Source organism: Cyrtonyx montezumae, unplaced genomic scaffold, assembly GCF_038088225.1.
Source record: "Cyrtonyx montezumae isolate F1298 unplaced genomic scaffold, pur_monq_1.0 scaffold_11, whole genome shotgun sequence".
NCBI classification, from domain to species: Eukaryota; Metazoa; Chordata; class Aves; order Galliformes; family Odontophoridae; genus Cyrtonyx; species Cyrtonyx montezumae.
In genome coordinates this window covers 7,723,394-7,795,482 of record NW_027071837.1, presented here as the reverse complement: position 1 = coordinate 7,795,482, position 72,089 = coordinate 7,723,394, and the positions used below count along the sequence as shown (strand labels likewise).

The window sequence follows — 72,089 nt, the reverse complement described above, 5'->3', positions numbered from 1 at the left end:
TACTTGTTCAGAAAAACAGAACTAGAAACATATGTAATAACATATGCCTTGAAATGAACAGTATAGCTATTTTAAATATTGAAATACTTTTAATCTTTGAAGAAAAAAAGCATCATAATTAGAAGTATCATCATTAAAATCTGGCAAGCTAAGTTTTCAAATTCAAATATCAAAATTTACAAATGCAACAAATATAGAGTTGGCATACGCCAGCAGTAATTTCCATTAGAGGCAGATTACCTCCTGTCTTTAGAAGGAGCATTCAGTATATGGATAGATGAGAGAATTGCAAAATTCTTGGGCATGTGATTTAAAACACAATTTCGTACAAACAATGAAATGCAAATATTAAAGCCAGGCACATCCCATATATCTCCATGTGTGAGAGGAGAGCTTTCCTCAGCCCTGCTCTCTTCCTAAAGCTTCTGTTACACCTCAGATTTTCACTGTCACTCAGAGCTGGCTCAGATCCTCAGCAGCAAAACGGCCAAATTCTGATTTGTTGCTACAAAGATGAGGAGCAGGGACTGGTATAATAGAGGATGGGAGAAAGCTAGCTGAGAGCCAAAACTGAGACCCAGATAGTCCCAGTGCAGAACAGGAAGCAATTACTGTCTTTCAGTAAGCTTCCCCAGCTTCTGAAGTCACCAGGGTATCTGCATGCACTGATAGTGGCCATAGTAATCCCAGCTTTACAGAGCTCTCAGTCCATCCCTCTCATGACTGATTTGCTGTTCCAAGCAACCTCAGGCTGTGTACTGCTGACCATTCCTGTATGTCTGTCCGTGCTCACAGAAAACCAGAGCTCATGGCTGCTCTCACAGCTACACAGAAATGAAGAGGAGCACTGGAGGATGCTATCGAGCACAGGGGATGGCACTGGAAGGTTGATTTTTTATTTTTATTTTTGCTCATCCTCAATGCAGAGAGAAAGATCTCTGCACCTCGTCCTTCCTTGAGATGCCCTTTACTTTCAAGCAATTCAGCTATAAACCTCCCAGACAAAACACCACATGTTGTGTGCTTGGGTATCGGTCAAGCACTACTGAAGTTGACACAGAATTTTAAATAGAAAATCTTACATGATAGAACAGCAGATGTGTTTCATATAATATTTTAAAGTACATGCATTCTCCTTATTTTGAAAGCTGTTGACTTTGGCAGGGTTGTGTTGGCTTCCATGATCCATTTGTTTTTCCATGTTTTGTTCTATATAATCCTCACTAATACAAATGCCTCTCTGTTCAGAGGCAAACAGAAGGAAAGCTTAACAAGTACTGTCACTCTCCCTTAGATCCCCAGCTGCCCAATGGGAGCAAGGAAGTTACAGGCATCCAGCTTCCTATAAGTACAAACAAAATCTATGACGTGGAAGCTCACAGTTGGTGCGTGAGTCATCTGAGCTATGTAGTAAACAGACAATTCTTAAAATTGTAATATAAAAAGAAATCTGAAAAAAAAGCTGATCTAAATGATGAAATGTAGAATGTGCCAATCCCTGGTTTATATTTTGGTTGCTTTATGTAGTAAGAAGCCTTACTGGGTCTGTTGAGATTTCCTTGCCATTAAGCCAAGATGACTTTCTCCAGAAAAGGGGCAGCACGGTGCCAGTGTCCCTCACACTGCTGGGACCATGCGGTGCTTGGTACATCTGGAGCAGTTTCCAGGCTGCTTTTCTATACTGCAAAGCTCTTCAAGGACAAAGGTGGCATAAATTCCACTGGTTAGCACTGTTTCAGTAGAACTAAGGTAGGGATAACTCTTAAAATTCTATTTTCATGATACCAGATCAATATTTCAGGAAAAATAAATCAACCTCTTTTTTACATTTTGTTTCCCTTAGAATGAAAGTTAAAAAACTAAGAATGCATTAAATAAATCTGCTTATCAGTCACTCAGAGGAACTATTATAATTTTGACAATGGGTACTCACTAATAAGATTTTTAGCTTCTGACTAACAGAAATAATCCGAGAATGAATTTAGCTGTAACTACTATTTCCTGTGTTTAAAAGCATAAAAAGTGATTAAAAGTGTGGAATACAATGATATTTCCTACCCTTCCTACTACTGCAGTACCATTGCATCAGAAGTGAACATTCACCTTTAATTTCTTATAAACAGTACCTAAAACTGAACAGAAATCCTAGCAGTAATCCATGTTTGGGACCTCTTCTGCTTCAGACTCAAATACATAACATAGCATTCCTTGAATTTAACATTAATCTTCCCCTAGATTCAAAAGATAAGCTCTCAAAACCACTCCTCCACAGAAAAAATCACTCATAGTTACTTTAAAATAAGCAAATGTATATAAACACACATGAAAATATATATGTTATGTAACATAGATTCATACTGAGAAAATATTTAGGCTTGATAAATTTTGAGCAGAAAAATCACACAATTAAAGAAAGTAAACTCTTACTGGTAACACAATTAATGCCTCCTTTAATCTTATGTTACAGATTAACTATAAAAACTTAAGATCTGGTGAGATAACCTTATTTAACAGTGCAGATAAACCAGATCAAGAGATGGATAGCAAAAGAAATTGTGGAAATATGAATCGAATCTTGTTTATTCCGCAGTACTGAGTGGAAAAAGAACAAAACCATCCAAGCTAAGTTTTCTTTCTTGCTGCCAGCAAGAAGTTACTGGAAGCTTTGATGCTTGTGGCAAATCCTATCAGTCATCATTAATTTGAATGAGACTGTCAGTTTTGTACTATTTCACATGCATTTCCAGCTGGGGCTTATTTTCTCTGCACATTTTGACAAGTGTATCACAGTACAAGCATTTCAAAACAAAGAAACAGTTTAGAAAGCAATCATACAGAGATGAGAGAAACAGAGGACTAAGGTACTGGAGCTAAACAATGCTACGCCCTCAAGTCTGGAAAGTGGAATGCCAGAATAGATACAAACATTTCCAGAGCAGTAACAAGTGTACGGTAACAAAAATGGACCCTGAGTTTATGAAGCCTGACGATGGGAACATAAGTCCTGAAGTCATTCTGAGCTTTTTGGGGCTATTTTGGTGATAAGCACAGTTCTTGTTTGTAAGAAGAAAAAACCAACATCCTAATTAACATTGCCTAATAATAGGCAATACTGAGAACTCATAGAATCATCAAATAATGGCTTAGGTTTAATGACCATCTATTTCCAAGCCCCATACCATGGGCAGGGTTGCCAACCACTAGGTTGGGCTGCCCAGGACCCCACTTGACTATGGAGGTTAAAAATGATTTGGACTGAGGATGCTCCACTGAAACCAGCTGGCCAGCTTATAAAAACATAACACAAAGCAGTAATGAAGGGGTGGCCAATACTCAGCCTAAGCTGCCATCAGCTGTGGGTGCATCTTCACTGCAGCAGGACACTGAGATATGGTGCAGCTAACATGCTGCTGAGGCAGCAGTACCGTGCTATCCAGGGGCCAAGGTGGCTTCACACTGCAGTGATCTCTGCTGTTGCGTTTCAGTGCTGAACAGATTACCCACTCTCTTTGGATAATGAGATGGTGATGCTGTGAGCTATAAGGAGATTGGGACACACATGCTGTAGATTAGTTTTTCTCTGAACCTCACCTAAAAACCTCCTGTTAGTGTGACCTGAAGGCCTGAAGTGCTTGGTTGGAGGACAAACCCATTGTAAATGGATTCACCTTGATCATGCTGTGCTGACAGCGCTTCCCAGCCTCCTCTGCATCCCTGCTCACAGTGCAGGAGAAAGGAAGATGACAGCATCCTAAACTTGGAGGCTATTCTAGAGCAAAATGCATAATCAGCCTTCTAATTTAAAATGCCTGCAAGCCACCTCCACTTACTGCAAAGCACCCAGAAGTTCAACTTAGAAGATGAAAATGTGCTGTCAAGACAGAGGGTATTCATTCAGCTTTGTGAAGGGAACCTTTTTTCCCCCTTTTCCAGCAGACAGGCTGTGACTCGAGCACATGAACAGCTATTTTTGGAAGGGCCTGCTGAACTGTTTCAGGCCAGAACAGACAATAATACCCTCTCAGGCTGCCTTCAGCGCTCAGCGCTGGATGAACCGATGGGAGGTTGGGTACCACGGGGCTGGAGAATGGGTTGCCATGGCAACACCACTGCCTCTGCCAAGCTCTGGGACTCTGGCTTAAAAGCTGAACTCAGACCAAGGTCCTTTCCAAAACCTTATTAAAACAAGCAAACATTCGATCATCTTCCTCTCAAACAAACCCAGCCCATATAGAAGCAGGCTGTCCTTTGTTGTTCTCCTCCAGTGCTATTGTTCCAGCTCATCTTGCTATGGTATTGGTTCCTCTTATATTTAGATGTTATAGCTTGACTATTGCTGAAAGTCAGGCATGTCAAATTTATATATTCCTATTTAAGCATGTGGGAGATACAAGGGCCATTCCTTTGGCATGTAGCAGAGTCAAAAATGGTTTTTCTGCTGGGGCTTTTCAAAGCACCTTTATTCACTGTCCCATGTAGTCACCCCCAAACTTTATCACGACTCAAAATAGCAAATTCTAAAAAACTCTTTTGTGAGGACTCTGAAAAAGCCATAAAAACATTGGCCTTAATTTTATGGGACTTATAGTAGCATAAAAAAAATTATAGGCCTATCAAATACAACTTATTAACGCAGAAGGTAAGGCAGTAATGTGTTTAGATTATAACAGGACTTGGATTTCACTCAGTGGCATAATTTCAGCATTATATTACAACTGTTAGAGCATTTAAATTTGGGTTTCCATCTCCCAGCTCCAAGTTCTCACACAGATAAAGAATATTTAAACTACAATGCAATGAAAAAATCAAACCAAACCAGAACACAAAAGCCCTCAACAAACTGCAAACACAGTCAGAGAAAGAATGACAGGAGATAAAGTACATGAGGGTTTTTTTTCTTCAGAATGTCAATTTCCTTCACTTCATCTTCAAAAAGGGCCCAAAGTTGGAAGCAGTTAAAAATAAGAGATGCAGTTTAACAATCACTGACATTTTATATAAGAAAAATCTTCATCATCTTAAAAATCCCTCTTGGTGATGGATACGCCTATGGATATTCTCAAACTGATCACTGTCAAGCAAATGCAGTAATCTGTACATCAACTGGCAAGGCATCAGCAGGCCAGTATCATATTCTAGGTGGCTTATTGTACGAATAACATGGACTGAAAGAAGAGTAATTTCTTTGGTCTGTCTCCTTCTGATTTGAATGCATACTGTATTATTGTATGTACTTTCCTAAAGCAAAGCGAATCTCCTTCTTAAGCTAAAAAAAAAGATTTTAAACCACTTAAATCATAAACCTGCGTGATTCTCTGTTGTGCTGTTCACAGGTGGTCTTACTTTTATTCCTTATAATTATATGTTTGCAGAACTTCCAAAGTCTTTATTGTTAACAAACGGATCATTGCAATAAATTTGAATCTTTAGAGGAAACTTCAAGGATGCTGCTCCACACACAGGAGCAAAGAGAAAACAGATTTGTTTTAGACTCACAGAATCTTCCCTGCAGTAATTTAAAGAAATTATCCTATCTTTAATACCATAATACAAACCTCAGGCGCTCATAAATTCTAATGACATACTGGTGTCCCTACATTTCACTGCTGAGCAAGTGAGGGCTTTATAGATTCGTCTCATAGAAGAAATGACTAAAAATCTCCCAAAATTTATCCTGGAGTTCAAGAAAAAATGCTCTCGCAGTGTCATTTTAAAAAGTAATTCCAAACAAAGAGATTAGTAAAAATGTTAGCACTTCCATCCTTAGCTTTTCAAGGCAAAATAAACTCAATTCTATCCTAAACTAGAAATAAAATTTTGGCATTTTAGAAATCTATACTGTGATGCAACCATCTGAGAATGTCTCACTGACAATGTATATCAAATTCTTTACAGCATCTTCTTAATGGGTATGAGTTTTTTAAATTTAGTTTTTACAAATGTATATCAATGCTGCAAAAAGGCACATTTGACAAAAGAGACAAGTATCTCCTATCTTTGGAGCTGCTAAATAACTAATATCTACTTCATGGACCTTTTTGGATCATGTAGCACAGTGAAAAACATCTGAGGATACAACAGGTATCCTTAATGCAGGTAGTTATTTAACTCTATTATTTGAGTATTTGGTGGAAGTACACCAAATTTTGGAGTTTCTCCTTTTCAGCAGCAAAAACTGACTTTAAACCAGGCTGCTTATAGAATTGTTTCATACTGGAATCAGCCACCCATGAAAGTATACATGCAGCCTGACAAGATTGCCCAACAGTCTCCATTTGATTAAAAAATGACTGAATATTTGCTTTTATAAGGGGTGACATTTACCCAGGTGAATTTATTGACAGTAACATTTTCTAACATACAAAAAGCCATAGTGTTCACAGAAACAATGTCAAATTATTGGAGTGCAAGATTTCAGAAGTAAAATTTAAGCAGCCTACCAGTTGCACTAAGCTGTTCTGGTGCATTGCATCTAGAAAACCAATTATATTCTGCCTGCCCAGAATGCCTTACAATAAAGTCACGCTCCCCAACGCCGTGAGTAAATTGATCCTACTGGTCAAAAAGAAATACATAATTTTATTCTGAGCTTTTATTCTATGAAGGGGTATATCCTTGTAATATTGTTTATCCAGTTAAACAGAAGGTTGAAGGATTGTCTTTGGCGTACAAATGCAGATGGGGAACATGAGCACTTTTTTGGTATAGATGATATGGTATTTACACTTAGTTATTCTTATCTACATATATATATGGATATAGACAATGCTCACGCCAAACTAATTGTTGAGGTAATCTGCTTTCTTCTTTATTGACAGAAAAGCCATAGAGACCACAAAGGTCTCTGTATATTGTATATCAAATATTGTATATTGTATATACATTGTCTAACAATATTGTTATATTTTACATATTGTCTAACAAATAAAGTTACATATTCCCCCTCTAAGAAATCATAAAAATATATCTGGAGAAGTTCTTGTGTCTAAGAACTAACACAATGAAAAAATACAAGGTACATATCATCACTGTAGTTTTTGGACAAATACTGTGACATTTAGAATGAAAAACCTTGTTATTCTGAAGATCCTGATGGTACTGATTATCCTCAACTACTTATTAATCTTTTTCTTAATCAGAAGAATCTAACACAGAAATCTCAGTTTTTCAGGCAGACAGCTTTTCCTTACTAGGAATTTAATTACACCTTATCTGTAGCTGCACAAACTTATAGAGCTGATTTTGTAGGTATACAATCAGGAAAATGAGAAACTGATAACTGAAGAAGTCATCTATTTCAACCACTTACAAGCAAGAGGAAATGTCTTATTAACTTTGCTTATAAGGCTGATGAAACAGATAAAAAATATAACCCGCCGTAAACTCATCTGTCTTTACCAAATGATATTTTCATAACTACATACGAGCAAAAAGACCTATACATTAATTAGACAAGAATGAGAATTACAAGATTGTTACTACATAATTTCAGTAACACAAATAAACACCTTAAAATGTGCATCCCTGTCATTTTAACTCACTGTGCAACATCTGCAAAAAGGCATTCCATGCAATGGAATGATGGGTGCCTGGCAAGATTTATGGGCTGGGGAGAAAACACTAAAACCTAGTAGTTTTTAATGTCAGGACAGAAAAAGAATAGACCAAACTTAATGACTATTCTGGTAGATGATACCTTTTTTTGACCATGGACTTTTTTGAAGGTTTTGTATTCCTTTTATCTTCTTTAAAAACAAGTGGTTCAGGACGGTTCAATTTCAAGTTTGTATTAACTAGGCTATTACTGGAAGTGTGTAGGTATATAACACAATGTAGGACTTCTCACATAATTGTGTTCACATTCCTCTGCTAAACTGAAGAGGTGGGAATGAACATTTAGCCTAGAGGTAAATAATTTAAGAAAAACATGAAAACTGCCCTGGAGGAAAATCAGGAGGATAGAGAAATTAAACAATAAAATAAAACTGCCTTGAGCAGAAGAAAAATGAAATATGGGAAGACTTTAATCATGGCATGGAAGCAGGGTATTTAGCATCGTCTTCTCTACAGGAATAGCAGGACAACTGTGCATGCACAAAAAGTTTAGTTCTGCAGTTAAAGAAAAGTAGCCTGTTATTAGAAAATGTTACTTCAATGCTGTTCCCTTTACAAGGAAAAAGATTCTCTACTTCAATTTAAAACTTGCTAAAAAGAACATAATGTGAGGACAATTCTGCACTGACCTGGACTAGTTGCCTGTGGTTTTTCCATTTGAGATTATCTCATTATATACTGAGAATGTGGCTCTGCTTCATTATACCTCCTTTTACACTGCTGACAGATTATTTTAAACAGGCTCCATCAAAGAAGTTGATATTTCTTTTTTCATTCCTTTTTCCTAATGTATTTTTAGTCCTTGGGCTGAAATTATTTCAATCCCAGAGCCCAGAATTCAACACACCTCTGGGAGAGCCTGTTCAGCAATCCTAGTAAGCTTCACTTCCATTGGGAAGGTGCTGTTTGAGTGAAGACAGCTTCAGATGCTGTGCAAATGGTGACCAAAAGTTTGAAAAGTCTGAGAGCTCGTGTTCAAACCCATATTTCTTGCTATGGCAGGCCCAGATGGGATGTGTCCTGCACCGTAAAGCTCATCGTGGCTGCTAAGTGCTAATTCATGTATTCTAGGCTGGACTGAATATCAGCTGCTGCTGCATGCTAACTAAAGTTTGAAGAAACTAGGATAGACTTATTGGTCTTACCCCATTCTCTCCATTTATTAAGTGGTTTATATACATTACTCAATTTCTTCAATACCTTATATTTATAAAAAATATTTTAATAGGATAATTTTAGAATTCCACAGATGCTGCATAAGAATACAATAACAAGCAGATTTCCATGAATTTTGGAAATAAGCATAGTCTGTTAAAAGAGGTACTGCATTGTTATTTTGAAAATATTCCAGTAAAATACAGTGATTTTATTATTATTATTATTTTAACATATAACACTTCGTAGAAAACCAATAGGGGCAAATCTTCATAAAAATCTCTTTGATGACCAGGAGGTTTCTCATAGGTAACAATTCACAGAAAACCAGATAGCTCATTTGTGCACATTAGCAAGTCTGGACAGCACCTTTTTTTCAGACTAAAGTACCTGAAGTGCTCCAGAGGTAAATGCAAATGGAGGAAAATGCAAATGGAGAGACAAAGACAAATATCATCTTGGTTGATGCTGTGATTTAGAGAAATGCAATTGAAAGTAATTGCTGTGTTACAGAGAGGCTTACTAGTATAGGTCAAAGTCAATGAATGAAGGAGGTTGCAACAAGATTCCTTGACTGTGACTGACAATCAGAGAATCAATGACTACATCAAAAAAAGTCCATCCACTGAATGCTAAGATATACTGCAGCAGAGACACAGTATCCATGCTGCAGTTTGGATTTTGCATTTTCTTAAAGAATCAGGAAAGAAACCACCTGTGATTTTCTCTACATGTCTCCACCAGATTTACAGCTACTGGAATTGTAATTGTCTTAGTTAGCAGCACTGAGAGTGATGATTCATTTATACCTAATGATAGGATGTTCAAGTAATTGATGTTAGATAAAAATTATACTGAAGGATAGTTCCTTAATTCTTTCTCGCCTTTTCCCCTCCTTAAAAACTAATTTCTGCTATGTATCAAATTGTTATATTTTGAAGAAATAAATGTGTGTTTAATGCTTTTATACTGTAAAAACCCAGCCTTCCAGGAATCATTTCAGAGCAGGCAGAAGTTCCCATGAGTGATTATATCCTATAGGTCACTAAAAATTCATCTGAATAAACATAAAATACAAATCTGGGACTATCTCCAAATGTTTTCCCTGCTAGCTGACTGTTTCTGGCATGCTCAATTTTATAAGATGAGCAGAGGATAACACTCGTCACCTTTGTTTCTAACAGAAGAAAGAATGCTCAGAATGAAGATACGATATGCAATGCATTACCCTGAATCATTAAGAGATTAAGTTCTGAGTTAGCCAACATGAACATTCACATAATTTAACCAATATGGACTATATACATTTACAAACTACAAAAGTAAATTAGAATTCTCTGTGTTCAACTGATTTATCAAAAGCATATACAGAAGTAAAAAACCTAAAAAGTGAAAGAAAACTGAAAATCTAAGATCAACAGTTCTGTACACCAATATTCAAAATATGGACAGAAATAAACAGCTAAAGAATTCTCCACCTTAGAGCTAGGTAAGAAAACAACTATACTTCTATGGGTGGTTAAAGAAAGACAACAATTCTTACATTGGAATAAAAAAAAAAACAACAATCAAGCAGAATAATCTTCACATTTTTATGACAGCTTCTTGGGCTCTACAAAATCTGTGAAAAGTATGTAATTAAAGATCCTAATATACAAATCATTTGTATTGTCCTTTAAAAGATAAAATGTGTTATTTTCAGAAAGACTATATACCCTAAACATGACATACAGTAATGCCATTTCTGCAATATATACTTGTTAGTACATAAGTGAGAGGCCTGCAAGGCAGAATGGTTAGGCTTGTGTCAGGCAGAAAAACAACGAGGTATGTTCCAGCATACAGAAAGCAATTTCAGAAGGAATGAAATACCTAACGTGATCAGCAAGAAGAATTTATTAAGGAAGCAGTCAAATAGATTTTCTTTTCCCACTGCTTTCTCACATAACATTTTCATTACTGTCAGCCATAACACTTTAAAATAAGACATTTAAAAAAAATCAACCACTATCAATGATCTAGAGGCAATTATGTACCATATTTTGTGTACTTTTCAGTGGTTAGCTGAACCTTGTATTTTAAAGCAATGGAATTCTGTAGGCATATTTTTTCCCATGATCCTTAATTCTACATTAACACTAGCACAATTATAGACTTTGTGATAGTATGTGATAGTCAATAATGTAATCTTAAATATTGACTGTATCAAGAACATATCAAAGCCATCAACCTCTCACTAAAGAGAGATACTATCAATAACTTAATTCAAGAAACCTAGTCAGCCAAAGGGCCCAACACCATCACTCCAACTTTATCAAGTACCATGAAAAGTGGCCCAAAGCAAAGTACAATTACCTGATGAACCTTGATGTTAAAAATGAGACCTGAAAACAATTTGATGTAAACAGCCTTTTAAACTGAAATTAACAAACCAAGAGTGGCTGTCTCAATTTACAGTTGTGACATGCTGAATTAGACTAGTTGGATATTACCAATTAATTTCACCAGAAGTTTATTTCAGGAGGCTTGCTGAGCTTTATTTTTTTTCTAAGAACAGCTTACTGGCAGTGTATTTGCAAAATAATTTAATAGATTGCGACAGCTCTCTTTGCTATCTCAAGAATTCCTATAACTAATGTATACAAATTGAAGTATCTACCTTAATCAAAGAGAAAAAGAGGGCTAACTTCCATTTCCAAAGCACGCCTGTATACATGTATCTCATTGACAACAGCTGACTGATAACAGTGCTGGGGAGTTGCTCTCTTCCAGGCATACATTTCTGACTACTTGCATCTCAGACAAATGTCCAAAACTGAGCTGGAAGTGTAAAAGCGAATAAAAGTCTTTATCCTATGGACTGCTTGTCTAAAGCTCCTAACAGCAACTTGGATTGGTACAGCTAAAGGAAATGGTCTCAAATAAATCACTTCTGTTTCGGATGGCACAAATTACAGTGAAATTCACATTCAAGACTAAGAGATAAGAGACTGGATCTAATAAGACTATCGATAAAGTTCTGGAAGAATTACTACGGAATAATCTACACTAAAACAAGAGATGCTGCTCTCTCTGTCCCATTCTGTAGCTGCATTTTTCAACCATCTTTCATGCTAAATAGTAAGACGTAATGTATTGTTAAGTGCCATTTGCTTTTTCTCTTCTTAACTGTATTCCTTTCTTCCCTTGGGAATGTCATTCCTCTCCCTGCATTATGTTATCACTTGCAAATCTGATCACTGTGTTGTTTAGTACCTTTTATGATTATTAATGAATATATATGAAGATAAAACATTCTATATTTTACTCTCAGTTCTCCAGTTTTCATATAATTGCACAGTTCTTACATATACAAAATTAATGTGTTTTCCACAGAAAATATGAAAGTACTAAACATTTCTAGTATTCCAAAACACTGATGCTATGCCTTTCTATTCTTCAAAAAAAAAAAAAAAAAAAAGGAAGACTGTCAGAACCAGATTAGTTTGCATGAGAAAGTTAAGACATTTATGTGTTTTCATATTCTGGGCTGCCATCAGAGAGTAAAAGAGCATCCTCAAGGTGTCTTGGCAGCTGACAACACCTGGAGCCAGGCTGAACAACAGTAAGACTGCGATGTAATCCTGTATGGCTTTTTGACAAAGTAAAAACTGAGCTAATGTGTGCTCTTGCAAGTGATGGGATCAGAAGGATGCCTGGTGGTAGGATGCTGTGAGATAGTTTGCCCTGGAGGTTAGTGGTTTAAAGCACCTTTGTCAATGAACTATGACAGGGATATTTGTAATCCTAGGATATTTGAGGTATTATGTCACTTGCACTGTTATGGTAACACAAAGGATGGATCAGAAGTCTAGGAAAATTGATTGGAAAACTGATGAAAAAATTAAGGAAGGAAGAAGACAGAAATTATGCTACCAAAACAAAAATATTATATATATATATATATAGATAGATATACAAGAATGTCTATTTTCACATCTGTAGCTGAAGCAGGCCAGTTTGACTGATCCTGAATATGTGTCTGTGATTGAACCAAAATGTGTATTGCACGTTAGATAAGTCATAAGGAAGGAGGAGTTGAAGTGACTGCCTAACACCACTCAACACCTGCCCAAGGGCAGGTAGTTTTTCCACCACACTCAAAATGTTCAATAACCTCAGTTGTCAGTGATTAGGAGGATATGGATGACCATGCTCTGATGATCTTTTCCTGAAGCATATAGTGCCTTTCATGAGTCTCAGATGCCATTTGTGAGATTGAACACTAAAAGTATCTAAGAATTATTACATTCTATATTGCACTGAGATGCAACTGCCTCAAGGGCCTCCCTCTCTTAAAATTAAAGACAGTGTTTAATACTTTTTAAGAGACAGTGAACAAGAGTCACATTCAAACACTTACCAGGGAAATTTGACCTTGGGCATAAGTCCTTATTCTGTCAAAGCTTTGAAATTACATATGATAAAGACTTATACTGACAAGTGTCAAATTTAAATACCAGGTTTTTTGGAGGGTATGCCAGTTCCTTTCCATACTCTTTAATAGTTTATGGTAATAATTGGTTGTTAAATAAGTGTTTCTATTCTCAGAAAATAAGCAAAAAGTTGAAAAAATATTTTCAAATTGAAAATGCGATCACAATTCTTTTTACAGTTATAGAGAATTAATACCTGTATTGATACTGTTGTTATGCAGAATAACAGCAATTAAAAGTTTCATCAACCGTTCCATTACTTCAGATCCCCTGTCCATAACCAGCACAATAAAGACAGCAATAGACTGAAGTGTGTCCCCAAGATGGCTGGGGGCTGGAGTACTTGCCCAGTGGCCTGCCCAAGGGGAACATGGCTTGTTCAGCAGCACTCAGTGACTACAAGATCAAGAAATCTGAGCGGGGCTCTTCACAAAGCATGACAGGATGAGGAAAAACAGGCAGTCAGCATTAATTAAACACAGAAGAGTTCAGACCAACTGAAAGGAGAACATTTTCACTATTAGGATTCTCAAGCATTAGAACAGGTTTCTCAGAAGAGTTCTGATGTCACTGTCTTAAGGCAGGAGTTTGGACTAGTGAGATTCTGAGGCCTCTTCACCCTGAATTACGCTATGATGGTTTGGTAGAAAAAGTTGTCTATGCTTTCTGTGACACAGCCTGATAGACAAGCATAAACATGGTGTTGTCTCTAATACCTCCACGGTTCTGAACACATTGTCACAATTCTTTCATTTTTGATTCAGATTTTTAATAAAATAAAAAGTTCTATAGGAAGAAATGTGGAATTAAGCTTGTGGCATTTACAATAGCTGCTCCAAAAGTAACAACCCCTGTTTTATTATGCTGGCTCATGACACCAGAGGTGGATGTTGGTGATATGGCAATGGAGGCTGAGTCTTACCACCAGTATTCCATTACATGCTATTGTCACATGACACATGTTAGACAAGGAGCAGTCTGACAAAATGGCTTCTTACATGGAAGTGCATATAAAGAAAAAGTGTGGAATTGAAGTCCTCCACATGGAAGAATCTACATCCATTGACATTCACCAACACTGAACAGTGGATGTGAACATACTGAGATGGTGCGGGGTGTGTTTCAGCAGTGGTGACAGCTACAGTAGTTCACCTCCACTAACACAGATTTGTATGAGTGCGGCATGCAGGCTCTTGTTCATTGCTGGCAAAAATGCATACCTAGTGGTGGTGACTATGTTGAAAACTAGTTGTAGCTGAGAATTTTATCTATCAAATAGTTTTATTGTGCTCTTCATATCTTTAGCAGTTTCCTTGGAAATAAATAGGAGGCGTTACTTTCAGAGCTACCAACTTAATAAAGAATGCAGACATACTTGCTTTCGCTACAGTTTCTATTGGAATAACTGCTTTTCTAAACTGAAATAAACAAAAAAGGTGGTCATCTCTCAGTAATTAGTACATTGATGATAGAACAGGTTGTATTTCCACAGTATAATACTACAACTCTAATAGTTTGATTAGGCTTTTCACATGAGCAGTAATGAAGACAAACTATTTAGATCACAGCTTTCTAGACCAAGGTTACTGTAATAGGGGAAAGAAATTAATTCATGCATATATCTTGCTAATGACCTGTTGAGATCTGTTTTCTTACAACAGAAAGCCTTGCCTTTCTTCAAACTCTACAGAAAATACTCTTGCAAAAGATAAGAGAGAAGAATGAATGAGTGGATGCATAGAGAATAAGCAAAAAATCATACAAGTTAAAAAAATAAATAGATTACTTCTTTATGTGAGAGTAGATACATTAGGATTCAACTCTGCATGTATTTTGAGGGGGTGTGACACTTGTGTGCTACTCAGAGTTAACACAGGGGAAAAGGGATGTTCCCTGTATTTCTAAAATATAGAGTGCATTTTTCCTCTTACTTGTACAGTTTCTAGGAAAATAAACAAACAAAACAACAAACACCCAAAACAAACCAAAAAAACAAAACCTGTTTTTAATCATTTCAGGTCTGAAATTTTAGATTATTAAACCACTTATACTGTTCTATTACAGCATATTGAAGCTTTTGCCAGTATGGTAACAAGCTATGCGAAGAATAATCTGCTTACGCCCTACCTGAAACATATTCCATGCTGACTCAGGCTGACTTTTTGAGCAAAACAGTCTCTTCAGGAAATGTGCTGTCAATTTTAGCTAGATACACTTTATATCTGCCAAAATATGTGCTGTGCTAGTAGGAAACAGAGTTATTTACAAACTGTTCTGTTTCCCCATTCTCTATTCAATTCCAAGTAATAGGCTTATGATGATATCTGCAAAAGCATTTAAGTAAAAGAAACCAACAGCTCTGTGAGATGATGAGAAATGATGTATTAAATATACCAGACCTGTTGCTAAGTGGGACTATCGGAGCTGCTTGGGTTGGCTTAATGGCTTAAGTTAGAATGAAACTGTGTTTTTTATCATAAATTATTTTATTAACATGGTACAACAAGACTCTCTCTTTATAATAGGTCTTGGTCTACCATGTAGGCAATCCTGAGGAATATATAGAGATAACATTATTATTACTTATATAGAAGTGAGCAGTAGAACATTCATAAGCATGTAGTATAAAACTGAAAGGCTAAGTAATATTAAATTTGATATTATATAGTTGTAAAGCCAAAAACCAATATCAAAAACAACAAAAAAAGAACCCACAAAACCCACAACCTTAAACATGACTTTTATGTCTCCAAGAAAATTTCAGGCTGTTATAAAAGATTGTCATTAAAATGAGAAAAGAAATCACACACTAACTTTTGAAGACATAAGAGTCTCTCTTCCCCAGTGGCCAGTATTTTTGTTTTTCTATTCACTCTCTATAAATTCTTAAAAATCCACAAAATTAGGGAGCGGCTTTATTTGTCTGCATTTTCAGCGAGCTTAAATTGAAACCACTTAATAAATTAACAATCAGACCTTTATATACTTTCTTCTTTATATAACTATTAAGAAGTTGAACAAGTTTTCTTATTACTATCCATTCTTGTAAAACGTAAAATGAATTTTTTTTAAACTGTGTTCCATTAACAGCTCTTACAGGCTGATATTCTAACACAGACGTCCTTCTTTCATTTTATTCTCAAGTAAATATTACTCAAGAATACAGTTTGTATTAGTGAAGAACTGTTACATAGAGCACTACTTCAATTGTGGATGGCACAGTTTGGGATGCCCACATATGATGAAGTGGCATTCTTTGCACATATGCAAATCACAGTGCCAGAAATAACAGCGGCACCAAACCTCCTGAGCCCCAAAGGCTCATGTCCGAGCACAAACTGGCTGTCCTTCACTGAACATTCATGTGGACATTTACCTTCAGTAGCTCAGACACACAGATCTGGCAGCTTTTCTCAGAGCAGAAACCTGTAGCAGAGAAGTGGGGTCAGCACTGGGAGCATTTATGCCAAGGCTAGCAAAGACCTGTGTTTTAACTCGCACAAGTAGGAGTACATTATTTTTTCATATGAGAAAGGACTCCAAACTGCAACCATATTTTGCTTGTTCTGTCCACCATGGACATCTGCCCTCCCACCAGAATTACAAGTATATTTTGATGTAGTAGTTTAGCGTGGTGAAGCTCTAGAACAGGCTGTCCAGAGAGGTGGTGGAAGCCCTGTTCTTGAAGACACTCAAGGTCTGGACTGGGCTCTGAGCAACCTGATAAGAGTTGTAGCGGTCCCTGTTCATTGGAAGGGAGTCGGACTGGGTGACCTTTAAGGACTCCTTCCAACACAAATAATTCTATGATTCTGTATAGTAATAAGGATGTATCAGGTAGGTCTCTCAAACATTCTCTCCTCAGCTTTTCCCTTCTAACCTTTTATAGCTAACTTTTTCTCAAGAACTTCCTTTGTATAAAGCAGTTTCAATCCCTCTATGCATCTAAATAGTACAATTTTCTCCAACTATTTTACAGTTCCTCTCTTGTCCTGGAATGTATCTCACAATCATCCATTTCACGAGATTGCATATCATTTGATATCGTTTGCTTGAATCTCATGAATAGGGTAGGAACTTGGCAGCCCAGCATAAAATCTGATGGCTCCTTAGTTCTCTTATCTCAATTTGCTGTTTCTTTACAAAACTCTACTCTGCATTTCTCTGTCTGCATTACATGCAGCCAAAAAAGAGAAGGCAGATTTCAGTGATTGAAGGTTCAAAAGCATATCACTGGAGTTTAGGAAATAGAAAAGACATCACAAGTCAAAAGGAGGCTCTGAAAAATATATGTAAGATATAACGGAGAGGGGTACCCTCTGATTCTGAATCCTGTCTTACCGACTGGTTTACAGGTTTTTGTTTCTGCATGCTGCTTACAGATATATACATCATTAACAGCACATTATGGAGAATGTAACAAAAGAAATAAAACCCAATCCATTTAATTATTTTGAATTTGCTTGCAAACAATATATATACATTGTTTCAAACCACACAGAACAGTTCTCACCGCTCTATCAGAAGATGAAAGGATGAGAATGAATGTTATCTATTAAATTTGATGAAAACATGCTGCACTGTACATTATCAAAATAAAGATGCTTATTAAAAAAAATCACACTCTATTCATTGTCCATGAGAAATTAAGAAGAGGATGGCAAAGGGTGTTTACACAGGCACTTAGCCAGGAAGCTGTGTTTTCCACAGATATAGCCATTCAGGGAGCACATCCCTGATTTTATAAGCTCCCTCTCTCTGTTCTCATACCCCTGTAATCATGTCAAGGAATCTATCTGTAGGTGAGAAAGTACACAGTTCTGTACAACATATCAAAATGCTGCCTCTTTCCTTTAGGTAAGTGCTACCACACTGAGGCCATTTGTAGGAATTTTACACAGCAAGACAAACACATGCAAACCTCTTAAGGAAACACATCAACTGCAGGACAGTTTCACAGTAAATCTTTACGACAAATCTGCGCAAGGAGACTATAAAAGAATTCTCGACAAATCTTCTGTGAAATGCAGCACTGCTGATTAGCAATGGAAAATGCCATGAGATAGAAAGCCTTGTCACTTTATTTGCATGTGCTCTTCAGCATCTTAAGTTGCAGCTTAGGATCCCCCAGGATCATGTGAGGCTAGGTTATATATTAGGGAGCTGTGCTATAGTGCTGCGTGTAAGCCTAGCAGCTGGGTACTGTTATGGTTGCTGCTTTCCTGTGCTAAGCTGATTTACTTGTTTAAGGTCTGACCTCATCATCCTGTCAGTATGGATTCCCACCTATACAGTTAGCAGCAGCTTAACATCGGCTCTAAGAGCTTGCAGTATATTAATCAGGAGAGAGAGCGAGCTACCGGTATTTGTTCTTTTGTTGTCTTTTCTTAAGAAGAGGAGTTGAAACACAAAAGATAACAACGAATTCATTTCCTTTCTAGAAGAATAGGCTTTTGTCGTTCTTGTTCTGTTTTTTTTTTTTTTTTGTTTCTTTTTTCCTGAAACAATGTCAGTATCTGGAAAGAAAGAGTTTGATGTGAAGCAGATCCTGAGGCTCCGCTGGAGGTGGTTCAGCCACCCCTCACAGAGCTCCGCCGGCACAGGGGGCTGCCACCAGCAGGAAGGATATGAGCACAGAGGGACACCGGTGCAGAACAGGTTGAAGAACCACTCTCGGGACAGAAATGGGCTGAAGAAAAACAGCAGCCCTGTCCACCACAATATATTGGTGCCTGTGCCCGGTCCAACTCCAGCGCACCACCGATCGATTCAAACCTGGCATCAACAAAACCTCATAGAGCAGCTTCGATCAAATGAAGATATTCCCAAAGCAAACACAGAGGAAAACTGCATCAAGGAAGATTCAAGTAAAACCCCACAGGAGTTGCAGATGATCACAGAGGAAAATTCAGATGAATCTGCAGAGAGGTAGGAGTTTTAAAGTCTGCACTTCAAAAGCAGTACTTCTATCCAAGATGTTCCCTAAACTGTCTTTGTTCTTAAGCAGAATTCTTGACTGCGTTAATGCACTTTATGCATGTGCACACCCACACTCACACGAACAGAAATGCATTCACATTAAAAAGTAAATAGAAGCACTGTGAAATGTAGAGGTTTGATATGTCATTTCAGAACTTCCAGAAAAATAAAATCCACCAGCTTGTCAAATTTTTCCTATTACAGTTTATGACATACTAATTCTTTGTCTTGACTTATTATATGTGAAGACGATGAAGAAATGAGCTTTCTGCAACACTGTCCTCATTCTGACTTTATCAATGGGTGCAACTTTGACAAATGAGAACTGCTGGAGATGCAGTCTGTGTGGTTGCCATCGGTTTGTCAGATTCTTCACTGCCTGTCATTAGTGCCTTCTTGACAAGTATAATTAACCTTGAACTATGTGGAAAAGAAGCATCGTTACTTGATGTTTTTTAAAGGTTTCTTTGAAATAACATTACTTTCACAGCTTGTTTAGTGCACTAAGGGACAGAGATTTTCTGTAAGGTCAGGTTAAAAAATATTACAGCTATGGCACCTTAAGGGTCTAAGAACAAAGGAAGAGCTATTTTTAAGATGTTAGTAGAGAGAAGAAAATGCAAGCACAAGTTATTAGGTTAAGCACGCTGTTTAGATTGATGATGTTTTCAGAATTGATGTTAGCAGTTATAGCTCTTAAAACAACAAATGTACCTCTCCTTTATTCCAACTTGGACTCAAATTATGCATCTACAATGTCATTATTTGTACCCTTACATAAGATTACCATCAAGTCTTTGGGAACAATTTCAGATATTTACACTGTACTTAAATAGAAATCCATCTTAACTGAAGTTATAGTTTCTCTCAGTAAAGCAAAGCTGACAGTTTGTGTATTTTTAGCAGTTGTTTTTCAAGTTGTACATCTGGTATAGGGAACATTTGCAAACTGAACAGAAAGAAATGCCTTCCAAAATGTCATTTTGATAATGGTCTTAACAGTCAATGGATGCCATATAAAATCATTATAAAATAAAATTAATGAGGTAGGAATGTAATGGATTTGTACACTCACTCATATACTAGTTTGTAATGAGTAAAAGAACATACTGTTGGTGTAACTTATTCATATAATATTATATATTTCCTGGGGAAAAAAAAAGCAAATATGGGCACATTGTAGAAATAAAGTAAATTTAATTTGAACAAAACAAAGAACAGTGATCAAGATAAGACTATTATCTGATGAAGAAAGTTAAAAAAAAAATCATAACAAATTCAGTTTGGAAGGTACTCAGGCACTGTCTTCTAAAATAAGATGTGACATTTTCTACAGCTATATAAAAACTTTATGTTCAGACCTCACAAAATGTTATTCCTTCATGCAAATTCAAATTTAAATTGAATGCCAAAGTTTTGGGAATGTGTATCAAACTACTGCCATAGACAAGTGTGTTTTCTGTGAAGTTATCAGTAAAAGCATCTTACGCATGTTATAGCACAAACACCTTAAAAAGCTGACTTTTAAAGACATTGTTTAGAAAGTCAATTGCCACTATGCGTTTCACTCTAATCACTTTCACTTTTATTTCAAGGAATCAAAATATATAATTAAAGAGACTATAACAGAGCTCTGATTTCTTAAGTATGTATCAAGAAAATGCTAAGCAAATAATCTTTCTTCCTCTTCTGTAGCATCCAACACAGGACACACAAGAATTAATAATCACCTGGATAGAAAATCAGGCATTTAGAAGTTCCTTTAACTGCATCTTTTTACACTACTAAAGCCAATTAATAATGAACTATGTAATTATTGCATCCATATGCTCTTTTGCATTCATACCTGAGGACACTAAAACCAACTACGTACAAATTTTCCTTTTATTTTCTAAAAGGAATCTTATCTTTTGAGTGGTTGACCCTAATCCAATTATTACCTCTGCCTGTAGAAGTTCCATTTTTAGCTGAACTCTAAACTATGACAAGCTGAACATACACCTACTTGTCACTTGGACGTTCAAAACAGTAGGAAAGGTTAGGAAATCAGGCCAGCACTTCAGTCTTAAACATGATATGCATGAAATTTCTACTAGCATATTCATTCTTCCTACCAAATCTGAGGAAACATTAGAAGAATATTCCTAATATCTTCAAAATAAATGGAGACGTTTCTCTCCAGAAACCTCAGAACTTACTGATTTCACTGATAAAGGCAGGATCTGCGAGCTTGATGAAATATGAGTTGGTTATTAACAAGAAAAGGTAAATAAAGTTACAAAGAACTGCTCCATTTTGAATATTTTATCATGAACACACTTAATGCTGTTTTCTTCAACCTTTCTGGTGCTCCTATACCCAAAATAAATAGCTCAAAACCTAAAGAAACCTTTCTGACCTACAGGCTTCTTCCTGAATAGTATCCCTTGACAACGGATGGACAGGGAAAATGAGAATTTAAGTAATGAGAACATATTATTTTTTCAGTAACAATACCCAATTAATATGTAACCAACCAATAAAATGCTATGTGTATAACAGATAAATAAATTGTTTATTGACAAGCAATGACAAACAATATTCCAGAAGCATTTTAGATGATGGCCCTTGAGCTGCTAAAAGATCCTTATGAAGGTTGCACCTGTAGTTTTGGAGAGACACATTGACAAAGTCTGATTCTCACCAACCTACCCTTGAATGAGGTCATAAGACTAAACTTGCAGAATGTGGCCATGCAAATGCAGACTAAAAAACATCGAAGATTTTATGTTTTGCTTAATGGAAGCAGGAGCTTAAGTAAGCGCTGAAACAGTGCATGGTAAATAAACTGTGAATTGCTTCTGATTCAGAAGGCTTGGGTGTGGAATTTTGCATAATTAACCGAGTTTGTTGATCATTTCAGATGTCTTTTAACTACCTGGAATTTATATAAAGTTCAAGTTTTTCCATGAGAGATATCAACATTCCCTGAAGAAATCCTATTTCTTTCAAAGAAAATGGTCTGGAAGTGGCCCAGATATATCAAAGAAAATCCCAAGGATTTCACTGTTAGATTTTGCTTGATGATAAACAAAAACTTTGTTCTCGTGTGTAATATATGGAAAAGCACTTGTGCAAGGAAACTGAAAAAGCATTGAAACCTCCTAATAGGAAGAATCCATGATATTAAATTACCTTGATTACTTTCCTTGATTAATTTGATCTTACAGTACAAAAAGTATACTTATTTATTTACATTATGCTACATTGCCACATCAATGATATTGCTGGAATACATGTTATGATTCTGTATGTATACTACTGAAGACCATGTAAGCTGGCAAACTGTGTGGGTACCTCTATTCCTAGTTGTCCAAAGGCAGTGGGAATTCAATAATCCAGTTTTGGTAAAGATGTCTGCTTTCTCATTTTCTATATGAGACAAAATATACTTCTATTTAATTTTACTACACTCATTTGATGTCACAATCCAAACAGTTGGTGCTGATGGGTGTACACAGAAACAGATGCTCAGGAGGACTATCTTCTTAACAGAGGCAATGGATTTTCTGTAGTTACTGTTATGACCAATTATTTTGACAGTTCCTTTTGTTTAAGACACAAAAATTCATCTGTCATCTTTTTTTCTTTGCCAACCATATGGAAATAACTAACAATTTCCCTTACGATTGCTGACATATACATATATACACATAAATATACACAAGACTATTTCATGTATTATCCCCTATATCAGAGATTTCCCTAAAATTCTTATTCCCATTAGCAGATAATAGGCTTTGCTCACATTACAGAGAAAGAAAAGGTACTTGAAGAAAAATACGCTTTTAATAGTTGCAATATCCCAAAAGACATTTAACAGGCCACAGAATTGCAGAATATCCCAAGTGGGAAGGGACCCACAAGGATCACTGAGTCCAGCTCCTGTTCCCCCACAGGACGACCCAAAATCCAAAAACCAATGTCTGAGAGTACTGCCCAAGAGCTCCTTGAGCTCTGGCAGCTTTGGGCCATGCCCACCATCCTCTGGCGCAGGACCTTCTCCTGATGCCCAACCCAACCCTCCCCCTGATGCAACTCCAAGCTGTTCCCTTGGGCCCTGTTGCTGTCACCAGTGAGCATTGCTCAGTGCTGCCCTGTGAGGATCTGTAGGATGCCATGAGGCCTCCCCTCAGCCTCCTCTTCTCCATGCTGAGCAGCTGCCAAGCTTGTGATTCATGTGAGCCCTGCATCAAGACATGTTCCCTAACCATCTGTACATTTTTGCAGTTCTTTGTCCCTAAATATAGTACCTTCCAACACATCATCTTATTTTTATCAAATAATGTCTCCAGTGTACTGAGACAATACTTAACTCTGATCCTAAATAAAAGCTAGGAAACTAGTTATTTTTGTCCTATGGAGAATTTTGTAGTAGTTTATATGTTAACTTATATGCAATGTATATTAAAAAGATGATTTTATGTCAGTCCGCTATGGATAGCCAAAATGCTTCAATACAATATCAGGGAAAAGCAGAAACTAATTGCTAAATACAAGCTTTAAATAAAGGTCAAAAGACAAATTTGATACGTGTAACATTGGAAATGATTTATATAAGATATTGTAGCCAATCTCCTCTCAGAAGTGATTGATATACAGCTTATGTTGCATTTCAATGTTTTAGTGCAGTGGAAGAAAGGTTTGCAGCTGGGGAAAGAGGATGGCATTTTTGGCAATAATGTTTGAAGAACAGCCCATTGGCAACAATGAGATGCTGCATCTGCTGGTGCCAAGTATTACTTCAGTTGTACTTAGGAACTGAGAAAAGGCACATGCAGCACAGATAATTAGTGAAACTAAGCTGAGTTTTGATAGTATTTTACTGTAACTCCTCTCACAACTACTTTTAAAAAGATTGGTGAGAGTACTGAGAATATCTTCTTGTGACATTCAGTGTTTGCTAAAAGCAGAAAATTTGTGAAGTTCTAGTAAGGGACATCATATGCAAGATTGAAATCAAAAGCAGATTTACCTTTTTCCCTGGAGTTGTTAAATAGAAGGAATGACAGGACTTTTCAGGCAACGTGAGAATGTAATGAACAGTGACTACTGAAGTCATGTGAACTAAAGAAGTGCTATTGCCTCGCATAGTATCTCTTGGTACAGAAATGAGAATCAACGTCTCAAAAGCTTCCTCAGCAGATTTTATGCCTGGTTTCTCCTTCTGCTGCAACATCTTTTGAAGGAGCTTGAAACACAGACTTTCACTTAACATGCATAGCTTTCAAAGACAAATTATTACAGACAAGGGAAAAAATACCATTTAATAGTAATTTAAAAAACCATGACAATTCTATCAATTTCAGACCAATTTCTCATGATTCAGTTATCTTCTCATTTCTACCCCATGCAGCCTGCTCTCAGCAAAGACAGCTGCTAAATTATTTCTAAGAGTTATTACTGTTCTTAAAGTCTCAGCGTCTCTAGGAAAAGTTAAGGAGATGATTGAACACGTGACCACTGCAGAACATGTTCTACAGACGTACTGAATATATGCAATTGTGAAATGAATAGGACACTGTATGATTATTGAGGCATTCTTTGAAAAGGAGGAGAGTTTGCTTGATTTGAAAATTATAGACAGAAATGTAAAAGAAATGAAAAAATCATTTCCATAGTTCCAGTGTAAACAACTCAAACACACACACACAGAAACAATATCTGCAATACTGTCATAAGGAACATTACTAAATCTTTCACAGTTAAAGAAATAAAGAGATTCTTTTGTTGCAGCAGGTCAGCTAGAGTCAGCCCAATGCACACCAATTCATTCATCTAAAAGAAAATAATTATGCTATATTTTAAGAATAACTATATCAGGTGATGTAATAAAGAATATGCCTTGTGTATGTAACATCTGTAGGTTTGTAAGATAAATTAATACAGAAATGCTGAAGTACAGATTTATAGAATGAGCTTAAAGGGAGTATAGGAAGTAATCTCAAAAATCTCTAAAACAAAACCATAAAAGTTTCTTCCTATGTGTAATCAGGCCCCACATCGGTGACCTTACCCTCAGACTCCACCACTCAGCTCTGACAACAAATCTCCCAGTGCTTTTCCTCCCCCCTTTTCCAAGGAAACATTTAACAGTCAAGACTCAATTCAAAGCTAATTAAAATAGATAGAACAAGAACTTGCGGCCTGGATCATTCCAACAATTCTGCCTGTCTACTAATTACTGGCATAAATCATCTTACACTTCATTCCAGTAACTGTTTCCATTTTATACGATGAATCACGATAATCCACTAAAATTTTGTGTTCTGCTCGTAGGCAATAAGATACCTAAAAGCAGGACTATCTTAGCTTGAAGATACTATACTCAGTTAGAATATACGATACAGTATTGAAGTGACTTCACTTTAAAAACATTTTGTCAAGAAATAGGGCACAGATAGACAAGGATATCTACTTAGAAATGAAACAGTACAAAACATAGATCACAGACAACTGTTTTCTTCATTATTTTATCAGCTAAAACTTACCTAGGCTAAATGAGCTTTCATTGGAAAATAATGATTCCTCAATATTTTGTTGGTCTGGTATGCATATTTTGAAAATTGTTGGACAAGAATCTTACACAAGTACTAACAGTTGATTTAACCAAATTCAAGCTCTCCCAGTCTGCTTCTAACTTGCAAAATGCATGACTTTACAAGTAGCTGTGTTAGGAACTCAAAATCAACATCCACTGATTCTATTTCAGATTTGCTGCTTGCTTCTTAGATAAACTCAGGGAAATAATTTAGCCTCTTGGTACCATAGCTTGCACATATTAAAGACAGCCTTGGACAACTGTTTTCTTATAAACATGGTAAGGACTAAACAGTGTTTTCAAGCACCATAATTTGCCTAATATCTGTTAGTAACATGCAAACTTCAATGTGTGTACATTACAACTGATGCACTATAGTATGTAATTCTACTCTCATCATAATACCACATAATATATATAGTTCTCATGATAATAATATCACAAAAGTCAGACTACTACTTTAACTAGAAGTTTTCTGTTGCAACTAGTGATATGACCACCAGCACAGTTACAATAAAATATTTTTAATAGGAAACACAAAAGGAATACATTTGACAAAGTGGAGAGCCACTGTCCCCATTTGCTATGCTTGTTTGCCTCATTAATTAGAAGTCAAGAGGAAGGGAGGCACTCTTGCAAGACAAGAGTTTTCAAAGCCTGGTCATTTTAATAGAAGTTGAGAAAATGAACCTTTTTGAACAGTGAAAACATACCTTGATTTAAATGGAAATCATAAGCAAGCCACTAAGAAATCCTAGGAGCTGGAGAGAAGCTATTTTGAGCTATTACATATGGTTTGCGTTGCCAGGGAAACCTCTTCTACAGTGTTCATTTAGCACAGATGCCCAGGAAAGCTCTGTGACTCCTTGTCACACCATTTCAGAATGCGAAGAAATAGAGATGTGCACATACACACATGCAGACAAAAATATCTCTGTAATTTAATCTTAGTCATGTTCTGCCTTTACAGTGGGAGTTAGGTTTTTTTTTTTTTTTCCAGTTCTGCCACAACCACTGTGTTAAAGAATAAGCTTTGTTATTAAAAACTTATGTTCCAATCTGAGGATGTTTTTTGAGATATTACCCTCAGTTTTGATCCATTTGAGTTCACCTACTGATAGCAGGCTATGTAGGCAAAGGATTTGCCTGTGCCATACACATAGGGAAAATGTAAGGAGTAAGTCTGATGATGCCATTTCTGATCCGTGGGTAGATGTGACTTGCCAAAACACATCATATAATCTGCTTTATTACTGCAGCCCAGCAGGCTTTACTGCCACTGTGTTGGGCATACTCCCTTTACCTCTTCAGTCCTCAGCTAGGTGATAGCCTGGAGAGCAGTCACAGTCTGCCCCGACCTGGGGCTCACCTGCCTCTCTGCTCAGATCTCTTCCACTAGCACTTGTTCCAAGGTGTGCATTAACTATCCAAATACAGCCCCAAACTAAGGCAGAGCATCTGGAAATATGTCCAGGATCCAGATAAATGTTTTTCTCCTCCTACCCAGGTCAGATAGAGAGGCAACACAGGATAAGAGAAATATACATGGAACTTTAGAACCTTAGCTATTGCGTTCCTGTCTGAGTTTTGAATCCTTGTTTTGTTATGGCCAGAGTTACTGCTCTTCCAGTGACCTAGTGCTTGTGTTTGGCAAGTTTTGGGTTCTAAGTGACCTTACTAGAGGTCAGTCATTTGTACAATCTTAATGCCAACAAACTTGGTTTCGACTGGTTAGGAAAGAAGTAGAAATTGATTCTGGTTACAAAGTAATTTAATTGGTGCAATAAAACCATTAGTTATTTTGGACATAACACTAGAGCTTTTTAAAGAAAATCCTCTAATTTTTCCAACACACTAAATAATTCTGTGCTTCTTCTCTGAGCCATAAACTTTAATTCAAAACATATGTTACCACTGGGCTAAGATTACACGAAGAGCTTTAAATCAACCATACACATGTATCTTTTAGCATAATACTTGTTATAAGCATTTAAAAATTGAAATGCTTTTTCTGAGTCACAGTTTTAACTCTCATAGAGGACATTACTGAAGATTAATTCCAGTATATCTAGCTAGTCTCCCACTTTACAGAAAACTACATGTAAGGACAGAAATTCCCTTCTGTGTGATTCCTTACAAAGAAACCACACTATTCTACATTCCAGTACCATGGCTTAGGATGGACTTTTGATCTCTCTCTCTGAGATGCTTGACCTAGTAAAATCATTCGGCAGTACAGCCAACATAGTCTCTTGCTAAACCTTGTCATAGTGGATTTACAGGCAATGTTAAGACAGGTTCCTGTGAAGTTACAGCCTTGAAATCACGAAGGAGCCAGACTGTTCAATCAGGACACAATGAAGCAATGAGAAAAGCACAGAAAGGAACAAGGCTGTAAGTCAGCACTAATTTTTGTCCTCTTTTGTTTTTTCATTCACTTAAGGATGCCAGACTCATCTATAAAAGAAATTTAGTTTGGCTCGGTGCTACGCTGTGCCAATAAAGTTGCTGAGTATGAAGCTCTCAAGAGATGCCATGGATGTGCCAGATGTGCCTCAGACTTCCTCTCCAGAGGAATTCAATATGTAGCTCAATTACTGGTTAGCTGTTTAAATTAAAGCTTCCTTACACTGTTTCACTTAGCGTTACAGTGACTTCCAAACTGAATAGAGCACAAAAGCAGGCCTTCTCCTCTACATGGTCTCCCATCAGAAGTCTCTCTGAAACGCTTAATGAAGAAACATGGAACTAATTAGTTTCATCTGGCAATAATCATTTAGTTTAAACTTATTTGTTGACCTTAGCTTTTTTTTTTTTTTCTATGAACAATGACTTGACTTTGATTTTCTTATCTGTCTTTAGAAAACCACATTAATGAAAATACTTTGTTTAAAATCAGAACATAGGTAAATTTCTATATGGTAATATATATGCTCCTACATTTTTTACTTGAAAGATTTCACTTTGTTATTATGCTCCATAACACAATGGAAACGAATAGCGTTAATTTTTCTGGAGGATCATTCTGGATGATGATTTGAGATATCATTAATTTAAGTGATTTGTCTGAGACACTCCATCATTAAATATAGATAGATAGATATTATAATAAAACACCCACAGATGTACAGCTAGGGCACTCTCCAGACTGATTAAATATTAGCGGAGTTCCAATTTTTTTTATGGAAGCATCTCATTCAATTATAAAATTTATAGTAAAATCTCATATTCAGATTATTCTGAATCAAGAAGAAAACCATTATTTAACTTGAAAATTCCAACTACATTGCAAATTTCAAAACTAGCATGTCACTGTGAGAAAAGTCTCTATGTACACTGTACAGCCATCAAGTATCTGAAGAAATAGCTGCCAAATTTTGCTCCTAAGTCCTTCCAGTGAATTGAACGACATGCTCCAGCTCACTAGGAAGTCCCACGTCAGCCTATGAGTGTGGCACTCAGGGATGTGGCACTCCCACGGGGCTGCACTCTGGCAGCATCCCATCGGGAAGGCAGCCTGGGGCACGAAATGCAAATCCATAGTGGGCAACAGCCCCTCCCCCACCATGGGCAACCTGTCCTGCCAACGAAACAGAATGGGAGGCCAGTTGGTGCCTTATTTTAGTCTCTTAAAATTTCTGACAAGTTCTGCAAAAAAGTTGCTGGATGATTTTCAAAACTGAGCCCAAAAAGTCAAAAACAAAATGCCATACATGCTGACTAATACACATTTATTAGTGAATTTTTTAAATGTTTGCCCTGAGCAGTTAAAAACAATTCACAGAATGCTGCTGTCCAACTAGAAGATATGAATCAGATCTTACTGTGCTTTTACATAGTACAAAATTCTGAAAACTATTTACTGTGTACACACAAGGAGCGTGTACACAGTAATTTCTTACTTATCTGTATAGAACAAATGGCAGACATAAATCTCTGCTGAAGACACAAGATGCCAATAAAGGAAAGCACGAAGCATTCAACAAATTGTCTTCCCAGAAGCATAAGATCATCTGAGGGAATACACATGCTAATAAGAACAATCAGCACTGCAGCAAGACAGAAAGTAATTTTACAACTAAAGTCCACAGTTTAAAAAAAACCCAAATGCACAGTTTCTAAGGGAAAACAACTTATTGGGCAGACTGTTTCGACCGAGCCCTTTTTGTAATGTGAAATGATGCTGGGGATACAGCTCACACCATCATAAAAGGCCTGCACAGTGCTGAGGGATCTCCAGTTCAGTTGAGGTCTGTTTTATAGCAGAATTACCCCACGAATGGCATGCTTCCCATTCACAGGACAATTTAAATAACCTAGTCTCAATTCATTCTGTTATGAATCGTAACGGTATTTTAACTAATGCCAACTGAAAAAAAGCCATCAGTTTCTATCAAAACTTGCAAAAAGAAATTATGAAAGATAGTCTGTTTTTAAGATCTCCAAGTTCTAAAGGGATTGTCAGTATGAACTTTCAGTTTTGAGAGAAGTTAGCAATCTCTCTATTCACTTCAGTAATTATGCATTTCGGTTGCTTACTTCCTCCTTTGCTACATTTATGCTGTCATTCTGTTGCATGCTAATGTTTCATACACTTTCAGATCATAGTTTTTGATCCACACTTTTTTGCACAATATTTAGATGTTATATTTAAAAACGAAATATAATAAAGGAGACAACTGCAGCAGAAATATTAGGAAATATTAAATATTAAGGTACAGGTTAGGACAACTACTGATTGCGGCGTCAGCAAGCAATTAGTACAGGTGTATCAACTTAATTTTTTGTTCAGAAATGGCTTCCTAATAGAAATAAAAATTTATTCATATCTCAGCGAAATAACATAGGGACCCTACCATTTGGCATAATGAGATAGCATCTCTCAACCTCCAGCTCCATGACACCACCCAACAGCGGGTAAGAGCTCAGGTTGCACAGGGGAGGGTCTGCCTAGGTGAGGCTGGGCTGTAGTTTTATTGAATAAGCAGAAATAAATCAGAGAGGGGAGGAAAAAAAATAAGTTGCATTGTAAATATTGCTGCACAAACAAACTGAATTGATGAAGCTGCAGTTTTGTCAGACACCTTGTAACTGCTAAAGCACATCCAATAAAGCTCAGAGTGCAAGTCACACTGATGTTCTCAGTTGCAATAAAGGCTTAGGATGCCTTATGTCTCCTAGCAATCTCTCTAACTGCTCTCTAGTTTACTGTTATGGATGGGGTGACCTACAGCTCAAAGGTCCAAAACAGCAGTCAGTAAGTAACAACAAAGATTGAACTGCTTGAATGTCACAAATATTAGAAGAAAATTAGGTGCATTCAACAAATATCCAACACAAGAATGGTCACCATAAAAATATAAGTAATAGCCTTATCAAGAACAACAAATTTCATCGTAATTTTCATGCAGTACTGTACTTCTAAGTTTACTATTGATTAAGTTCCGCTTCTGCATTTTTTTATTTTTTGGCCATAGGTACAATTAATGAGGCACTTTAAGATCACACTGAGTTTAAATAGGACATGGCAATTAAATTGCATTTATGTTTTAACATGTTATAATTAAATAAAGATGAAAAGTGAATTTCTCATTTATAAACTGATTAATGAAGTGTGCTGTGTTGATTAATGAAGAGTACTTTATGAAGACAGCTAATGATCTTAATATCATTCAACAATTTAAAGAATTGTAGAGAACAGGCCTGGAATGAACCACAAAACTTGTCACATCCATACCCCTGACCAAAAGAAAGATGAAATTTTCCCTCCACATTACCACCTCCAAGTAAGAGTTTGTTTGTGATTCATTACAATCTAGCTGTTGCCTTAACTGTCTTCTTACCTGTAGTTCATTCAGATAATTACTACCATGCAAGCATGGGCAGCTCTTTGGAAAGTACAAATTTGCCTGAAGGACAAAAAGGCTGAGGGTAAACAGAGCACTTTCTATTTAAATTCTGCTCCCCAAAATTTTGCAACTTGCTATCATTTAACAATGTGATGCTTGTACCCTACTTCTACTGTATACCTACCAGTCTGTAAGGAAAATACGGAATAGCATCAGAAACAGAATTCAACACACTGAGAACATCTGCCTTTGAAAAATTTTGAGTACCTATTCCAGTTGTTGATATCTATGTATTACACTTAAGACATACCATCCTAGCTTGATTTTGAAGATGTCATGTGAAATACTGTCAGAAGTCATCCAAAAGTCAAGATGAATTCTGACATGTAATTCTTTTCTTCCAGTAAGCTTTGTTATCTTGTCATAAGAAAAAATTGCTATGATATGATTTGTTCTGAACAGCCATGCTGGCTGGAATTTATCTCCTTGTTATTATCTAGATACTTAACATTTTTTTAATTACTTTTTCAGGTTTTCGGTTCATAAGATCTGCTTGAATATTTTGTTTCTTTTTTTTTTTTTTTTTTTTAGCAAGAGTAGCATGTTCTCACTATCCTTCACAAACCCTTATGGGAAAACTCTGAAATATTTCACTTGGCTCTTTACCTAAGATGAAATTCGTACAGCTCATCTACTTTTAAATCATTTAAGTACAGATTTACCTCTGCTCTCTCCAGGCTAACCTGAGATCTTAAGTTTTTAATATTGGTGCTAATAGTGTTAACACATCTCAGCATCCTAGTGAATACTGCCACAAAGGTGGCATGAAGCCACTTGGGTTTCTGATTCTTCAGAACAGTTTTGTAATAATTTCCCCTCTTGAGTAATTGAAAACTAAATCCTTGGCCAACACAGGGCTAACTTACTTCTGGAAATGTTATTACTCAGTATACTTCAGATTTTGTTTGTCTAAACTTATATTTTATAGAAAACTAGTAATTCTCCACTACTACATGCTTCTGAGGGGGTTTACATGAACTGTGACTTCTCTTAATGTGTTCTGTTCACACAGAGCTAGACATGACAGTTAGATATATTCAAGCTAACACATCTGCAGCTAGCTTGCCTATCTTTGTACTACAGTCTACAGCATCCCTCGTTTTATTTCAACATTGAAGCATCAGACTTACTGATATTTTTCCTGACTTCCTTCTTCAAGGTACTTTAACTTCTGTCTCCTTAAAGTTCACTTCTTTTTCCTCCTTGGTATTTAATTTTGAAGCTATATACTTGAGTTTTCTGCATATCAGTGACAAAGAAGGAAATACAGAAATATCTCACTGAATTTAATTTATCCCCTCCATATTATACTACACTTACCATGTTGTTACAGCTGCTGAAAATAAAACAGCAACTGCAGAATTATATTTACAAAGTCAGCCAAGTGTTGTTTTTTTTTTTCCTTCTAGTACTCTAAAATCTCTGAAAACCTTTGTTTGTAATAATAATAATAATATGGCTAGTGTTATTTCTGCTGCAGTTGAAGGTCGATCTAGGAGACATGAGAAAAACATAGCACCGAGAACTGAAAAAAATGTTTGGACTTTGAGTCCCTTTTTAAATCTCTGCTGCTTGAAAATAACTGCTCTACTCACAAATGCGTACACTCTATTGGAAATTACTGATTTCAAGAAACTGGTCCTGTGCAATTGCAATAGGGATGAACAAGTATTACTCTAGCTGAATTCTGACACATTAAAGATAAAAGCAATATAGTACATATTAAAATACAGTACTGTATGGATATAATGAGTCTGAAACAAAATATGTTTGGAAAACAATTCTGAAGTGTGAAAGAAAGCTTAAGAGATAAACAGTAAAACAGGAATGTTACAGAATATGAAGCTGGCATCAAGTAGCTGATGCAAAACTAATGAGCATATAATCTAATTTTTCAGCTTTTCATTTTCAATAAAGCTCTGAAAAAAACAAACAAAAATTACAGCCATTAAACTGAGAAAAATTCATTTTTGTAACCTGTAAACTACAAAGGATACATATTATAAGTGAACTTGATTTGCCCTTTTTTCTTAAAAAAAAAAAAAAAGAAAGAAAGAAAGAATGAATAAAAAAAAAATGTGTTTGAAATTGTAGCAAAAACCTTCAAAAGCAGGTACAGTTTATTGCATTGATTTGGTATGTCTTAGTATGTTTGAAAATAGTAATATAATCTGAGTTTACCCAGAGAGAAATAAGCATGCACATGTGCACATCTGAGGGTTTGAGATGCATCAGCTCTTCAGTTCCTCAGGTGACACACATACATATATATATAGTTCAGGACTGACATATCTCAGTTACAGCAGAAGTAATGCGTTTGTGCAGACCACCAATGATACATATCCAGTGAGACTAGCTGATCCAGGCCTCAGTTCTCTAGTGCATTGGAAAGGCATCACATGCACTTGAACCTGAGGGCTTTAGAAATAACACTACTCCAAAGATGCAAGTGGATGGAGGAACATCTGTAAACCTGATAAGAAGATGTGAAGACTTTCATATTGATGGACTTTAAGATGGAATAAAAGATATAGAAAAACTTAGACATACAACAGTCATACCAACTCTGATTTTGTTCTGTATCAGTCTAAAAAGCACTGATGTTAAATAACATTTCTATAATGTAGAGAGAACAAAAAAGTCTACTGTGTCACAATTCCAGATTACATATAATTTTCAATTGGTCCCATGAATCTCAATTAAGTACTTAAGTACTTAATTATGCAGAATATTTGAAAATAAATGATCTAATTTATCTATATTTTCTGATTATCCTAATGATTCCCTCCTTTTTATTTTGATATTTTCTGAACTAAATGTTCAATTGTGAGCATAAAATAACATCCTGGTTAATTTCATGAAGGGATTTTATCAATGCTGTGCTTATGAATAGGCACTGACAGTATCAAAAACAAGCTTCCACTGGCCTTGTAATTTTAAAAAACAAGTAAGTGCTTTCAGTTTTAACAGTACATGATATTATAAGCTGAGATATTGTAAATTGAGATGATGCTATAAACTCAGAAAACTTTTTATAAATGTCTAAAAGTAGTAAAATAGTGTTGCAGATTGTAGCATTTGTGATACAGATGTATATCAAGAAATGCACTGCTATCTTACAAGAAAAAGTTGAAAAAAAGATTTTCTAAGAAAGTATCAAAAATATTTCAATCTGCAAAAGGAACCATATTAAAAGGCAGTAAGGAATGATATATCATTCATATACATAGTTTTTACGAGTATTTATAAGTGGGACAGCTAAGAGTTCTAGAGTGGGAAGAATATATTTATAATGTATGTTTCCTTGAAAAGTCAAGGAATTAATTTGTTATTTGCATTCAGGTTTGAAAGGCAATATAATGCACTAATTTAATAAATGTTTGGCTTGGTAATTTGTCTAGAATAACACGTCAGTTGTCAGATTGTCTTCTGATTTGTTCTCACATCGTACAGTAATTACAACGTACAAAGTACGAAGGAAACTGAAATGAGATCTATAGAAACATTATATGCAAACATCATTCCACAAGCTATTTTAGGTATAGCAGGCTTGCAATTTGCATGTTCTGTGAATGGTCAGCAGGCAGCATTTACCATGGTGCAGCCTGGCCACTAAATGGGTAGGAAGTAGAAAAACCAGTAGCTCCACCTCATTACAATAATTTTTCCTTCTTTGACCTTAGAACTTACAGCCTTGCAAATGGAAACTTGCAAAACAAATGTAAGAAGGCATAGCAATACCAGTCTCATAAGAGCTTTTATAATTGTAAATGCTTCTGTAATGCCTTTAGAACAAAACTCACATAAAGAGCATAATCAGAGTTTGTAAGGTTGCAGTCACTGCATGAGCTCTTTCCCCACAGGCTATCCACAACCAGCAGCTCACTGCTTGGCATGAACACCAATGGCTCTGAGGAGTACTTCCACTCTACAAACCATGCAGAGCAAACCTTCCGCAAAATGGAAAATTATCTGCAGCAGAAACAGCTGTGTGATGTTCTTCTCATAGTTGGAGACCAGAAGATTCCAGCTCACAGGTACCTGCCCCTCTTGGGTTTACATGGCTTCAAAGCCTGACATTTTTAAATGCTAGGGAAACGTATGCCTACCCTGCCTGGTTATAAATGATCGGTCATTATAACTAGAGCACCAACCAACAATGGAAGAAAATGGTGTGCCCAGAATTTTGTATTCATTATCTCAGATAGAATGAGGTTCAAATATGATCCACTGAGACGGCCATCTTTCCTTGTTGCTGTCAAACTTTGGTGAGATTGATGAAGAAAAAGTTTCCAAACAAGCACTGTAGAAGTAGATGACTAATTACCCTGTTAACTTTACTACTCACTAGTGTAAGTTTCAAATCCTATGGTGAAGCAGATGTTTCTAACACACACACACTATATTATTGAATTTCATGCTTGGTGTTAATATTAAGAAGTAATTTGCAGTCCTCCTAAAATGTTTCTATTTCAAGGTTGGTTCTCAGTGCAGTGTCTGATTATTTTGCTGCAATGTTCACTAATGATGTACGTGAAGCAAAACAAGAGGAGATCAAGATGGAGGGAGTGGACCCGGATGCACTGAAGGCTCTGGTGCGTTACGCCTACACAGGTAAGCCCTCCTCCATCACCCCCATCTACTATGTAGATACATGCCTCCTGCTTTCTCTTGAGAATTTAACCCCATATTGTTGGATCCCAAAAGGTTGAACCAAAGAGCCAAAAAGACCAACTGAAATCCCTTTTACCTGCTCTATACCAAGCAAGGTAAAGTGAAGTAGAACATAAATGCTGCGTACCATATATCACAGTCAGAAATATCCAGATCACTCAAACCTGCACAGCTGATTCTGGATGTTTGCACATTCTGGTATTTAGGAAGCTACTCAGGAAGATGGCAGACACTCCAGCCAGACAAGTAAAATGCAAAGTGCTTTCCCCTTTCAAGCTATGAAGTTCTGTGACACAACATGCTCACTTCTTGAAAAGATAAAATTACTTCTCCATAAAGTACAAACACCAATCCAAATAGAAAATCAGATTTCTGAATTTATGAACATTTGCTGATAAAGTGATCCATCTCCTAAGTTAGCACCTACCACCAGTAACGTTCAGTGCATCCTTCTCAGATAATATCCCACACAAGACATGCCTGTCTAGCTTCTGAGAATGTAATAGCATAATTTACATAAGACAAGGAGGTTGGAAGATCTGACATAGGCGTGTATCAATATTTGTATGATATTCATAATTTCAAAAGATGTTACAATAATAAAAGACTAAAGACTCCAGTGCAATTAATATAATGGTATTATCACAAATGTTTAAAAAAAGAGACTTCTCCACTTGCTAGCTCAGGCACTTCATAAATCTTGACTGTTGTGTAAAGAGACAATTGCAAGGAAGATAAGCCATCTGCAATCCAGATTGGAAACAGAAGTTTCTATACACAAAATAGATGCTTTATGTGCTTGTGGGTACTAACAAGGGAATAAACATGGGCAGGAGGGAATGCTGCATAACATGCATAAGGCACTGAATAAGCATAAATTAACCAAGGAAATTGATTAGAACAAACGCAAAGAAGTGGGGTGGTGGGCTGCTTATAATCCACAGCTATTTAAAAGTTGTCTCACCTGATTAAATTTCACCTCTTTCAGTTTACTCAACTCAATTCCTTTTTTCAGGATAACATTTTAATGCCGTGTATTAACTAGGGAATTGAAGTATCTACCAAGCATGAGAATGGAAGATCTAATCAAATAAACAACTTCCAGAATGTTTATGAACATAAAAAAATCTCACATAATATAATCATTTCATAGATGATGGAGAAAATCAGGTTTCCCGCAAGCATTTACTGTCAGCATTTCCTAGCTATTGACACTGAAGATCTCGTGTGCAATACAAATATATGATACGTTTTTTCAGAAATTCACATGTGAATTTTGGGAAAGGTTTTTGTCTAGTTCCTCTTTGTCTTTCTCTATTTTTTTTTTCCAGGTAAAATCAGATCTGATATTTTCAATAAAATTGTTCCAGTAATTTTATCTAAAATCCACCAAATCCTTTAAATCTCTTAAGATGTGTTTAAAGACTTCAGCATTAAAGGAAAAAGTCCTGTGATCCACAGGTTCACTTTTCAATTTTTTTTTTGCAGGAACAGAAAAATAGGAGTGGGAAGAATTCAAGTAAATAAAGTTACAAAGAAAATGACCCAAAACTTGTATTTTTTTCCCTACATGCAAACTGCACAGGTATTCTAGAGTTAAAGGAAGACACTATAGAAAGTTTGCTAGCTGCAGCTTGTCTTCTCCAGCTATCCCAGGTCATTGAGGTATGCTGCAACTTCCTCATGAAGCAGCTCCATCCTTCCAACTGCCTGGGGATCCGCTCCTTTGGAGATGCTCAGGGCTGCACAGAGCTCCTGAAGGTGGCACACACATACACTATGGTAAGTTCCAGAGTTTACCTGTTATCCAATTAGAATGTTAACATCACATGTGAATACTCTCCCAGAAAACATACAGGCTTTGGTGAAGCAGAGCCAGCTTTCTGAGGCTGATGCAGTGGCTGTGTTTCTCCTGCACCGGCACAGTCCCTGACCTGGAGATATCTCTGCCCAGCTCAGACTCCAATGGAAAACCTCAGATCTGTGACTGTTACAGAAGCATGGAAAGGAGAGTAAAGTGTGCATAGAAAATGAAATATTCAGTTATGTTTCCTATTTCAGAAATTTGCCTTGTAGAATGATACACTTATTGAACTTAACTTAGTATGAGTGGCATGCATTTCTTCCAAAAAAAAAAAAAAACAACCAACAAAAAACCCCAAAAAAGAACAGGGCTTTAACATGGACAGTGTCAAGAGGAAAACAGTAATGGCCCATTCACATATTGTCGATTCAACACCAAGAAAATTCCAAAGCTGATTATAAGGTGAGGCACACACGCAAAAAAATCCATAATAAAGAATGTATGAGAAAGATTTGGAATGCTAAAAAGAAGCACAACTTTGACAGAAGCAAATCCTCCTCCGGCTGAAAGTGAGAAATGAATATTCAGTGTGGAAACAGAGAAGCAAGATAGCTGGCTGTGAAACCAAATCAAGGAATAAATATTCAGGGCATCAAGATGTGCTGTAGCATCTTTAAACTCAAAAAGAATAGCAACTGCTACAGCTAAATGGATATAAAAAGAACTCCTTGTTAGGAGACACATGGCAGCTTTATGCTTGAAATATTAGCACAGTATGTCAAAACCAGTTTAGAGGCTTTGTAATGCTGAGAGCATTCCAGGAAGAGACCGCACACTTCCACAAGATGAAGTAAATGAGAGTGGCATGTGCAGATTGAGGGCACTGGTTGTGCTCCTTCCTGTCATACTAATGAATGGTTTGTTCAGCAGCAACCTAGATTTCTTTTATATTTTAAAGTTTGAAAAAGGGCATTGAAGCTAGAAGGATCACTCAAGCCCTACATAACAGCATTGTCCTTGCTGCTCCATACCATTACATCCTCAGCTGAAAACAGGAAATTCCCCCCTCTGCTACCTCTTTTGTCTCACGAGTCCCAGCCACACAGGCCTCAACTTTAACGGTTTTAAATTCACAGACCAGATTTCTGAGCTGAGTTTTAAAAAGACTTTGGAGAAAGAGACTGTACCAATGCACGACCGCAAATGGTTGTGGAAGCAGATGAATAAAACATTCTGTTTTGTGTTGGGCCAGCATCAACCACTTGAAAATGTGTACGTTAGGGAAAAGACTATAAAGACATACTGTAAATATAGAGATCATCCAAATGAACTAGTAACATTTAAACACTTTCTGAAGATAAGCTATAAACACCAAATCCATTCAACAAAAACAGACACAAAGGAAGCTTTTCCCTTCATCTACTTCAGCCATTGATGCTAAGTATTAACAGTTTCCTGCCTAGTATCTTTATACATGCAGATAGACCTTGTTCTGATAAACATCTTGTACCATATTTGTAACTAAATGTGGACTGGCCTTCCTGTTCCTATTCTCTGAATGTCACAAAATATTAAAGCAGGATGTGCACAGAACAGAAAAGTTAACATATCCTTTAATCACTAATAATTCCATATTTAAATATTGAGTAAAGAGAGAAAGCTAGGAGACTCTGAAAAAAAATAATATGAACATCTAAAATTACTAGAATTTCTTCATTTATCCTATTTCTGGTCTCTATATAAGATACATTTCTCCCAGACACATAAACGGAAACTAGTATAACAAATACAGGCAAACTCCAACATGCATTTCTCTGCATGTAACTTTGAAAAACAGATAACAAAACATTTCTATGGAACTAGCAAAAGCAAACATATTTCAATATCAATTCTGTACGAAGTAATACTCTTACGGAAAATAATTCTTTGAAGGTTTGAATGATTTCATAATTGTGGTCATGTCTGGTGTTGGTTATTTTATTCTAGCAGTAGACTTAGACCACTTTCTCAAGATTTGTCCAGTTTTCAATTGCCCCAAAAGTACTATCAGAAAAGTGAGTTTAATTTCCCCCCATTTTCTACTGCAGAATAGAGTCAACACCAGGCACAGCAAAGAACTGCTGATATGTATAGAGCTTAACGCTTGGAAATCCACTTGTAACACAAGCGATACAGTTAATTTAAATACCGACTATCGACTCATAAATATACCATGTACCTTCAAACCGTGTTTCTATTAACCTGCAGCGTTAATACCACACTGATGGTGAAAACTACCAGTAGCAAATCCTGCCAGGATATACCAACGGAAAGCCTGACAACTGCAGCCATAAACATGGTAGTAGTGAAAGCTGTTAATCGCTGTTCTTCACCCCTACAAGAGCAAAGTCTCAAAGAGAAACCAGTCTCCATTAAATGGTAGAAGGGTGTTCCATGACTTATTTCCCTACTCCCTAGAACAAAACAGAAATACAGTATAAGCAAAGACTATATTACCTAAGAAAAGGTTAGTTCCAAGTGTGAAAATCATGAGTGCACTGAAATCTGTTTTTCTTTCTAGGAACATTTCACAGAAGTTATTAAAAACCAAGAATTTCTTTTACTGCCTGCTAATGAGATTGCGAAACTCCTGTCCAGCGATGACATCAATGTTCCAGATGAGGAAGTTATATTCCAGGCATTAATGATGTGGGTGAGACATGATATGCAGAGCCGGCAACAAGACCTAGGGATGCTTCTATCTTATATTAGGCTGCCTCTACTTCCCCCTCAGGTATGGAAGAGAAGGGCTAATGGGGGCCTTAACCATAAGCTGAATTTTTTTGCTTTAAGCATCACTTAGGCAGAAACAAAACAAAACAAAACTTGTAGAGAAGTGCTATGTTTTGCTTCCGATTTGTTGTTTCTCAGTGTGGAAGGTTTTTTGTGTTGTGTTTTTGATAACTCCATAAGAACTATGATTATTGTTTGTAAAGATACAATAAAAAAGTAAATGTAATTATTGTGCTCACAATTACCTTTATAAACATATCAGTCTCGTGGTATCTCAAAAGTACATTTCTTTCCCAGATACCACTTTCACCTATCTTTGTAGCTACACAGACTTTACTTACTGAAGTACATCCAACTTATAACGATTTAGATACACATAAGATCATCACTTCTCATTTCTTAGTTACTAGCCGATCTAGAAAATAGTCCAATGTTTGCAGACGACCTAGAATGCCAGAAACTTCTCATGGAGGCTATGAAGTACCATCTCCTACCAGAAAGACGGTCCATGATGCAGAGCCCTCGAACAAAGCCTAGAAAGTCTACAGTGGGAGCACTTTATGCTGTAGGAGGTATGGATGCCACTAAAGGTAAGCTGAGATATTTAACTGTATTGATTAACTGTATTCAGGCACTTGGAGAATATATGACAGTTATTGAAAAATTTCTGTTAGAAAAACAGCAATTTAAGGACAGAAAAAGAGGGAAAATGTAGAAATCAATCCTGTACATTAGATATTCTTCATTCTTGCAAGAATTCTGTTTCTAAATAACATACATACAGCCAGAAGTTCAGACAAGAGACATTTGATTCAAGTAGTGATCTTACCATTCAAACTTTTATAATTTGTACATAGTTTCACCTTACAAAACAGAAAAAAACTAACATTCCAAATACTTCAATATTTAATGTTACTTTAGAACCCTGCTGTTTTTTTAGGACCACGCATAGAGTTTTCTTCAGGTTTGTAGCTGAAAGCTAAGTATTATAGATATATTCTAGTTTTTATGATTTGATTTTCAGAACTGCAACCCTTATACAGCTTTACAAATTACACTATTGCATTTAGTAGGAAGTGTATTAAATTATTTTCTACAGGACTCCACTGCTTGGTGCCAAAGAACTGTAATTAGTTTAAAGTCTAGTGACTTGCTGAACAGCATTACTTTTAGCTGTGCAAACTCACTATTAATAGAATCACAGAGAAGTTAATCCATTTCATGGTTTGGAAAAAGTTGCTGATGACTGATGTTTCCTATGCAGTGCTAACCTTACTACCCTCTGCAATCAATTTAAATGCAACCGTATGTTCACTGCAATTATAACATGAAGGTAAAACGTTCATTCTCATGACGATTTAGGAAAAAATGAAGTTAAGCCATAGCAACTAGTGTTGCTTAATTAGCAATATTTATGAATTACATAAAATTACCAAGAACTCAAAGTTACCTTTAAACTATTAAAATTGGGAATAAAATTCTGTAATAGGTTTTCTCAGTAAAGATTATACAAAGAATGGGCTATTTCAGTAAACATCTTCATTTCCTTTTGGTGCCTCTTCCACTTATTACCTTGGAGTAAAGCCAGCTGTTTGAACTTTTGCCTTTTGATGGTTAGAAGAAAAGCACTTCCTCTCCTCCCTGCTGTCCTCTATATCTCTGACTCATACCTTCAGCCTGAGCTGGACTTTAAGATAAAGGAAACAGAACCTAAGAGACTAGGAGGCACTGGAAGAACATTTCTGGGAAGGGAAAAACTGATCCTCTAGCTATAGTGTGCTTTCAGTGATAAAGAAAACAAGAACTCTCAGGGAGTTCCAGGTTTGGCTTCGTGCTTATCTCAGGTGGTATATGAAGTCAAATCTCAACTTCAAATGATCAAGAGAAGATCAAAGAACTACTTTTGGACTGGTATTTAAAAAAAATGTGAATGTGCCTAAACTACCTTAACTTCTTAAACCTACTTTCAAGCCCCTGTAAAAATTACAGCCTACAGGGTATGAACACACCGTACGCCTTAATATATTTTTACAGGTTTTTTTTTTTTTTTTAGTATGTGAGATACTTCTTTTGAAGCTGAGAACTTTGGGGCACTTACATATTAGCATAAAATAAATGAGACGGAATCAAAGCGAAGAAGAGCAAACAGAGTTTGCTCTGAGGGTTGCTCAGAATGAAATTTCCTTTACAGCAGATGGATTAGGTAGCTTCTTCCCCAGTCGAGGTATTTGAAAGGAAAGGAACATAGAGGGAAAACAAACAAACAACACATAAGCTCTTGTTTCACTAAATTTGTTGAGTATAGAGCTGATCTACAGCTGATTTTACTAGGGAAAGCATCTCTAAAGCAAACTTTCTTTTCTGCATTATTGCACACTTGTTTTGCAATCACTAACCATTTATCCACGAACTACCTATTGTAATCCACAAAATACAATTTCTCTAGTTACAAATCTACATCAAGGAGCAGACAGGAAATCAGCTCTGTTTTTCTCATCTGGTTGGCTTCAGTTGATCTCCAGAGCATGCTGCGTGTGCGACTGGCAATTGCCTCTTCCTGCCTCAGCAGTAGCTCAGCCGTTTCCCCCTGTGCTAAATCAGCTCTCACAGGGGCAATTACAGCAGCTGAGTGTGACTGACAGGAACCAGCAGATGGAAAAGTGTCAGTTTTGAATGGCAGGGAGTTGGGGCCTTATGAATAGATCCTGTAAAGCCATGACCAGAAGGTTCAGTGACCTGAAAAAAGCTGAAAATGCAGCTTACATATTATGGTAGACAAATAGTTACTGCAATGCTGCATAGGTGAACCTCAGAGAAGCTGCCTGTGGAAGGCAAATGTGCACTCACACACGTCAGCTTTCTGCTTACCTCCATTGCACAAAGGAATACATCCAAACTGAGGCAGTCAGATTCACAGACATACTTTTAGTTTGTTGAGCACTACTAATTTAGGCAAAAACATGCTTAACAATTATATAGTTGTGAGGCACTATACTCAAGAACAAATAAACCAACAACTCTCATACTAAAATAAGTGACAGATTTAACTTATCTACAATATTTCTGTTTTAAGAAATCAGCTGTAATTCTGCACCTTCCTATCAGTAGTTTATTCCCATCTGTTGGACAGTCATGTACATATACAACTAATACAGCTGTTCCACTATGTTCACTCTGTAACTGAAGTTCTCAGGGAAATGTAGTGAAGGTTTAAGTACAGAATTAGTCATCTACAATCTAATAATGTATAAAAATGGATCAACTACTGACTGCTGGACAGCAACCAGTTCAAGGCTGTCTTGTATTATCATACTACTTTCTTTAACAGGCACCACTACAATTGAAAAGTATGACCTTAGGACTAATAGCTGGGTACAAATTGGTACCATGAATGGGAGACGATTACAGTTTGGAGTTGCAGTAATTGACAACAAACTCTACATTGTGGGAGGAAGAGATGGTCTGAAAACCTCTAATATTGTTGAATGTTTCAACCCTATCACCAAGGTCTGGACTATAATGCCTCCTATGTCAACACACAGACATGGCCTAGGTAAGAGGTGCTGCTTCTTTGATAATAGCATGGATCACAAACAGATTTATTCTGATTGACTATTTGTTAAGCCTTTACTAAAATGCAGCAATATTTGCAGAAGATACATTTCAAAGACAAATATGTCCACTGCCATAACTTTATGAAAGTGGTATCTATTACTATCCACCTAAATTATAATGGTCTTCCAGGGTTTATTTTGCTTTTATAAAATTCCAGAATATAAGCAATAGGGGGAAGTAATCAACTCTTCATCCACTTTACTTGTCAAGGTGTATGTTTCCACTACAGAAACAACCTGATTTTCAGCTTTGGAAAGCAGTGACTTAAGCTCATGGGTACCTAACACCTCTGAAAATCAGATCAGAGAGTCACTCATGTTGAAGAAACCACTGCTGTAACAAAATCAGTACAACTTCACTAATTTTAATGTTAAAATTAAAAGTTTTAGAGCGCCCAACCATAGTTTGGCATCTATGGCCTTTACTGTCCAGTAATCCTAATATTATTCATGGTTCATAGATTCATAGATACATTAGATTGGAAAGGACTTACAAGATCATCTAGTCCAACCATCCTCCTATCACTATCCCTACCCAACGACTAAATCAAATCCCTTAGCACCTCATCTAAACGCTTCTTGAACAGCACTAGGGATGGTGCCTCAACCACCTCCCTAGGCAGGCCATTCCAGTGCCTGACCACTCTTTCAGAGAAAAAATGTTTCCTCAAATCTAATCTAAATCTTCCCCGGCGCAACTTGTGGCCATTCCCTCTCGTCCTGTCATTAGTTATCTGGGAGAAGAGGCCGACCCCCTCCTCACCACAACCCCCCTTCAGGAAGTGGTAGAGAATTAATAAAATGAATATGAAACCTAAAGTATACTTCTGGAACAAATAATAAATAAAAAATAAGTTTATCATTGGGGAGACTGTAGGAAGAAATACGGTTTCTGAAAAACAAATAATTGTAAGAAGTAAAGGACAAGAAGGCAAAACGAAATGAAGTCTCTATGCAGGGGCATAGTTCTAGCTCACTAGTAGATAATGGTAAGTGAAGTTTGAGTGCCTAGAGTTAGGCTTCTGACTGCTTATCAGCTCAATTTGCAAAGCTGCCTTACACTTACAGGTCCCTTTAGTTTCAATGTGGTTTTGTGGAGAGTTAAATACACTTGAAAAAAAACATTAGGCAACACATATTTAGACCTAAAAAGATGGGATTTAGAAAACTTCTAAGAAGCCAAATTCCAACATTTTGCCGGTAATCTGTCCTTAATTCTATTCCTTAAGGAGTAGCAATGCTGGAAGGACCAATGTATGCTGTTGGTGGCCATGATGGGTGGAGTTACCTGAACACTGTAGAAAGATGGGACCCTCAAGCCCGGCAATGGAATTATGTTGCTAGCATGTCCACCCCCCGAAGCACTGTGGGGGTTGCAGCGTTAAACAGCAAGTATGTCAACAGGAAAAACTCTCTTTGCTTTTTCATTTACTTCCTTCCTTGGAAATGCAGTTTCTTATATTTTCAATAGTATAGTAATTAATCACCATAAGAAAACAAAGAGAAAATGTAAGGCACAAAAATAAGAAAGAAAAGCTTTTCCTCTATTATGTATTAAATTGTTTTCAAACTTGCAGGCATATTTTAAATGTATTTCAACTTACAGATAATTGAAAATGTTATGCCTATCAGAATCTTACGTGGGCTACAACTTATGGAAGGTATTGATCATATACCTTAAAAAAGATCCAAATTTATGTTTCCGTTTTTAAATCGATATACCTAAGGAAGCACCATTTGAAATAACTTTCCACTCTGTGGCAAAGTCATCTGGTGCTGGAAACAAGAAAGCCTTCTAAAAAAACCACAGGCTACATTGGAAAGTGTAGCTTGAACCAATACTCTCCTTCTTACTGCAGTTTGAGGTAGAAAGCCTCTTAGTGCACAGTTTGTAGGGGCTCAGAACAGTTGTATGCTGAAAATTGTGTTTATCCTGAATCCTTATCATTGGCTTTTCTGTACTTCTTAAGTTCTAGTGATTTATGAAAGAGAAGGATATAGATTAGGAATAAAGATGTCAGGTATTTGTAAACAGAAATCTGCTCCATACACAAAACCCAAGATTTTGCAAAAGAACATGAAATGGTTTTAAATATTAACTCAAAAATCTGAGAGGAGTAGAACTTTCTGTCCAAGTCCCTGTTGTATCCCAGAGGAAATGCTCTCAGCATAAGCTTCACTAGAAATTCCTGTGGGTACCCTTAACAGGGATGTGCAGGAAACCATTTTGTCAAAGAGGAAATCCAGCCCGATCCCGACTCTGTTCTCAATCACTCCCGATACACTCTGTCTCCTGCCTGGCTTAAATCATGTCTGTTAGTTCAGTGATGTAATCACTGGCATACCAGGGGAAGACAAACTCAAACATCCATCATCCAGTGCTACTGCTGCACTCTAGCCAAGCAAAATACTTCTCCTCTTTCTATTTCCCTAAGGCACGCCATATTTTTTCTATTTAATCCCACCAGAATACACACAGTTTCAGAGGGGCAACATTTCTGACAATAGAAAGTCTACTGAAAACATCAGTCAGTAAAGGAATACATGCTTTTCTCCTCAGGGAATAATACAAGCTTTTTAGATCTATAGATGCTCCTGGGTACAAAAGGGAAAAAAACCTGTTTGCAAAGTCAGTGATTTCCTCTCACTGTGAAAGCTGTGTAAACAAGTAGACTGAGTGTCTAAGGGTAAGGTATGAAAGCAAATCCCATTCTCAAGGCTTTTTTTCTGTGCCAAGCAACAAACTGCACAAGAGGACTCAGGTCTGTGCTCAACTCACAAACATTTGTAGATAGAAATAAATTTTTTGTATTGCTCTAGAAGTCAATTTTCTTTTTCAAATCATACACTAGAGCAATCTAAAACTTACCCAGTCCCTGGAGAAGGACAAGTACATCATAAGCAAAATTAAACTAACTGGATTTGGGTGACTGACTGGACAAGCTGAGATGTTCCCTGTGTCTCTAATTAGTTGCACCGAATAAACTATTTTGTAGCAGTAACGGCCAGGGTGGGAAAAGGACCTGAACAGCTGGCACAGTCAACATCTGAACACATCTATTAAACCCACTATATCTACTATCACAGGCTAGCAGCACCCAGGCTAGCTTGGAATACAAAAGAAATTCAGACTCTGCAAAACTGATTGACCAAGAGACACAAAGCGCTTCTTAATGAGGATTTCCACCATTCCCCTTTATATGTTGTTATGCGTTATATAGTTTCTACAACAGCTGGTATGAATCTCCAGTAGTTTGCTAAGTGCCTTTAATGCTGAAGAGACAAGGAGACATATCTGTAAGGTGAATTCTGTCCTAAAGATTTTCTTAAATACACACACTAAGGAAAATATACTTCATATACTTTTGACATAAGTTTTTGAAACATAATGGTAGTATCGAAGATTTCTTTATGTATTAATGGTATAGGAAAATTGCTTAATGTCAAATATCTTGTAAGACTGACAAAGAAAATACCCTAGCTATGCTACAAACATATGACTTCTCAATTAAATTTCATCTATGGCTCAACATTTAAGTAAGCTGCTATAGACTTTTAATCTTGATTTTCTTATGTGACTGCCTGAAACTGCATTGCAAAATGAAGAAAATACAGCATGAAAAACCCCTCGTGCAGAGAAAGTTCCAGAGCAAAGCGGTCAGAGAGCAAATACTGGTCACACTGGGAATTTTAAAGTGGTCTGAATAAAGTTAGTAAAATATTCTTTTTAAAATGACTGAAATTATTTGTCTTCCTGGGTAATTATCCCAGACTATATGCAGTTGGTGGACGAGATGGGAGCTCCTGCTTAAAATCAATGGAATGTTTCGATCCACATACAAACAAGTGGAGCCTATGTGCTTCGATGTCAAAGAGAAGAGGTGGTGTTGGTGTTGCAACATACAATGGGTTTTTATATGCTGTGGGAGGTCACGATGCACCTGCTTCCAACCACTGTTCTCGACTTTCCGACTGCGTAGAAAGGTAAGGATATTTTTCTTTTTAAGACACTTCAGGAAATATAAAAATGCAGCTAGGGAAATCTCTTCAAAATTGGAACCTTTGTATAACACATTATGCTTTTTAGAGTAATATTTTTGAGCATAAGAATTGATTTGCAATGGTTTTGTGCTAACAAAACAACTAATGCCACATTAAAATTTCTCCTTTTTCCTCACATCTATTGCAACTGACCAAGGGTGAGATAAGGCAGCTCAACAGTAAGACAAACTCAATATGGGAATTTCTTTTTCTCAGGTGCCAAATTTAACTCTGGGCTACATCTCTCATATACCTTAGGAACAAAATACTTTTCAATTCTCTTCCTACAATGGTTTGGCTGATATTGACTAACATGATAAAAACTATATGAGAAACAAACTTTGCTTAAGGTTATGAGTTATGAGATTAACATAGTTTGTACGATTCATTTATTTTGTGGTGAAGTTTTCCAGAAACTTCAGTTACTATGAGAAACAGAAAACAAAAATCTTTACAAATAAAGAGAAGCATGCACTGATATTAACTTTTCTGACTCAACTGCTGCTGTGGTATCATTCCCTCAGCTATGTTCAAAATATGTTTTAATCTGATAGAAATGCATACTGTATCATAAAGTGAAAATAAGGGTTTGAAGATCCCTCTAGTGGCTAAATAAAAAAATTAATCTTATTCCTCATGATTCTCCATCATAGTTCATAACATAAGCTTAACTCCAATATAGGAGAAAAGAAGTAAGTATCGGCTTTTAAAATCTGAAATATCAATGTATTTCTAGCACATATTTTTCTAATTTTGATCATAAAACATTTTAGGTATGACCCTAAAACAGACACTTGGACAACAGTGGCTCCCTTGAGCGTACCTCGGGATGCTGTTGGAATTTGCCCCCTGGGGGACAGACTATATGCTGTTGGTGGCTATGATGGCCACACGTACCTGGATACTGTGGAATCCTACGATGCTCAAAATAACGAGTGGACAGAGGTAACTAAAAATAGAAAGGGACCTATCTGAACAGACAAAGCAAAAACAATTACACTGCAAAATGGTTTGTGAAAAATTATATGTTAAGATGAAGTTATACTATTTAGAAGTGTTTATTTAACTAGGAGTGCTTCTTTACTGTTACCAAAGCTGCAATGCCTTTGTCAGCAATGCCCTCTACTGGAGGCACTTTCACATTTTTACATTTAAAACCATAAACTTTGAGACAATAATAAAACAATAAAAACTGTGAAGACTACACAGTCCATGGTTTTGCATCAAAAGATATGGAAGTCTTCTACAATAACTAAAAGCAACACCACCAACCTACACCACAATAGTCCTCAAGCATCTGCGAAACAGGTTTTTCAAAAACCTAATACTGTCTTCACAGTTCCAGTTTAATCTGTTATTCGAGTGGTATGTTAGATTGAGTAAACAAATCGGTTTCCTTTTAATCTGCAAGTAATTTATTCGAGTCCTGCCCATAAAAGTCTACTAAAAGTGTTTTCTCCTTCTTTTTTTTTTTTTTTGTTTTTAAGGAAGTTCCTGTCAATATTGGAAGGGCTGGAGCGTGCGTTGTTGTTGTGAAGTTACCATGATGTCTATACATATTGTGAGACCGATCTGTGAGTGGGTTTCATGAAAACTGAGTCAGGAAGAGAAGAAACGTTTCTAGAAGGAAGTACAGACTATAAACATCATAACAGTCCTTCATCATAGAAAACAATTATCTTGGGTCCATTATGGTATTAGAGCACAAGACTGGAGTCTTCCGGCATTGCAAAAATCAGATAATTATGAAAAAGTGAATTATTTTTTAATGCCTAATACATATAAATTAGATATGTTTAAATTGTTCAGGTTTGTTAAAGAAATGTATCTGTTATTTATAAAATGCAGGAGTAAGGTGATAAACGGATGTATAAGATTTCATAAACCTTTTACTTTTTTATGTTAGCAGTAATGCTAATGTTTATAAAAAGAGATTATATATTTTAAGTAAATAAAAAAGAACAAGAGAAATACCTTCAATAGAAAACTGTACAGGAGGAAATAGTGGACCTCAAATATATTTGGCAACAGAATATTCTCTGCAGAAGAAGCAATTTCTAGATTCAGAAGTTAGATTACTAAATCAAAGTAATTATGTAATAAATCAAAGAGAAGCACAGAATTTCTTTGCTATTCAATAGTAAAGTGAAAAAATGCCCATTTTTAGCAGTATGTTCAACTGAATAAAACAAGAACTAGTAGGGCTAAAGTATCTTTGTTTTCTTAAGTATGTGCCAACAGAAAAAACTCATTTGCCAAAACAATACTAATATAATTTCCAATCATTTTCACAGTGCATCCATATGTGATGTTTTAACTCCAATCAGTATGCCAGGTTACTAATGGATTTGTCTTTGCCCACTAACCATCTGCTATTATTATGTTAAACTTACCCAGCTATTCTTGGAAAAATAACCATGCCTAAATTTAAAAAATACATAAATAAAAAATCATATAATTGCATTCATTGAATATAACTTACAAATTGAATTTTTTATATCATATTGATATGACAGTCCTTGATCTCAGCTGAAGATTACCAGCTTTGTCATGTACAATAGAATATCACATGCACTGTGGAACAACCTACACCATTAATATAAGCATATTCACGTTTTGAGATGATAAATGAATATTCTACACGCATGAGGGTTTCTTTTTGTGTGCCAATTTTTAATGAAGTTTTAATTTTTTTCTGTAATTCCATTTTTTATAATTTCAAATGCTGTAAGTGTATTTTAGAAGAATGTATGTAAGATATTCTATGCTTTAAAGCACGCTATTTGAACAGTATCTGTTTTAGTGTTTGTTATATTGTTGTATTGTCAGTATCAGAAAATTCAGACGTGACTATGTGACAAACTTTCCTGACGGAATGTCTTTCCAGAAGTCAGCAATATGTTATTTTAATAAATATATTTATCATATTGAACCCATCTAAAAAGGAAATCTCATAAGGATATTTATAAAAGAAAAAAAAACACTTTTAACTTTAAATATTAAAATTATGTTTATATAAAGCATGCTAAATAAAAATAAACTTAACTTTCTCTGCTAAGAAAATGTAATTATGTTTAAACAACTTTGCCTTTTTATTTTATGTCTCAAGAACAGAACACAGAAGTATCATTTTTTATAGTCCAAAATAACATGATTCTGCTTAATTCACCTCACTGCATCTGCTCCGCAGAAACTACAATTTATTTACCTTCAATTTAACAAGATTCAATTGCTTGAAGTTTGGTGGCTTTTGTTGTTTGTTGCTGTTATTTTGGTTATTTTTCTCCATTCTTTCTTCGAGTCAAAACTAGCTACCACAATCACAGGCAGCTTGTGAAGTTGTCTGACTTCTTGGATTTCATAACTGATGATTCCACACAGATATTTGTGCACAAAGGTGGACATTACTGAAGTACTTCTCCCTTTCCATATAGCTAACCTGGCTGATCAGCTACCTGGAAGATCTTCTCATAGCAGATATTAACTTTAAAATATTAACAAGAAACAAACTCTTCTGTGCCCTAATCACTGTCATTCCTGCTCTAGTCATGCCACAGCCCTGGGTACTCTTACATGAATAAATACTTAGGGACCGGAGGGAGAGGGGCACTGCTGTTTACTATTCAGGCTCAAAGTTGTGCTTTCCTCATGCACTCCTGGAACGCATCACTGCTTCAAGTAATCACTATGACATCATTTATTTTTCCTTGTTTGGAGAGAACTGACACTCTATGCTCATTTTTAAAATTCTAAAATATAAATTTCATGGGATCATAGAATTGTTTGGGCTGGAAGAGGCCTTCGAAGGCCATCTAGTCCAACCAGTCTTCTACAAACAGGGACACCTACAGCTCGACGATGTTGCTCAGAGCATGGTCCAGCCTGAATTTTTACAAAAAGTATACTTTTCTGTGAACTTCAGCAACTGGACATCATGTTGTACACATGCCCAAGACCACGCTTGGAGCTGCAGATATGAAAATTAAACTTTCAAAGAATAACTGGAGCATAACACACCTAACTCCTGAATTATATGTAGAGTAGGTAATTTTATGAATAATGATGACAAGGATTATCATGACCTTAAATCAGTAAGCAGTAGAAAACCAAAATAAACTTTGAACACATATTTGAATTAAAGCAATAAAATGAGACCACTGAATTTTCCAGCAGTTCCCCAGTGTTTTTGGTACTACAGTTTGTTTTCTTCTACAATATTTGTACAGCAGTGGAAAGCCATGAGAAAGGAAGCTAGCAGCTAGCAAAAGGAAATTGGAAACCTAACAGGAAGACAGAAGAATAACAAACTGGAATGAATTTAGAGACATCTAGACATTACTAGGTGAGAGGGAGCATTAGAGATGAGGTGTAATCCCTGCACATTTTCTCTGCTTCTCTGAACATGAGGAACTGAGACAGTTATGTTAGCATCTTTGCTTACTAGCTACCCTGACAGTGGCAGGCATAGCTTCCCACGAGGAGATTTCATTTTATTGATTAGAATTAATTTCTGGAGGAATGAAACTGAACTTTCATAATAGCCACTATGGACTTCATATTTCTAATTGGCTGTATGATAAGGATAACTCCAGGCAGTATTTGAGCCTCACTTCTCACCTCATTTCTTCTCTTACTGGAGAGAGGAAAAGGGTAGAATTTTTATCAGAACAGAGAACCTTTCACTGTCCCCCTTACAAAGAAGAAGTACTTATTATTTTTTTTTCCACAGTAAAGATATATTCTTTTTATCTTTAACATCTCTGGTGACTTCATCCCTTACCAAGGGAATCTGACAACAAAATTCTCCATTTAACCTTTCCCTCTTTTCAGCACAACTCCACAGCATCATTCACACACAGTTATTAAACATTATTCACCTTCCTCATAGCCATATCTCCAAGGCCCTCTTTTTCTCCATCACAGTTCTACATAATCCAAAGGAATGAAAAATCTTGTCCTTTTGTACATCAATAACCATGATTATGGAGCATACAGAGGAGGGCTGCACTAAGTTCACAACATCAACATTTGCATGAGTCGTCTGCATAAGACTAAGAAGGAAAAATATTCTCCAGTTGTTGCTTAGGTAACTCAGAGAATTATCCAGAAATGATTGTAAGAGTATAGCATTTTAGGTACAGAATCTATCCATCTATCTATCTATCTATCTATCTATCTATCTATCTATCTATCTATCTATCTATCTATCTATCTATCTATCACAGAATAGCTATGAATGAAAATATGGCTGCATTTATTTCAGCAGGAAGTCTAAACAGAAGGCACTTCCATTTCCCTTCCATTACTAAAAGGAAATCAATCTGTTGTAATCAAACTTGCTGTCCAAAAAATGTCTCATCTTAAAGGAATTGTTAGGAAAATAAAGTTTAGCCCCAAATTTTTCTGCATCTTGAAAATTACAGAAAGTTGGAGAACAGGGTAAGGAGACTAGGATAATTTCTAGCAAGACTGTGTGAGACTGGATAGAAAACCAAGTTATCAACTGTGTGTGTCTAAGAATTTTGGCTTTCATGGATGATTTCTTCATCTTATGTTTGCCTTTGTTCAGACCTTCTCTTGGCTGCAATTTGGCAGCATTCCTTGATCCATTGGAGAGGCAGTCTCTCAAACCCATAAAAATGGTCCAGGTTACGAAACTTCTGATGCTTAAACTGACGAAAACCCCTTTGGTGAGGGAGGCCAGGGAGGGGGGCAGGCTGCACAGAGGACCAGCAGTGCTGATGGGTTGGAGGCTGTGTGCAGGTTTTTCAAAAGGCCCAGCTGTAGCCATTAAAGAACATGTCCTCAAGCATGTATCTCAGTGTAAATACATTTCCTTCTCTGTTAGATGTAGGTGCAAAAACCATACAATTAAACAAGCAAACAAACCAACCAGCTCAGTAGCTGAATGGAATACTAACTCACAGTGCCTTTGAATTGCCAGTGATGTTCTGTCACCAGATTATTATTTTATCTTCTCATGCATGTATCAATCTAGCTATTTTCTGGAGCAGGAGACTGTCCTTTTCCCTCAATAAACGTCCAACAGAAACAGAATAACTTCCACTAAATTACAAACAGTAGTAAAAGACACAGTTCCATCCAACTTAAACTGCAGTCATCGCAGATTGAAAACACTTCTCCCTTTGAGAGCACCCTGCAGAACAGCTGTGTGAATGACATATACAAATATGATCAAAATTACACACTAAGATTCTGCTCTCTACCCTAGTTTTCTCCTCTTCTGAAAATTTACCTTTCCTCTGAACTTTACAATTCCCCTTCTGCATTGTTTGCAGTTATATATTTGAATATATATTATATATTATATATTTGAAACTGCCGGAGGTAATTTCCTTGTATATGTTTTCTTGTTTTGGTCCTGGTTTCCTATATCCCTTCAATTCATGTGCACTTATAAAACTGCTCCCCCTTTGGCCATCATTTTTAACCTTTAAAGCATCATAAGCACCTCTCTATTCAATTGCAAAAAAGATTATTACAAAAGCACTGCAATACCCCTGTAACACACTGACAAATATGCGGCCAGGAAATCATTTTGTAATAGTAAAAGCAATGCAGAAAATATGAAGAATATCATAGGCAAAAATACCCACAATTTTTCCTTTCTGCATAAAGCTGTTTCTGTAAACCACATTCTCATCTGCAGGGATAGGTGTCTTAGAGCTGCAGGAAAAGGGGATCAAAGATGCATGCAAAGTTGCACCAGACCCATGCCAGCATTCCTGCAACGCGTGCAGTAACACGGGATCTTCTCAACATGCTGACACCCCCTTCATACTCTACATGGGGTTTTATTGTTGCAGTTTTCCTTACACTGTCCTGACGGTGTTTGCTTGTCAGCGAATTTCACAGTCAAGGAAAACACGACCAGCACAGAGCCGCTCTAATAAGCTGAGCCTTCCGTGCCTGCAAGTCGGATACGGGAGGGCCCACGGCGTGCAGACGGAGCGCGGAGCTGCTCCCGCACCCCGCGAGTCCCGGGCAGGCTCACCGCCTCGCAGCTGACGGGTTTGCAGCTGACGGGTTTGCAGCTGACGGGTTTGCAGCTGACGGGTTTGCAGCTGACGGTTTGCAGCTGACGGGTTTGCAGCTGACGGGTTTGCAGCGCAGAGCTTGCTCACGAGAGGGCGCGATGCGATCATTTTTCGCAGACCCTCCCTCCTACGGATACACCGCCGGCATTTATCTGTTACGTTTAAATAAACTCTTCACTATTTCACACTCCCGAGAGTCCACTGCAGCTTTTAAGCGAGGCTGTCCCCATCCCTGCACATCCGCCACACGCACACACACTGCTGACCTCTTAAGAGCAATTCTGAAACCAAAGTGACAGCGAAGCAGCTCTCCCAAGGATTCCCCGTGCAGCCGCTGTCCCGTGCCTGTCCCGTGCCTGGCCACGTTCAAACAACGCGGTTTCGATCGCTTTGCATTTGTTTGGCTTGCTGAGCACAAATCATGCAGACCAGCTGTGCTCAGCTGTAAAGGCTCAGAGGAATTCAGAAAAGTTCTGAATGTACAACATTAAAATTTACAGCTCATGAGTTATTTTTCAGCAGAGTGAGCAGTTTACAGTCAGCTTCATTCAGTTGCACCCAAGACAGCTCCAAACACAGCAAAAATTTTTTATGAGGAAAATAAATATAATTGCTATACTTAGCATTCCCAACCATAAACAGCACTCCAAATCTTCCATTTACTTGTGCCATTCTTAAATCCAAAGGTAACTATTAATAGTCCTGTTACCTCAGAATAATTCTGAGCTCAGGGATTTCTGACTCTGCCCTATCCAGGCAAGTAATAACACCACAAATATAATAATACTATAATAACAACAGTATTATATGGCAAAAGTTTCCTAGCATGCTTTTCCATTTTTAGGAAACTCCCTCCCCCTCCCACACACAGTGGGTCTTGAATTTGGAGTCTTGATTTCAGAGATATAAGCAAGTAGAGATGAAAGGAAACACATAAATCCAGGTGGATTTGATGCCTCAGCTTCCCAAGCTGTTCATCCTCTAACTTAGCCCTTATAGAAGGCAGAGACAACATGCACAAGCAGCTGCAATGACAATCTATCTTTCCCTCCTTCTCATCACCAACCAACCAGGAGCCTTCCAATTTCTTCCAAAATTTGGAAGCATTAATTTCTCCAGAGAATGGGTACACTATTCTACCTATTATCTGCTCTTCTATTCTCACCAACTCCTCAAAAACAAATATCCTGCCTTTAAATTCCCTGGGCCCCTACTTGCATAGTGCCTGGCTTTCCTTCCTTTGGGCTTCCTGCCAAAGATTTAGCTCAGTAGTAATGTGACGGGACTTTCACATAGCAACGTGTAAGATAAAATGCCAGTTGTCAATGGTGTAGTCCAAAGGGGAATAGTTTACATTTCAGGCATACCAAGGTATCTTCATCTTACTTAAAATAAAGATAAAATCAGCATTTTTATATTTAAAACAAAAACAAACAACCCTGAGTGCATACAGTTACTACACAACTGATGATAATTGAAAAATCATATCCTGCCCAAGGCATTTCTGATAAGAATTGATTATCAGAGACCTCATCAGTTTCTTTCACTCTACAGTTTGTATTGAACAATAGTAAACAAAAAGTCTTGTGATGACTGTGTCTTTACAACTTCAAGTATTACACTGATACTCAGAAAAACATGTGCTTGTCAGATTCACAGTTGGGAGAAACCGTTCCCCATATAAAGAAAAATTCATTTTAATCACATTTGGTAATCAGATTCTTTTGTGAAAAAAAGGGGCCTGCAGCTGGTAGCTGGAATCAAACACACTTTAAAAATAAAGAAAAATCATTGTGGCATGATTTTTTCCCAAGTTGACACTGAACACACTTCATTAACAATACTCTATAAAAATGAGAAAGATGGGAGAGGTCAGGCACCAAAGCAGACATTAAAGAGTAGGACTAAAAAAAAAAAAAAGCAAAAGCAGAAAGGAAACCCAAAGGAATACATTAGAAAAAACAATGAACCTCTCAAAATCCATTTTATCTTTAAAATACAATATAAAATCTAATAGGATGATTTACTACTCTTGAAGTAAAGGACCATGAAGCAGAGCAGAAGCAATTGAAAGATATTTAAAAATATTCATTATGGGCATTTTTCCTGTTTACTTACTACCAGCTGAGTGAGAACAGAAAGCAGTGTGGTGTTTGGAATTTGTTTTGCTCTATGTTTGGCATCTTAAAGATAAATATTGTGTGCACATTTATATAGATTCATATTTCAATTACTTGGCATGCAGAAATCAGAGAAGTTAAAATTCATGGTTGTTAACTACTAAGAAGATGTTACTTCATTTAGCAACAGAGGATTTAAGGGTCTTAACTGATACTTGGCTATCAAACTTGAACAAAACCCTTGAAGTGATAGTTTTTCTTTACTTTTAAGCACTAGGCTCATCCTCTGTGAATCGCACTTTACATATACTTTGTCTGCTAGCTGCCTTGTATTTGTTGTCTTTTGTTCACAGTCAAGCTATTTTTTTCTTCACTAGATTGTCATCATAAAGTACTTATAATTCTCTTAGGACTGTCAAGTTTGTTCAGCCCTCAAGCAGCAGGTACAATGCGGGTTTCACTACACATTTTCACTTCCTGTCATAAGCACACTGTAGCTAGAGATGAAAGCAAACTTTTGGTGCAGTTATTTCAGTCATACTGTTTTGAAACTGATTGAATAATTGCCACTATCTTGAAAGGTTTATAGTCCCATAATTTATATATATACACATATGTGCAACTCCACAATATTTATATCCAACTTTGACCAATAGATGATGTTTTAGAGACAAAAAGTTAATCAGGGATTAAATTATTGTCTGTGTTCTAGAAGTGCTAGCAGAGTTACATGTTTTAGTTGGACACAAGATGTGCTGGAGGAGTTTCAGCACTAAATCTCATTGGAGGACAGTTGTAAATTGAATGTTTGGTAATTAAAAATAACATGCTGTTGACATGAGTGTGTAACTAACATTCCTTCTTGTTTTTTAAATGCTAAAGATACAGTAGATATTATAGTTCAATTTTCTGATTTTTTAAAAGTTAGTATATTTGTATTCTGATATTTTGTTTGATTTCAGGAAGTTTTTTCCTGCAGTTTCCATAGGATGCAAGCAAACTGTACTTGAAATTAAAATAAGTACATTACCTTTCACAATCAATTACCCTCACATTTACCTGTATCAATATCAATATCCCAAACCAGTGGGGATAGTAAAATTCAAAAAAGAAATAAAATTAAGAAAAGGCTTTCAGATATTCAGTTCATAGCAGTGTAATTTATAATTACACTGAGGAACGACTGAGCTATCATGCCACTTGTTAAATCAACATACATGTAGTGGAAGAAAGGATTTGAATTCTACAGCACATGCCCCTTATGCAGTTTCACATCTGATCCTCCATCACAGTGAATCTCCAAATCTTAATTAAAAAGTGAGTTCCTAAATTAAGATTAGAGGCATGTGAAATTGCGACTGATTAAAGAACAGAAATATAAATGCCGTCTCTCACTTTGGAAAACAGAGATCAAAAAAGAACAAGCAAGCAAGCAAGTTATTTGAGAAGGACCAGCCAACACAAATGTCTGGCATGCCTTTTGACTTCTAATCTTCAATTAACCAATACTGGGATAATAATCATTCAAACTGAGACAATGAATTCAATGACTCAACCTATGCAATAAAAGTGAGAACCCATCTAATATATGCTGTAAACCTTGTGAATGAATGACCTCACTGGGATATGTTCACAAGACATCTTGGGAAAAATCTGTATTGCTTTAAACACTGTATCTTTAAAACTCCCTACAAACTCCTGGCATTCTATCTCCACCCAGTGGTGTGTACTAGACTTGTAATGGAGTACAGACAATTTTGTTTTGTCTCCTAAAGGTGATATCTCAGAAAGTCACACAGTCTCGCCAGTATAAGCATTCTAATCTATTTGTACAAGGCAAATCAATCTTTAAATATGATACTGAATTACAATATGGGTAATTTCATTTCAATTTGAAAAAAAAATATCACAGAGTGCAGACTGTCGGACTCACAGCATAAATGAAGAGGGAGGAACACACTACATTTGGACAAAAAAGAAACAGGTTTGGGTTGTTTAGAAAACTGACTTCCTGAAAATAAATCTGAAGCAGAATACTAAACAAAGGAAACAAAGACACACGATATCACTGACACCATATCCATTACTTCCATGGATTTTAAAAGTTTAAAAGCTTGTTATGTGTCTCAATAGTATCAGATTTAAAAGCAGGAAATTGTGTTACTGGAAAAAAAAAAAGTGTTTGACCCTTTTTACAGAAAGGAAATGCTGTCTGTGCATGGCAATTTTGCAGAAGAATCTTAATTCTTCAGAGAAGGAAAAACATGACCACTTACTTAAAAAGCTAATGTAAAAAAGAGATTTAGTTGGAGAGATAACACATTCAAGCCTTGATATGCTAATCAAGATACTGAAATACCTAACACTTGATTTTTAGTGCAAATGAATTTATAGGGACTGTTTTCCAGTAACTAGATAATGATATATAGCTGCCTAAATTCATCCCATCTCAAAGTCTTTGGCACATTTAGTAGTGAAATTTCTTTTCATTTATTTGTTAATAGGAAAAGCATTGCTATGGCACTGAGCTGTGATTTTAAGCACGCTAGCTTTTTATGTATTTTTTTCTTTTCATATTTGTTAAGAGCGGGAATTATCCATTGCACTTCAGTAGCCTTTTATTTTGAAAAGGAAAAATTAAAGATGACTATCGGAAGACATTCAGAACTTCAGAACTTGGCATCCAATTCTAATCTTCTATGGGAATTCTTTACTTGCCTTCATCACCACTACACTATTACATTGCTCAGTAGAAACAATACAGCCTTTACGGTCTTAAACAGAAGGAAGAGATGAACGGAAATGTTTTCATGACTTCTAAATAAGGAGAAAACCAACACAATGAATCAAATAGGAAATGAGCCGTGGTGGTGTTCTGCGCTATTTACTAACAACTGAGGTGAGAGCTCTTCACCATTCATCTTCAGTGTTCAGTCTGCATTATGAGATGACAGAAAGCTACTAAGGAAAACTAAAACCTTTATTATAAGATGGCTACCAGCTTTAAACTGCTAAATAGAAATGTAACTTCTAGTTAAAAATAATAACTTGATTCTAGCACAACCATGCATTTTTGACGTTCTTAGTAAAAAATGTTCAGCCAAACAACTTTATAATCTAACAAAGTTGTCTGAAAACAGGAAAAGAATAAATTGTCTTATTGTAAAACATATTTCTAAGAGTAAAAAAGAAACCCTGAAAAAGTCAGATACTAAAGATCTTTAGAGTAACAATTAGGGAGTTTCTCACCACTGTTGGTTCTCACCACCACTCAGGCTCAGAGTTTCTATATGAGCTCAAAACTGCTGAAGACTTGGTACAAGCCTCTCTAGACCACAGAGTACATGCCACATGTGAGACTGGCAAACCACTGCACTGAAAGATTAAATTGTGCTTCAGGATACTGAAATAGTCAATACTTTAAAGCTTCTTGGCTTTTTGAATTCTTAGAGTAATTGTGGGGGCCTCTAATCCACAGCGTTTAATTACTGATAGTGTAGCTCAGAGGGTATAGCTGGATGTGAACGATCAGTCCTTAGATGCTCTTGGGAAAAATTCAGAAAGTTCAAGAAAGGCCATATTGGTCTTTACATTTGTTTTACTACATCTGCAGAGCCTACAGGACCATAATGAATGCACTTGGGGACTACATTAAGATCTGCTGCAGTCTAATGACATCAGTGAGATGATGTCTGAGAACAAGCAAAAAAAGAGATGCCAGAGAACAGGAGCCAAATCTGAAACACACCAAGACACAAGGCAGACAAAGATGGCCCAGGGCATACTGAAACCTTAACTTCTTAGCCAACATTAACTAGAGGAAAATAGAGGTTTGTATAAGCAATTAAACAAATGCTAACGAAGATGGTATTTGAGTCTTACTCAGGCTGTCCAGGAACATAGGAGAGGAATCAAAGATCTGCTAAGATAGGAATTGCCCTCTGGAGGTTGCTATGCTGCTCACAGAAGGGTTTTCTGGAGCTGGCTGCTGTTCCCAGGCAGATTTTGGATGTCTCCCTGTGGGGTGCTGGAGCTACCACAAGGGCCACCGTGGGCAAATCACTGCAGTGTTTGACCATCCTCACTGAAACACGTACCAAAAAACGTGTGCTGTATGTCTGCGCTCCTGAGGGTTCACAACTAATTTCTAAGTTAGCTAAGGCCAAGGAGCTACGGCTCTTGGTTTGGAGGTGTAAAGAAAAGGCTCATATCTTACTTCTTCACAGTCTTTGACTGAGTAAAGAGGAAGCTGCAGAGGGTCTGCAGAGGATCTGTGTTTCAGATGAAACTATGTCAGGAGAGAAAAGAAATAGCTCTATTTTAAAGAATTTTTACACTCCACCGAATATGCCTTTGGTCTTGTTCATTATTAAACACGTTACAGGCTACCAAGAAAGGAGTTCTCATGGTTCAGTGATGTCATGCAATGATGATGCAGATTTGAATACAAGCACCAGAAAGTGCTAGTAAGCTGCAACATCAGAGTAAAATCAACAGGATCTGACTAATTTTGAGTGGCCATACATAGCTGCACAGAAAACTTAATTAATGCCTTCACATTTTTCTGTTTTTTCCTTTTGTAGAGAATAACCACAATGAAGTCACAAAAGGTTTCAAATAAACCCACATTTTTTTCCATTAGTATATGAAATTTAAGTAGGTTTTCAAATTTCTCTTCATAAGAAAGAGCAAGCATTTCTCAGAAATCCCATGAAACTAAGTACACACAGCCTTAATGGAGGTTACTGAAGCATTAAAAAATGTGTTATTCATATATTTGTATCAGACTCATTCTTACTCCATTCCTATTACACAGAAATAAAACTGCAGCTTAATAGACTTTTTAGGAATAGTGCAATTTGTACAATGTGTAATTTTTAATGTAGACTGATGTTATTTTCTAAAAAAGTAAATTAAACATTTTATGGAGTAAAGATTGTAAGCAAGTGGAAACATAATTCAAAGCTACAGAAGAGCTATGCTACTGAGTGGAAAATGAAAAGTACTAATTTGCATTTCTGTAATCATTAATAGGGGTTATGAGGTGTCAATTATGTTCCACGTGTGACCTTTTTGGTTTCTAGGCAATGTACCTCAATTAATTGTCTGTGGCATCATAAAGCACCTTTTCCACTGTACCATGACTATGAAAAGCAATAAAATTCCTCCTTTGCAGCTGAAGTATGAAATGCACAACTGACCTTAGCACTCACCAGTAGCTCACTGATGCTAATGCAGACATTCTATTGGCATAAATTACAATGCAGTCAAAATTTGAGTGCTTGGTTAATGCATTCCTAGTCCATGGTAGATTTTTGTAAAGTCACAGAAATGACCACGCTTTGAATTTTCTGTTTCCCTCCATCAGCTGTATTGCACATCAAGAATTCTGTGCTAATAAAACTAAGTTGCTTTGAATTCTAGTGTAGAAGTTGATATGAAAGGGAAAACTGTTAAATCAGATTTTTTTTTCTCTCTTAGAAACACAAATCAAGCAAAAAATCCTGTTGCTGACAAACATTACAAACACAAATTGACGAATAATATTAGATGGGCATCATGCAGTATTTTCTCACCAAGAGCACTGTGCTGTAAATAAGATGTGCAAATGTAATCTGTGAATTAAAATCTATTCACTGTATACTAATTCAGTAGTTCATAAACATGTGTATGAAAACATTTTCACATTATTTTTTCCTGTTTTTTTTTAAAGAAAAATGGAGCTAACCAAAACACAACACCAATAACTTTAAACTTACTAAAGAAAGAATAATAAGATTTTCAGCTTTTAAAGTCATTCACCTGAAAAATCATATGGGTAGAAGATGACAAAATATAAGGGAAGTGAAAAATGTAAGAAGATACTGAGATAACTGAATATTGTAATAGTGCAAATATCCACCACAGTGTAGGTTTGTGTCAAAAGGTGTACTGGCTTCTAGAAGGTTGATCTGGGCAAAGAGAGGATCTAAACTCAGTTCTGTTCCCAAAATGTTTAAAGTGCTTTGAAGTGATTTAAATTCTAAGTTGTGATTTATTAGCCTACACTGGTCAGTAAACTATAAAGTAATTCAGCAATCATTTGTTTTTTTTTTTCTAACACATTTCTAAATCATAGTTGCATTAAGATTTTAAAAAGGAGCACACAAAAAATATTGCTTTCCTTCCTCCTGCTCCTGGAGCATATACTACACAAATGAAAATTTAATCACAAATAGAAAATAGACTAGATCCAACAGAATGTATTATCTTTCTCAGATTTCTAAAGCTTCAAACAAATATTATATGTAAATTTATTTCCCAACCTGACAAATCCCAAGGCCTGAGAAATTCTCTAGGGCTTCAAGCAAATATCTTCTGACATTAACAAAGCCTATGTGAATCAATGGTGATATATATACTGAAGTTTATATTTATCTCAGAGATCGCTTTTCAAAGCCAGCTTGTCAGTAGCAGTTTTGTTTTGTTTTCGTTAATTATTGACCCACATGTCTTTACACAAAGACAAACATGGCAGAGGATTAATCTCAAATTCAGAGTCACAAAACTATTCAAGAATTTCACGAAGCATGTACTGACATAAATGTGAAGTTGGCATTGCTGGTACTTTTAAAGGGATAAAACTGTATTAAGTGAGTTGAAGTACAAACAACATAGAAAAGCTTCAAGTTGTTCTATAAGAATTCACTCAAACACATAATTAATGCAACCAGTATGTATCCAGAGATAGATTCCACAAAAGTACTTTCTGATATTTTGATCCTCAGAAATAAACACTACTAATTCAAAAACAGTTAAAAATGGAGATAATTCCAGTAAGAAAACTGCAAAAATGTTTATTTTTTAAAATAATGAAATCTATTTAGGCGCTTCAAAAAACTTTGCCTTAGAGTCCTTAGCATACCTTGTCTGTGAGAAAAACAGAAAGTTCTCATTTCATATACAATTATACAGCTCTGAAAAAAATGCTGACATATGAAAGCCAGACTCTTGCCTTCCCTTCTACAGAACAATATTAATAGCTATACTGTTAACAGAGAACTAATTTCAGGAATGTGCCTTAAGCACTCTCAGAAATAATACTAGTAGCTGTCATACTAGTAACTATACCAGAGAAAAAGAGTTTGCAGATTATTTTGCCTGCTAAAGTAAGATTTAACAGAAACACAAAATGTACCTTATACCATCAAAAACTATCTGGCATTTCAGTATAGTACACTTATTTTGCCTTACTGCTTTACTACCATCGCGCAGTGTAAGCCATATTGGTCATAAGCATTCTCTTACTGAAGTAAATCTCTCTCTACTAAACATAAATAAAATTAAGTCAGTTTATTGAGTTACTTCAACAAACAGAAAATTTCCATGTGTCCTGAGATAAATAATATGGGAGAAAGTAAATAATATCAATTTTCATGGAAACAAAACAAAACAAACGACCTCACTGTAATTTAGCAAATATCACAGTGACTCCCATGGGCCCAGTTCTAGCCAGGCTGCTCACTTTGAACAGCTCCAGCAACTTTCAGAGTAACTTTTCCTTTCATAATACTGCATATGACATTGGAGAATGTCCATTTTAAGAGGAAATCAGTACAGGTAGACTAAATGATGTGTAAAATTGAGTAGAAAGATCTTCACTTTTTCTCCATATTTATTGTTGCCAACTATTCTCAGAATGGCAAAGGATTGACAGAGCATTCAGTAGAAATTTCCATCCATCTGTAGCTTGTTTTCATTAAAAAGTATAATTTTATGTCAAGTGAATTTATGTTCCGATCTGACATGCATTGTACTATATGTCTTGGAAATAATAAAATGGTTTCTGATCACTGGAGTTTGGGAGAGATTCATTCATTTTGCTTACCTTATTCAGAATATGCCCTTCATTTCATTCTTGAAGCTTTATTGGGGGGTGGGGGAGAGGGAAGCAGTAGTTCTGCTAGTAAGATGATCAAAGATCTTGAGCTCCTGGTGATTAAATAAAAAAGTTTATATCAATATTGAAAATCAAACACTTCATTACTTTTAATTACAAGAGTCCTGAATGTTTCATTAGATTATAACATCTAAAGTGAAGCTGCATGCAAATAAATTATGTTTTTTAAAGTATTGTCACTTCATAAAAATATATATGCATATGTATATATCTAGATGATAGTTGCAAAAAGGAAAAACAAATGCATTGGGTGACAAACTTTAATTTTTCAAGATTCTCTCTAAACAAATGAAAGCTTTTACAATCCAGTGAAACCTAAAGATATAATAATTCAGGATACCATTTTTTTTCAGAACTTGGAAAGGATAAATAGGTTTGTTCCAAAGAAAAGTCACCGATTATGGACAAAACCAAAAACAAGTCTCAGAAATCATGGCAAGCTGACAGATGTCACAGAGATGAGAATACTGAGTCAAAGGAAATTAAAGAGGTAAGATCTTAGCTGCATAGTAATTACTGGTTCTGAAAGGGAGATTTAAAAAAAATGTTTAGCTAAATAATTCTAGTGGAAGTGCAGTGATAGATTATGGACTGTGCCACAACAATGCTCATACAAAATATGAAATCACGGGGGAAAAGAAATAATAAAATTTGATGACCTAGAGAGGTCACCTAATTACTTCATTTCCCTGAAGCACGTTACCTGGGCTCACTATAAGTATATTTTTAGAAATTTACAACATTGAAGTCATTTTCCCCAGGAAAACTTATTCCCAGAGTTATACAATTAGGAAGTTCTCTGCAACATTCAAGTGTTCAGTATTATGAGGTAAAATCAGCTATCCGGATTTCTGAAGTCGCTTTCAGGCTTCTTCTCCCTTTTAATTGCCAAAATCACTTCAAATTTATATTGTGGATCGTATGTGTGAGTTGTTTAATCATTCGTGATTTCCTTCGGATTCACTCCAAATTTATGATGTCTCTCTTGAAAATGAGTGATAGGCTTGGCCATATAATATGTGTCAAATATGCTAAAACTTGCCCATCTGCTGTAAGTCCAGATATGAAATATGATTTTCCCTACCCAGTGGAATTAATGGCTTATGAAGAAAAGGAATCGTGACTTATTTTGTTTGTGAAGCAAAATAATCTTTACATAATTTTCTGGATAAATATTATTTAGCCAATCATTCTTGAGTTGTCTTTTTTTCAGTGAATACTGCTTCTGCTGAAGGGCAGTGCTGCAAATTTAGCATATTTGGCATACAGGAATAGCTGAAGCTAGTCCATTTCAGTCTGCGTCAAGGTATTTAGGCTACTGTCTCCTCTCCAATACTGGCAAAACAGATTTCTGGGGAAAAGCAGGACCGAAGTAGGAAATATTACTTTTCATATTGTTTTCTCTCAATTATGCACATCACTAATGAAAAATCACAAACAGAGGTGGGAACAAGACAGACATCATCAGTGTATCACCTGCTCTTTTGATAAAAGCAGACATGCAATAGTCAGTAATCAAAGACCTTTGAAGACAGGGTAAGGACATGACTTCTTCCTGAGAAGACAGGGAGGAAAGAGGGAGGTAGCTTTTGTAGGTGGGAAGTAAGAGAGACTGGAGCATTCCAGGTCAGGGCAGCTTAGAAGCAGGGTCATAGCTTTTGCCTCATACACCTCTCTTTGCTTTTCTCTGGAAGAAGGAAGTACAGCTACTTTGAACACCAGAAATCTGAGAGGAGATCTGAGTTTAACTGACAGGAAGGTGAGTGAGATACATCAAGATGTGAATGCAGTCACAGAGAGTTCAAGTCTAGCCAGTACATTTATTTTATCTTCTGTCATATTGTTGCATTAATGCAAGTTCCTATTTTAAATAAATCTAAACCTTCAGTCTTAAACCTTTTCAGGTAATAACAACGAGCATAATCATTCTAACAGGCAGCAAAGCACTCCACTGTTACAGGGGGCATCCTGAACAACTGGAAGAGGACTTCCTAACAGATTTCAGGTTTCTGTTTTTAAAACCCAGGTATGGGGTAGAACGAGGCCTGCTTGCTGAACATTTGCAAAGGCCATTTGGGCAACATGTATCAAAGGGATCCAGAGAGGACTGTGCATCTTCAGCAGACACCCTGTCACCTTCTGGCATGACATGAGGAAGCTGGGGAGCACGCCTGCACTCTGAGCATCCCAGCAGAAGGACAATGCATGACAACAACTGAACAAATAGCAGTTCTGCTCCGATAAGCAATCTCCTACTACGTGCTGTGAGACTCTGAGAATGTTGTGCTTTTCTTCGGTCTACCGTTTCCCCAGGAGCAAAAACTCAGTGTGAAAGACAAAACAAATCTTAAAGAAATGTTTCTTTATAGCACAGTTTTGATCACATTGTTTCTGAATTTAGAAATTCATCAGTAGTATTTTCAAGATTGTTAGCCTAACTTGCTTCATAAATACATCGCTTCATGTTGATAACAGCCATTGAAAGAAAACAAGACCAAAAGTCCAGCTGCAGATACCAAAAATCAAGTTTGTGACTTCTACCTCCAAGAATTATCTTGTAATTTAATCATACAACATCAGATATTGATCCACATATAAGACTGCCTTCTGACTTGTAACATTTTTAGTTCACAGCCCATACCATGTGCTGAGGAGGTGGAGGAAAAGAGAAAAGGAGGTTTTTGCAAACATATACTCTGTGCCTGTGCTGATGCCAGGCCTGTGAGAAGTGGCACACTGATGACTTTGTTTCTTTTACTTTCCCACGGCTAAGCATGATCAGGTGATGCTTCTGCACAGCACATAAATAATGCTGCTTTTAGGTTCACATCATTTTCCTGCAGGACACCATGTTCTCTGAGGGCTTGGGATCAACTACTGATGTTTCAGGAAAGCCAAATATATTTACTTGAGGTGCCAGTGAGATTATGGACAAGATGATAGCAAACAAAGGTGTTATGGAAAAAGAGCCAGTGTAACTGGTCACTGGGCAGGCCCATAGGCAAGGCAATGTTTGAAATGTAGTGATCTGCTTTTAAAGCTACGTATGGTAGCTGCTTACTTACTGCTCTTACTGCTGTTACTGTGCAAATGTCAGTCTACATGCTGCCATCCCAAATGATCCAACTAATCATTGATGAAGAATTTCATTCTTTGTATTTGATCCTTTTAAACTGAAGGGCTTTGCAGACTGATCCTACTTAGTCAACTACATAATTAAAACTTTAATTGCATAAATGCTACTAATTTAATTGAAAATTACTAGTGAAAGATTATCTTATTATTGCATGTAACTGTCACTTTCATGCAAATCAGCCACCCATCCAGATCAACTTTACACTGCATTTTCTTGTCAAGGCTCATTAATACTATTACATAGAACTCTGTGATAACTCTATTTTATTGAAGTCATAATGAATGGCTAAATTCATAGTAAGAAGAAAAATTATTTCATCATTTTCAAGTCGAGAATCACTTGGATTGTGTCTTTTGTTTTTCCCCAAAATCACTGTACGTGTAGCTGGCAGCCTTGTGCCTCTGGAAACGCCATATCAGAATCTACACCACTAGATCAATGAACTGTTGGACAGAAGCACTCAAAATCACCTCCCTTCCCATTATCATGCTTTCTGGTCTTCCAGGCACAAATTACCCATCAACCTCCTTGACCTACTTCTAGAAACACAGCTGTAAAGAGCACCTGTCAGAGTGATGCATGTGCAAGCCTAGTGCAATGACAAATAGGAAGCAATAGCAGTTATCACAAGGAATAACAATATAGCTACAAATCTGGCTGAGCATCAGACTGGTTTGATTTCCCACTGTAAAATCTAAAAATTGCTACTGGATAGGACATTATCATGCCAAATCTTCATGATTCACCATAGGGCAAATTACTAGCAAGGTGTGTGACTGGAGGAATATCCTCCAGCCTTTTAAATGTGTGACACCAGATTACTTTCTTCCCCAGTAATGCCTGCAAAAGACAGCAAGGAGGAAATGAAAAAAAGGCCTCTTGTCGGATAAACTTCTAGGGTAGAAATTCACAGCCTGACCTCCTAAGGGTACTCAGCTACTGCAGTCCTTACTATTTTCTGTGTGTTAAAAAATAGTGCTTAATTAAAAGAATATGCACTTCCAAACTGTAATTAGTCATATGTGAAATCCCCAGAGATGTAATGTTTGGCTTAGAATTTATGCTTAACTACTGTTTCTAGGCTAGGGGGACAAAACAGAAGATTTTCCTACTTGACATTTAGTTTGGCTCTAGTAAAACTATGCAAGGAAAAAGGACAGACAGGAAATTAATTGCCTGTGTCCATTACCATGGAGCCCTGAAGTTATCACTATAGAAACTATTATGGGGAGCCTGCCACAGTGATAACAGGCTCGTGCACTGCCATCACTGCACAAATTGCCAGGGCACAGGCCAAGGGACGGAGCCAAGAGGCGAATGAGCTGCTCACGCATAGTTGTGAATGGACTCTCATATGCTCATTTGTGGGTTTAGCAAAATGGAAATGAAAGTATTTAATAAACGCTTCCATTTCCTTTAATGAATTACTGACTTAAGTTCAAGGGGGTCTTCAGAAGTCAAAGTGGCTCTGTCTGCGGTGACAATTTAATCCCCTCTTGAACTCAAATGAGTGCCATAAAGTGGCTTGCCTCCTCCCATGTGAATGGCTTGTTTCAAACTCAAGCCTAATGCTTATACTCCAAGACTGTGGGAATATCAGGCCTGCAAGACCATGTCCTGCAAGGGCTGCACACAGAGAAATAGTAGCCAGGGAAAAAACATCCTCAGAGCGGGCTGACTCAATGAAGAGGTACCACAGGGAAATTTCTGCTATGAAATTCATGCAGCAGTTCCTACTCTATCCTGACCAACATTCTAAAATGACAAACTGCTTTGCTGGCAGAGATTTTCCAGAACACTGATTATCAGTTTCATTGTACTTCTCCACCTGGAAAGGAAGGTCTGTCTCTGGAAGGAGGAGGAAAGGGAAAGGCAGTATCTGCAGCCAGAGCAGGGAGCCTCTATTGGTAACTGGCCAGAGAATGAAGAGGCACCATGTCACAGGTACTCATATTTGCTTTGTGGGGGAGTGTGCATGTGTAACCTCACAAGAAATACATCGGTTCATCAGCAGAATTCCCTAATTCCCTTCCAAGTCATGCAGAACTCAGTACTCTGTCATTCAATTTCCCATAGGCATCAAGTGAAAATGCTTGCCAAAAACACAACTACAAAGTAAGTGATTGTAAATTCTACAGAAACCTGTCTAAAGGCTTGGAATTTCAAAACATTTTATATGTTTAGGTACTCCTCTACTTCAACTTACTGGGAAAAAAAAAAAAAAGAAAGTAAGGGTTAAATAGAATGTTAAGAGAAGAATGCCATTCTTAGATGCGGTGCATGCAGTACATGAATCCATGCCAAGGAATGGCATAATTCTAAGTATTATAAACCTACAAAGTGCCACTATGAACATAAAATACACACAGCATGGCAGTTAAAACTTCAAACATTTCCATCAAAGTTTCTAATAGCAGGTGTTGATTGTTAGCTTCCGAAGGGCAGAGTGACATCCTACTGGCTCAGTTTTTCAAGTGATGTAGTGACATTATACCCTCTTTTCACTTTTATACTAATGCAAAATGTCTTCTCTAAAAATCTGTTTTCAAACCATAGGTCTAGAGGAGACATTATGTGAAAATCATATGGACATTATGGCATTTCTTTTTTAAAAGAAATTTTTAAAAGATTTTTAAGCTTCATTAGTGAACGTCTGGGAGAGTGAGCTGAAACCGTTAAACAAGCGTCCACTAGATGGTGGCAGAAGCTAAAATATTAAAATACTTATTGCAAAGATGGCATCAGTGATAAAATGACAGCTTTTGCTTTTACTAAGACTTCAGATTTATTAGCTGGTACAGAGATTTTCTACTTTTTTCTCCTTATCCTAATTGCTCTGTTTATTTAACTTATTAAAGTTTGGAAAGAAAGGTGCATTTTTCTGTTTGCATTCAAAACTTAATTTTCATATCTTTTGATATGAATTACATTGCAATTTTACTGAACCAAAAGACCTTCATTTTTATCACCTCTATCATTTTGCTTGTTATTTATGTAAAGTATTTAATAAAGACAGAAAAAAAACTCCACATATACATACAGTTTCTGTGATACTACTGTAAGGTTGATTCACCCAAAGCCATGCATTAGCAGGATGAGGTGTGATAGACTCACCCACTACATCAACACTGCCATTGCCTTAGCAGAGGCCAAAGAGACAACTACACAAAGACTTTTTTGCACGTACTTCCTATAGAGTGTTAGAGACTGAGATTCATA

The 72,089-nt window shown here is 36.6% G+C and overlaps 1 protein-coding gene across 2 annotated transcripts; it reads left to right on the top strand.

Moving 5' to 3' along the window:
• The first annotated feature begins 18,650 nt into the window (after window positions 1–18,650).
• Window positions 18,651–51,456, top strand: KLHL4 (kelch like family member 4). 2 transcript variants are annotated; one of them, XM_065729496.1, is made up of 11 exons: window positions 18,651–19,172; window positions 35,576–35,749; window positions 36,190–36,326; window positions 37,972–38,168; window positions 40,751–40,963; window positions 41,366–41,534; window positions 44,291–44,515; window positions 45,806–45,968; window positions 48,348–48,560; window positions 49,391–49,562; window positions 50,105–51,456. In XM_065729496.1, the coding sequence occupies exons 1-11, from the start codon at window positions 18,751–18,753 to the stop codon at window positions 50,162–50,164; spliced, it is 2,145 nt and encodes a 714-aa protein (XP_065585568.1). In that variant the 5' UTR covers window positions 18,651–18,750; the 3' UTR covers window positions 50,165–51,456. The 2 variants fall into 2 exon arrangements, with proteins under 2 accessions (XP_065585568.1, XP_065585566.1); XM_065729494.1 differs by having other exon boundaries at window positions 41,366–41,552.
• Window positions 51,457–72,089: the final 20,633 nt, after the last annotated feature.

What these genes read in the sequence shown, in the direction of transcription:
- KLHL4 (XM_065729494.1), top strand. Translation starts at nt 18,751, where the DNA reads ATGTCAGTATCTGGAAAGAAAGAGTTTGATGTGAAGCAGATCCTGAGG. An exon ending in GGTGCGTTACGCCTACACAG is followed by an intron (nt 36,327 to 37,971) that starts GTAAGCCCTCCT and finishes CAAACTGCACAG; the next exon opens with GTATTCTAGAGTTAAAGGAA. An exon ending in AACACACAGACATGGCCTAG is followed by an intron (nt 44,516 to 45,805) that starts GTAAGAGGTGCT and finishes CTATTCCTTAAG; the next exon opens with GAGTAGCAATGCTGGAAGGA.